This window comes from Rutidosis leptorrhynchoides, chromosome 6 (genome assembly GCF_046630445.1).
Source record: "Rutidosis leptorrhynchoides isolate AG116_Rl617_1_P2 chromosome 6, CSIRO_AGI_Rlap_v1, whole genome shotgun sequence".
In the NCBI taxonomy this organism is placed as follows: domain Eukaryota; kingdom Viridiplantae; phylum Streptophyta; class Magnoliopsida; order Asterales; family Asteraceae; genus Rutidosis; species Rutidosis leptorrhynchoides.
The window spans coordinates 325597473-325669561 of NC_092338.1; the positions used below are offsets into that span (position 1 = coordinate 325597473).

General features: G+C 34.9%; 3 protein-coding genes and 1 long non-coding RNA gene across 4 annotated transcripts; 2 read left to right on the forward strand and 2 right to left on the reverse strand.

Annotated features, from left to right (window-relative positions):
• The first annotated feature begins 19053 nt into the window (after window positions 1-19053).
• On the forward strand, window positions 19054-22029 carry LOC139854683 (uncharacterized). Its single transcript, XM_071843974.1, has 6 exons — window positions 19054-19194; window positions 19310-19452; window positions 19537-20253; window positions 20443-20687; window positions 20817-21192; window positions 21243-22029. The coding sequence occupies exons 1-6, from the start codon at window positions 19054-19056 to the stop codon at window positions 22027-22029; spliced, it is 2409 nt and encodes an 802-aa protein (XP_071700075.1).
• Window positions 22030-23070: 1041 nt separating this feature from the next.
• On the forward strand, window positions 23071-24938 carry LOC139854685 (uncharacterized). The gene is made up of 4 exons (XM_071843975.1): window positions 23071-23823; window positions 24079-24136; window positions 24757-24814; window positions 24887-24938. Exons 1-4 carry the CDS (start codon window positions 23071-23073, stop codon window positions 24936-24938), a joined length of 921 nt encoding a protein of 306 aa, XP_071700076.1.
• Window positions 24939-33939: 9001 nt separating this feature from the next.
• Window positions 33940-35683, reverse strand: LOC139855436 (uncharacterized). Its single transcript, XR_011761446.1, has 2 exons — window positions 35578-35683; window positions 33940-34437 (listed from the first exon to the last, which is right to left on the reverse strand). It is a non-coding gene; the product is annotated as an uncharacterized lncRNA (long non-coding RNA).
• Window positions 35684-37108: 1425 nt separating this feature from the next.
• Window positions 37109-48365, reverse strand: LOC139854686 (uncharacterized). Its single transcript, XM_071843976.1, has 4 exons — window positions 48033-48365; window positions 37882-37957; window positions 37647-37773; window positions 37109-37532 (listed from the first exon to the last, which is right to left on the reverse strand). The coding sequence occupies exons 1-4, from the start codon at window positions 48363-48365 to the stop codon at window positions 37109-37111; spliced, it is 960 nt and encodes a 319-aa protein (XP_071700077.1).
• Between the last annotated feature and the right edge of the window lie 23724 nt (window positions 48366-72089).

The following is a 72089-nucleotide window of genomic DNA, read 5'->3' on the forward strand; positions in this document are numbered from 1 at the left end:
TCTTAAATCTTAGTCTAAAGAAAAAGCACTTAAGGGATTTTACGGCAAAGCCTAAAAATCTAGAAGTAAAAATAACTATGGCAAAAACTAAGTTTAAAACTAAATATGAGCTAAAAATATACAAATATTACGCTAAAACGATTAAAAAGGGAAAAAATATAAAAATATACAAAAAGTTGTAAAAAATACAATTTTTATAAAAATATTATTTTAATATTATTTATTTATTAAAACTATTAATTTTAAACTTTAATTAAACTAATTTAACTAAATAAAACAAATTAAATAAAAAGAAACTTTAAAATAAAACTTAATTATAATAATAATAGATAATTAGGGTTAATAATAATAATAATTATTAATTACCCGTAATTAATTGCAGTTTAGGGTTTCTGTCGGTGTCAGAGTTTCTCCGCGAGTCGCGGTATTCGATGCAGCAAACCCCGCGAGTCGCGGGGTTCCAGTTTTCAACTCTGGAACAGTTTTTTATTTTACGCGTTTTTTTTTTTTTCTATTTTCTGTTTTTATATTTTCTGTTTTAAAATCTAATTAAAATATTTATATAATTTAAATAAAACTTATCTTTAATAACTAAGATAAAAATAAAATACTTTATAACAATCTAAAAAAAAATAGATTTATATATATTTATATTATTTTTTTTTCTTTTATATTTATAAAATATATTTATAAAATAAATTAAATAAAACTTATATTTTTACAAACTAAAGAAACTTTATAAAACTTAAATATTTATCAAACTTTTAAAAATAGTTATATTTTTGTTTTTCTTTTTATATTTTCGAATATTTAAAACGTATTTTTATAAAAACGAATTTTAATAAAAGTAAACTAAAAATCTTTTTTTTTTATATATTAGCGTTGCGCTTCCGGCTTTTAAGCGAGATTCCCCGGCAGCGGCGCCAAAAATACTTGATGTTTTAGCAGAGTAGTATATAAAATAGCTATTAATTTTTGCAGAAAATACTATTAAATACGATACGATTTTACACAAGATATTTATTTATTTAGAGAATGGATATACTTAAACCTTGCTACAACACTTATAGGCAGTGTACCTAATCGTACAGTAGTGTAGTTTTTAGTAAGTCCGGTTCGTTCCACAGGGAATCTTTTTAAACAAAGCTTAACGCTATATTAGTTTACTTTTATAAAAATACAAATATATATATATAAGTAATATTATTATTATAAAGGGGGGGTTTTTACCGTTTAATGACCGGTTTGTCGATTTTAAAACTTTAGTCGCAGTTAAAACCAAATGTAAAATAATAAATATAAATACAAGACTTAAATTAAAGCGTAAAGTAAATAACGATAATGAAATTGCGAATAATAAAAGTGCGATAAAATAAACTTGCGATAATTAAAAAGTACGATAATTAAAAGTGCAATTAAATACAATAACAATAAAAATGCGATAATTAGAAGTGCAATTAAATATAAAATAAAGGAAATTAAATATGAAATAAAAGAATTATGCTTATTTAAACTTCCGTAATCATGATGTTTGACGTGTTGATTTTAGTTTTATGCCCATGGGTTAATTGTCCTTTGTCCTGGATTATTTAATATGTCCATACGAATTTGTCCATAATAGTCCATCAGTCATAAATATAAAGAGCGAAAGCCTTCGTCAAATTATTCTTATTCCCGAAGTTAAATATTCCAACTAATTGGGGATTCGAATTGTAACAAGGTTTTAATACTTTGTTTAATGAATACACCAGGTTATCGACTGCGTGTAAACCAAGGTTTTACTACTTTGTTAACAATTACACCAATTACCCTTGAATGTAATTCACCCCTGTTTCAACAAGTCTATTAACTATTAATCCAGTTCCGTATCCGGTAAAATGAATAATTATTGGTATTTATAGATATCCCGCCCACCGTACCCAGTAAAGCGTATGTGGTTATATATAAATACGTCGAATTATAAGTTTGTATATTAAATTAACAAGGTATTGTTTAATTAATATAAAACCCATTAATAACCCATAGTCTAATTTCCACAAGTGTCGTTCTTTTATCCAAACCCCAATTATGGTACAAAGCCCAATTACCCAATTTTAGTAATTAGCCCAACATCATGATTACTTCGGATTAAATAAGCATAATAATAACTTAGCTACGAGACATTAAATTAAAAAGGTTGAACATAACTTACAATGATTAAAAATAGCGTAGCGTTACACGGATAGAATTTCGACTTACACCCTTACAACATTCGCTAACATACCCTTATTATTAGAATTAAAATTAAAATTAAAATTAAAATTATAATATATATATATAATACGTTTATGAGAGAAGAAGAAAAAAGATGATTAAAAATGATCAGAATTCGGTTGGCTTTATAGGGAGTTTCAAACTTTGGGCCTCCGCGACTCGTGGCCCTTTTGGCCTTCAAACTCCACGAGTCGCGGAATTTGCTTTTACAGCTCACACAAGTTTGGCTCTTTGTTTACCGACGGTTTTATAAATAAATATAATATATTAAATAATATAAGAATTATTTAAATATTATATTATATTTATGTGCATAGTTGACTTGTAATTTTTAGTCCGTTGCGTCGAGCGTTGAGAGTTGACTCATGTCCCGGTTCCGGATTTTCGAACGTCCTTGCGTACAATTTAATATCTTGTACTTTGTGTTTTGAATCTTGTACTCTTGTAATTTCGAGACGTTTCTTATCAATAATTGGAACCTCTTTGATTGTCTTTTGTACTTTTGAGCTTTTTGGTTGTTTGCATCTTCAATTCGTCGAATCTGTCTTTTGTCTTCACCTTTTATTATTTAAACGAATATCACTTGTAAATAGAACAATTGCAACTAAAAGCTTGTCTTTCTTGAGGAATAATGCTATGAAATATATGTTCGTTTTTAGCATTATCAACGTTTCCTTTTTTTTCCCCTGACTGTAACTGGATGAGCCTATATAGGCTGACGTAGACTGCATGATTCCCCCCTTTCCCCTTTAGCTATGATTAAATTTTAATTAATAATGTTAATAGTGGAAAACAAGGTCGAAATCTCGCCGGAATTAAGACATTATGAAGTGGTTAGGAAAAAGATTTGAAAGGGTCGCGAGATATCTAAATTATGATTGTGTGCGTGTATCATGTATGCAAGCGAAAAATAACTCACTTTCTAAATAGCTTGAACAAAAAACACCCATTTATTAGCATAGTAAGTGTACATATTTATTAATTATAAGCTGCTCTAAAGATATATAGAATTAAACTAAACCTAGGCTACATTTTCGCTCCCATTTGACGCTTCTTCGCCCTTCAAGCCGCTAAGATGCACAGTAGAACCTATGTTAGGATGTTAAATCCTCAATGGTTGCATCAGGAAATTCCACAAACAACCAGGGCACACTTTGGTCTAGCAAGCTTCGCCCCACGGTTCTTAGGTTAATTGCTGTTTCCATATACTTTTTGAAACCAGCCTCACTTACGATCGGATTCAGCTGACTTCACTTCACTGTTTGTTGATTAATACATATATGAATTTCGAGCTACCCTTTTTTTTTCCCTGGCTGTAACTGGATGGAGCTATGTAGGCTGAGTTATACTGCACGATTTCCTTTTTCCTTTAGCTACCATTAATTTTTAGTGATTAATGCAAGTGAAAAATAACTCACTTTCTGAATAGCTTGAACAAAAAACACCCATTTATTGTAGTGAATTGTTTAGTGTAGTAAGTGTACATATTTATTAATTAAGCTGCTCTAAAGATATATAGAATTAAACTAAACCTAGGCTACATTTTCGCTACCATTTGGTGCTCCTTCGCCCTTCAGGCCACTAAGATCCAAAGGAGAACCTATGTTAGGATGTTAAATCCCCAATGGTTGCAACAGAAAATGCCACAGCCAACCAGGGCACACTCTGAGCTAGCAAGCTTCGCACCACGGTCCTTAGGTTAATTGATGTTTCCATGTACTTTTTGAAACCAGAAACAGTTACTATCGGATTCAGCTGACTTCACTGTTTGTTGATTATTACACATATGAATTTTGAGCTACCAATTTTTTTTCCCTTCAACTGGCTGTAAATGGATGGGGCTACGTAATCTGAGGTAGGCTGCACAATTCCCTTTTTTCCTTTAGCTATCATTAAATTTTAGTGATTAATGTTAATAGTGGAAAACAAGGTCGAAATCTCACCGAAATTAACACATTATGAAGTGGTTAGGAAAATGATTAGAAAGGGCCACGAGATATCCAAATTCTGACTGTGTGCGTGTATCGTGTATGCAAGTGAAAAATAACTCACTTTCTGAATAGCTTGAACAAGAAACGCCCATTTATTGTAGTGAACTGTTTAGTGTAGTAAGTGTACATATTTATTAACTAGGCTGCGCTAAAGATATATAAGATTAAACTAAACCTAGGCTACATTTTTGCTACCATCTGATGCTTCTTCGCCCTTCAAGCCGCTAAGGTGCACAGTAGAACCTATGTAGGATGTTAAATCCCCACTGGTTGCAACAGGAAATGCCACAAACACCTAGGGCACACTTTGGTCTAGGAAGCTTCGCACCACGGTCCTTAGGTTAATTGATGTTTCCATATACTTTTTGAAACCAGATTCACTTACGATCGGATTCAGCTGACTTCACTGTTTGTTGATTAATGCATATATGAACTTCGAGCTACCCTACTAAAAATTAAAACGGCATACAGCTTCCTCACTGTTTATACCCGCTGACTACCCTATCTTATTTGCCCCGTCCATCATTTTATTAGTTGTCAAATATAAATTTACTTTAGAATATTGCTTTTTAGGAAAAAAACTGTCTGTTGTTTATACACGATAATTTTGTGCTACACATAAAGAATTCATGTACATATTATATGCTCAAGCGCATTTCCATTTGTAACTACCCAATATCATGTGTACTACTTCTATTAGGTCTAAACACTATTTCACTCAGCTGCAATAATTTGACCTGCAGGTATAACATACGAGGGTGAAATTTGCTTATCCCTCTCCAACATATTGCACCATTCGATAGTCATCCATTCAACGGCAGCCCGGGTAAATGGTGTACTCTCCACCTATGTCGGGCTGAAAATAGCTGATCCAAGTATTCGAACAGGCAGGGGTAATCTTAAACTCACTAACAAGTTGCCTCAAACTAAACTGCCCGCCTCAAATGATTATATGTTCATTATGTGGTGTAGATGAATCAGCGACTACCAAAGGCTTACTAATTCCCCAGGCTACAGGAAGACAAACAATCATTCTGCTAATTAAAAAAAAACTCTCGGTTATCAGGCAAGGCAACCTTCTATGTTGATTTGCCCCTTTGATTAACACTGACTAAAATTTTTTTTATGTGAATATAGTCTCTCCCCTATCCAACTTATTTCACAACTCAGTAAGAGTTCATTCAACAACAAATGTTATGCAAGACGGATAATGTTTGTCATATTGTGGCTTGCAAATTACTGACCCTATAAGGGTGCAACCAGGTATGATAGTAAATGTAAAGGTAGCTCAACTTACTAGAACTATAAGACAACAACCAGGTACGCCAGTTAATGTAAAGTTAAATTAGCTGTAAAATAAAGCATATTGTGCCTCCGTACTTATTATTTAACATCCTGCAGAGTTACCAAGTACGAATGGCTCCAGTGTATCCCTAACCAGCCTCCTCCATAATTCACTCATTATTCAATCAGTAGCGAGGCAACTGAATGGTCACTTGCAGACTTTGTTCGGCCTTAAACTCAACACTCCAACTACGGCATTGCATGTGGGTAAGTGTACATTAGGTTGAAGCCTATTTAAAAAAAACTACTAAATAAATAAAAGAATTTTAAAAAATTTTAAAAAGCCAGATACATGGTGTAGTATTATTTTTACCCAGTTAAATGCTAATAAGTTTCCTTAATCACATACGCTGCTGCTCACATCATGAACCTATTATACCACGAGTCTCGATGGCCAAAACAAGGGAACCCTACTGCATGCCCAAGTCCCTAGAGCCTCTGATCTGCCTTTGTCAACTAATAGCGGGCCGTCATCTTTTATGTTGCAGCTAGGCCAGGCAGACACCGCAGGTATAAATCTACATGTGGTTTTTAGTTAATTACATACTTATTAATGTTCACTCCTATTTTGCTAAACCCGGCTATTTATTAGTTAACGCCACCTTGAACGAGGCATGGGGAAAATTTGTGACGACCCGGAAAAATTTCGACTAAATTTGAACCAAACTCACGATACGATTTCATAATTCTGACATGTTTAGCAAATTCCGTTATGTTGCATCTCAAAATTTTTGAACTATTTTCGTACATTCATTTGACTTCGACCATTCCCGACGATTCACGAACAACTAATTGTAAATAGATACATGCATATTTAAATATATAAGTATATTTATGATAATTTGAAATATTATTTGAAATAATATATGATTTAATTGTTGGAAATAGATATGTAAAAAAAATATGCGATGTAATGAAAACTATTATAATATATATATATATATATATATATATATATTTATAACTAATATTTATATATATATATATATATATATATATATATATATATATATATATATATATATATATATATATATATATCATATTAAATCTATTTGTTTAAAAATATATAATATATTTATGTAGTAAAACTTGCTATTAAAAAAAACTATTTATATATATAGAGAAAATATATTAAATATAAATGATTTCAAGCTTAATTTGTCAAAGTTTGTATTATTCGGTTGACAGTTCGTTAGCGTTCATATAGATTTAACATGAGTTTATGAAGGATTAAAAAAAAAGTTGGAGTGTAAATTGATTACAAAGATTTTAGATTTGTTAAAAATATTTTTACCTTTTTAGTTTAAATATTAATATTAATACTCCGTACATATTAATTGGAACAGAAAACAAATAATTAACGAACCTTTTTTGATCAGGTTTCAAACATTTAATGACCAAAATAAATAAATATATTTAATTTAAAAATTTGGGATTTTTCGAAAGACTTTTAGATATTAACTGTTTAGCAATGAACACGACAGTACTATTTGGAAAATAAGTGTCGGTGGAATAGTTCATGAGTGAACCTGTTAACTAATAACTGTGTGCATGTGATCTTTAATATTATTATTTAATATTTAATATTACAATTATTATTTAATATATAATTCAATACATATATCATTATATATATATATATATATATATACATATATATATACATATATATATACATATATATATAGGTACATGAAAACGTTCTTCATCAAACCCACAAAAACTTGATCAACCGAAATCATCTGCACTACCTTGTTCATGATCGCCATCCACCTTCACACTCACTTCCTATTTTCACTTCTTCTTCTTTGTTACTTCCTTTATCCTACTATCTAACTACTCTTCATGTTTGTTGATTAAACCATTAACCACGATCACTAACTCAAATCATCACCCTAAACAATCATCTTGAAACGAACAGCCGTCACCATTCCTTTCGATTTTCTTCTTCTACTCATGGTATATCAAACAACAATATTCTTACTTCTAGTTCGAATCAAGCACCATCGAACTACTTATTATCAGTTACTACTGCTACTGCTGTTGTGAGCTTGTCGACCATCACAGATCAACCAAACACCCCAAACATCCATGAACTAATTTACTGCTACAGCAACTGTTTCCTTTATTTCTGTTTTTAATCGATCACCTTTTCAACTGCAATTATCACCACCATCGTCCATCACCTTCTACCATCGAGAATCGTCACCATCCCAACTAGAACACCACCCCCACGATGCCAACACCTTCTCCTTCATCCGAAAACCACCACCACTATCATCTATATTTGTTAATCGTTTTCTGATTGTTGTAGCCCGAACAAACAAGACACCATAACGACCACCAATACCACCTCTCTATACCTCATTCTCTCTCTCTTTTAATCACCATAGTAAACCATCACCACCATCAAAAACGGAAATTGTGTTATGTTGTATTATGTTCAAGTCAAGCCAAGAAACAACCATGTCAGCACTACAAAACCTCCACATGATGCTATTTCTTTTTCTTGTTTAAACCGAGACCCAACACCACCTATGATCTTTTGTTTTCCATTTCCTAATTCGATCAAACAACCATCAAACATCTCTATGGATGCTACTGCATAGCCACTATTACCATTTTCATTTATATTATTTGAACAAAACAATTCACAAATCTAATGTTGCTGTTACACTTTGTTTCTTGTTTCTTTTCATTGCAAACCACCATAGAGATTGAGCCACGCTGCTACTGCAGTCTGTTTACTAACACTTCCATTTTTATCATAAGTCGTACTACAGCCACATACACCAAATTGTCCACCCTTGTTTCTTCTTCAATAAACTTGAACCATTCTATAACTTGCTACTAGTTTATGTCCTCTACTGAACACAACTATCATCAATTCAAAAAAAAAAAAAAAAAAACCGAAACCCACGAACACACCATCCACCTGCAACTACTGCATAAATTATCGATTTTTTTGCTTTGAAGTTTCTATTTCTATCACCTTTTGCTACTGCTGCTACAACTCCTGTTTCTTCTTCTTTCCGTTATAGTAACAATTACATATGATAAAGTGATTGTTGATGTAGACTGCGTATTTGTTTTTTACTTCCACTTCTGTTACCAGCTGCAAATGGCTCCCACTTTTATTCTGGCCGACAATTGCAAACCCCACTTGTGATTAAATAAATGTGACGGCTTTAGTTCTGTTACGTGCAAACTGAAATCATTCAATTTCTATTTTGGCCGTATCCCTTTGTCTATTATTTGTTATTAGATATTACTGTTGGGCTGAATTAATTCAAGAAACTATTGGGTCAAGTTAATCCAAGAAATTGTTGGGCCGAGGTCTGTTTTATATTATTCTATTGGGCTTGTTCTAGTTTCCGGGGCTGAATCATTTACCACATGATTTGGAACGTGTTCCATTTTTATACGAAGGGAAGTGATAATCGATGATGACGATCCACGAATGATGATGTTAATTAGTTATGATTATGATCATAATCGATGACAAAACAATGATAGATTAATTATAATGATTAAGGTAGTAGTATGATATTAAGAATCGATATACCGTTACGTTGAAGAAGATGATGAATTTTTGGTAGATAGATCGTGCGTATTAAATATTTAAACGAAGGAGTAATTACAAGAAGTATCGACAGTTCAATGGTTAGGGGTGTTTATGTGTGTTGCTTAACCGAGAGGTCTCGGGTTCGAGCCCGGACAGGGACACTATATTTTTTTAGCCTATTCTTGTAAGGTATAATCTTATTATTATTATTATTATCATTGTTTCATTATTATTATTATTATGGATATTATTAGAGTTATTTATATTATTATTATTATTATATAAGTATTATTATCACCATTAACATTATTATCATTATGAGTATAAGTATTATTATTATCATAACTATTAGAATTATCATTTTTTATTATTTTTTATTATCTCTATTATTATTTTTATGAAATATTATTATTATTATTATTATTATTAATTTTATGAATTTTATTATTATTATTATTATTATTATTATTATTATTATTATTATTATTATTATTATTATTATTATTATTATTATTATTATTATTATTATTATTTTAACATTCAAAATTATTATTTTTAACATTATTATTATAACTATCATCATTTGTATTACTAACATTACTACTAGCATTATTATTAATATTACAACAAATAATATTTATATAAAATATATTTATACATATACTAATATTACATACTTCTATATTTTTAATCAAAATGTTACTTTTATATAATAAAATTTAGTAGTACACAAAATATAAAATATTATACACTATAGAATATTCTAAACATTAATATGTAATAATTATAATAAGTAATATATGAATTATTAATATAACAAGTATATTAATATTAATACCTAAACTTGTTATATGTGTTAATATATATAATTGATATAGGTTCGTGAATCTGAGGCCAACTTTGCATTGTTCAGTTTCGTCGTATGAATATTTTTACTACAAAATATTGGATTGTGAGTTTCATTTGCTCCCTTTTTAAATGCTTTTGCAATATATATTTTTGGGACTGAGAATACATGCGCTTTTATAAATGTTTGACGAAATAGACACAAGTAATCGAAAACTACATTATATGGTTGGATTATCGCAATCGAATATCGCCCTTCAAGTCTGGTAACCTAAGAATTAGGGAAATGGCCCCTAATTGTCGCGAATCCTAAAGATAGATTTATTGGGCCTAACAACCCCCATTCATGTCTATGGATGGCTTTAGTACTTCGAGATTATTATTATACAGACGTCGATGTCTGTGGGGATATTCTATGCATTATGGTTAATGTCGGTTACCAGGTGTTCAATCCATATGAATGATTTTTTTGCAGATGGCTATATGCATGCATGATGTTTATGAGAAATTGAAATATGAAATCTTGTGGTCTATTAAAGTTATGGAAATGATTAATTACGATAAACTTATGAATTCACCAACCTTTTGGTTGACACTTTAAAGCATGTTTATTCTCAGGTATGAAAGAAATCTTCCGCTGTGCATTTGCTCATTTTAGAGATATTACATGGAGTCGTTCATGGCATATTTAGAAAAGTACCTCGCAATGGGACCAAATGTTGATGACTTCGTCCAGATGGATTAGGACGGGGTATGACATGTAGTATCAGAGCGGTGGTCTTAGCGAACCAGTTCTTGCATTAGTGAGTCTGATTGATAGTCGTTAGAATGCATTAGCAAGTCTGGACTTCGACCTTAGCTGCATATTATAAGTTTTGTTTATCATTCCTAGTGATAAATTTCCTGCTTATCATTCCTAAGCATAGACATGTCTTCCTACACTTATTGCGTAGATAGTGTATAGATAAATTCATATCTTAGCATATCTGTTACTATAAACTTTGTTTGACATCTTCCAAAGATTCCTCCTTGACTTATGGGATTTTGGGTATTGTAGATACATATGTAAATTATTTATTGAAGCATACCAAACTAAATCCTATAATCTATTTCCTATCGAAAATACTTTATCTGACCGTGTAAGATGAAACTCGCTACTAGTTCAAGTTCCTCTGATTCCGACAGCTATTCCGATTTGGATTTCAACTTGAGCTCTGAAAGCTGTAACCGGAATGAATCAACCAATCATCCATCATCAATTCTGGATGAATTGGGGATGGGTTCGTACTCGACTTAATCAATGGAGATGCGAAGAAGGAGATCCTTTCCACCCAACATATTGCCCTATTGGCGAAGAACCTGAAGCACTTACCAGCGAACCAGTCCGAAATACCATATTCACCCTCATAATATCTACCATTCTAAATCTTATTCATTCCCTTGTTCAAACCGCCAATCATTCTGGAGTAATAGAAGAAGTCAACGAGCTTAGCGTCCGAGTAATAGTTTTGGAGAATACGGTGCAAAACTTACCAGCTTCAGCAACATCACCAGCACCAACAGTAGAACTAAACCCCAATACCATTACCACCAACAATAACATCCGCATCCCACACCTCGACATCACAATATGTACCTCGAGCATCAACGTCGTACGTACCATAGATACCAAGGAGTACTAATAAGAATCAACGATGAAGTATTGATTCATAAATTCATTGGAGAACTATTAGGCGGCGATTATGTAATCTCTAAAGTCTTAGAGATTATTTATTCTAGCTCAAACCAAAAAGCAAATGAGTTTAATATCATACTAACTCATTAAATCCATGACTACATCTGAAGAAAATATATATGTATATATGTTTTCATAAAGATGGTAATTAAAAATTCTTTTGTACAAACCGTTAATGGTGAAAATATTTTAACGGATAGGTAATACCCGAGGAATATTTAGATTTCACATTAATAAGTTACACTGTAGATTCTTCGAATCTGATTCAACAGTCATTTACTATCCTACTTACATCCACCGATATACGTATCCGTTCACCGAATAACCATTTTCATTAAATTTCATATTTGGATTTGAAATTATCAGAATCCAACAAGTGGCATAATGAAGAAAACATTTGACAAAATAAAATTTGTTAGAAACAAACAAATTAACTATGAGAAATTCTGTTAAGAATCCACGCTAACAAAATCCTAGCTAACTGTTCCTAGCTAACTGTTAATTCCTTATTACATTATTTATCACAATTTATTTATCGCAAATTTAATTCTCGCAATTTTATTTATCGTCATTTAATTTCTGTTATTTATTTTACGCACTTTAAATATCGTCGGATAAATCGGGACACGTATACAATGTTTTGACATATCATATCGACGTCATCTATATATATTATTTGGAATAACCATAGACACTCTATATGTGGTAATGCTCGAGTTAGCTATACAGGGTTGAGGTTGATTCTCAAATAATATATATACTTTGAGTTGTGATCGAGTCTGAGACTTGTATACAATGGGTCACGACACGTATTAATTAATTCAAATATTATATATTAAACTATATATAAATTATTGAACTACAAACTGTGGACTACTAACTGTGGAATGCTAACATTGGACAATTAAAATGAATTAAAATATTAATTATAACATATGAAACTAAACATTTCTTCAAGTTTGCCACTTGATTTCATCTTAAACCTCATTTGTATCTTGACGATTACAATCTGTGTTCAAACCTTTCATGATTCTTGAAAACACCTCAATCAAGAGGATGAACCAACCGTACTTCATCTACGGAAGAAAAGATTGATGCATATAGTTATGCACCTGAAAACACTCGTAACCTGAGTAAACATTTAACACGTATCTGTTCTAGCTCCTTTGGCATTGTTATTACCGAAAATAACATTTCAATTTTTTTCAAATTAGCCAATTTCGTCATAGCTCCATCAAATCAATTTCGACTTTCATTTGGATTAGCTTTATTATAACTTTGATATATAAGTTTACCTCTCGTCATCGTTACTGTGGAACCGTTTATATCCCACCACATTAGTAGTAAACTTACCAGAAACTTCATTTCTCATTGGCTTAAGTTTTTCCGAAAAACCATTATAATTGTTCATTAAAACCCTATCATATACTCATTCACATCTTGTAACGAGAATAGCCATACCAATTACCGGGAATCAGCAATCAGTATTTTGAATCTCGCAACGTTTCTACATCAACAGTTATATGTATACATATAACATTTATCTCTTAGAATTATGATCTTCAATTCTGAAATTCTGAAAAGCACCCAGGTTACGAATCAACACACTGAATTTCGAAAAAGCTGAATGAAGCAGCAGAAACTATAGACAAACGTAAATGTCAAAATTTTGATGATAAAGAATAATGTGTTGGCAAACCTCAGAAAAGTTGGAACTGGAAAACGGAGTAAGCAAACCAGGAAGGAGGCTGTGGACAAATCACAAAGACTAAATCTGCCTTCAAAGAATCCAAATGATTCAGTATCTGTTAAAGTTATTAACGAATGCCTTGCTCCTAAATTCTAAACCCTTACGGACAAATCTTCCTCATTATCCTTGATATTAGAAATTCTAATATATCATCGAATCTTTCATTATAAATATCCTCGATATTTCTAAAGATATTTTCATAATTATTCTTATCCGAAATTATTTATCTTTTGCGCTATCTGCGTTACATCATAAAGGAAACTGTTTTAGTTTCTAAATTCTGAAAAATTCGAATATGAATGTTTTTGAAGTAGTATTGGGAACTGAAGCATGAGTTAGTATAATATAATGACACTTGATCAACGTGATTATATTACAATAAGTCATGATGAGTTTCTAGTGGAACGTAATGATTCACAGACCATAATGTTATCATGTGCCATGTTACACGACTCTTACATTCTATCTAATCTCCAAACATATCAAGAACATATCTTTCTGATAGTTCTATCTTTTCTCTTGAATTCTGATAATTTAACCAATCAATATCGTGCTATTACAATTTCTCTCTTAGAACATTAGCCATGTTCATCCGAAATTCATATCTATGAATTCTGGACCATTATTCGCTTGACTTAAAGTTGGGAAGAGAAAACAAATGTATGAGCTGTAAAAATAAGGAAACGAAGGGAGTAGATTTATAGTGAAATATCCGACAGAGCAATCAAAACAGATTATTACATTTAACCAAAGAAGAACCCAATTTCCTTAATTACCGAAGAATCAAATCTTATTACGAAGATTTTCTCTAAGTTCCTTGAATTCCGAAAATCAACCATGACTACGTCAAAAGTTAAGACGAAACTTTATTTCTCTCATTTCACTCTTTTGTTATAACTTCACTCATACGCTTCAAATAATCGAATTATTTTATCCATATTACTTAATGATGATAAAACTCTAATTTTCAACTCATATGAGTCATGAAAACATACTTATTGTTAGCCATGACGACCTCGATCAAATTTCGGGACGAAATTTCTTTAACGGGTAGGTACTGTGACGACCCGGAAAAATTTCGACTAAATTTGAACCAAACTCACGATACGATTTCATAATTCTGACATGTTAAGCAAAGTCCGTTATGTTGCATCTAAAAATTTTTGAACTATTTCGTACATTCATTTGACTTCGACCATTCCCGACGATTCACGAACAACTAATTGTAAATAGATACATGCATATTTAATTATATAAATATATTTATGATAATTTGAAATATTATTTGAAATAATATATGATTTAATTGTTGGAAATAGATATGTAAAAATAATATGCGATTTAATGAAAACTATTATAATAAATATATATATAAATATGTATATAAATATTACTTGTAATATATATATATATATATATATATATATATATATATATATATATATATATATATATATATATATATATATATCATATTAAATCTATTTGTTTAAAAATATATAATATATTTATGTAGTAAAACTTGCTATTAAAAAAACTATTTATATATATAGAGAAAGTATATTAAATATAAATAATTTTGAGCTTAATTTGTCAAAGTTTGTATTACTCGGTTGACAGTTCGTTAGCATTCATATAGATTTAACATGAGTTTATGAAGGATTAAAATAAAAGTTGGAGTGTAAATTGATTACGAAGATTTTAGATTTGTTAAAAATATTTTTACCTTTTTAGTTTAAATATTAATACTCCGTACATATTAATTGGGAACAGAAAACAAATAATTAACGAACCTTTTTTGATCAGGTTTCAAACATTTAATGACCAAAATAAATAAATATATTTAATTTAAAAATTTGGGATTTTTCGAAAGACTTTTAGATATTAACTGTTTAGCAATGGACACGACAGTACTATTTGGTAAATAAGTGTTGGTGGAATAGTTCATAAGTGAATATGTTAACTAGTAACTGTGTGCATGTGATCTTTAATATTATTATTTAATATTTAATATTACAATTATTATTTAATATAAAATTCAATACATATATCATTATATATATAGATACATGAAAACGTTCTTCATCAAACCCACAAAAACTTGATCAACCGAAATCATCTGCACTACCTTGTTCATGATCGCCATCCACCTTCACACTCACTTCCTATTTTCACTTCTTCTTCTTTGTTACTTCCTTTCTCCTAGTATCTAACTACTCTTCATGTTTGCTGATTAAACCATTAACCACGATCACTAACTCAAATCATCACCCTAAACAATCATCTTGAAACGAACAGCCATCACCATTCCTTTCGATTTTCTTCTTCTACTTATGGTATATCAAACAATAATATTCTTACTTCTAGTTCAAATCAAACACCATCGAACTACTTATTATCAGTTACTACTGCTACTGCTGTTGTGAGCTTGTCGACCATCACAGATCAACCAAACACCCCAAACATCCATGAACTAATTTACTGCTACAGCAACTGTTTCCTTTATATCTGTTTTTAATCGATCACCTTTTCAACTGCAATTATCACCACAATTGTCCATCACCTTCTACCATCGAGAATCGTCACCATCCCAGTTGGAACACCACCCCCACGATGCCACCACCTTCTCCTTTATCCAGAAACCACCACCACTATCATCTATATTTGTTAATCGTTTTCTGATTGTTGCAGCCCGAACAAAAAAGACACCATAACGACCACCAATACCACCTCTCTATACCTCATCCTCTCTCTCTTTTAATCACCATAGTAAACCATCACCACCATCAAAAACGGCAATCGTGTTCTGTTGTATTATGTTCAAGTCAAGCCAAGAAACAACCAAGTCACCACTACAAAACCTCCACATGATGCTATTTATTTTTCTTGTTTAAACCGAGACCCAACATCACCTATGATCTTTTGTTTTTCATTTCCTAATTCGATCAAAAAACCATCAAACATCTCTATGGATGCTACTGCATAGCTACTATTACCATTTTCATTTATATTATTTGAACAAAACAATTCACAAACCGTTACCATGTTCCGTTTAATGTTGCTGCTACACTTTGTTTCTTGTTTCTTTTCGTTGCAAACCACCACAGAGATTGAGCCACGCTGCTACTGCAGTCTATTTACTAATACTTCCATTTTTATCATAAGTCGTACTACAGCCACATACACCAAATCGTCCACCCTTGTTTCTTCTTCAATAAACTTGAACCATTCTATAACTTGCTGCTAGTTTATGTCCTCTACTGAACACAACTATCATCAATTCAAAAAAAAAAATGAAACCCACGAACACACCATCCACCTGCAACTACTGCATAAATTATCGATTTTTTTGCTTTGAAATTTCTATTTCTATTTCTATCACCTTTTGCTACTGCTGCTACAGATCCTGTTTCTTCTTCTTTCCGTTACAGTAACAATTACATATGATAAAGTGATTGTTGATGTGGACTGCGTATTTGTTTTCTACTTCCACTTCTATTACCAGCTGCAAATGGTCCTACTTTTATTCTGGCCGACAATTGCAAACCCCACTTGTGATTAAATAAATGTGACAGCTTTAGTTCTGTTACGTGCAAACTGAAATCATTCAATTTCTATTTAGGTCGTATCCCTTTGTCTATTATTTGGGCATAGATATTACTGTTGGGCCGAATTAATTCCAAAAACTGCTGGGCCGAGTTAATCCAAGAAACTGTTGGGTCGAGGTCTATTTTATATTATTCTGTTGGGCTTGTTCTAGTTTTTGCGGCTGAATCATTTACCACATGATTTGGAACGTGTTCCATTTTTATACGAAGGGAAGTGATAATCGATGATGACGATCCACGAATGATGATGTTAATTGGTTATGATTATGATCATAATCGATGACAAAACGATGATAGATTAATTATAATGATTAAGGTAGTAGTATGATATTAAGAATCGATATACCGTTACGTTGAAGAAGATGATGAATTTTTGGTAGATAGATAATACGTATTAAATATTTAAACGAAGGAGTAATTACAAGAAAGTATCGACGGTTCAATGGTTAGGGATGTTTATGTGTGTTACTTAACCGAGAGGTCTCGGGTTCGAGCCCGGGCAGGGACACTATATTTTTTTTAGCCTATTCTTGTAAGGTATAATCTTATTATTATTATTATTGTTTCATTATTATTATTATTATTATTATGGATATTATTAGAGTTATTTATATTATTATTATTATTATTATTATTATTATTATTATTATTATTATTATTATTATTATTATTTTTATTATTATTATTATTATTATTTTTATTATTATTATTATTATATAAGTATTATTATCACCATTAACATTATTATCATTATGAGTATAAGTATTATTATTATCATAACTATTAGACATATCATTTTTATTTTTATTTTTTATTATTTTTATGAAATATTATTATTATTATTAATTTTATGAATATTATAATTATTATAATTATATTTATTATTATTATTTTAACATTCAAAATTATTATTTTTAACATTTTTATTATTACTATCATCATTTGTATTACTAACATTACTACTAGCATTATTATTAATATTACAACAAATAATATTTATATAAAATATATTTATACGTATACTAATATTACATACTTCTATATTTTTAATCAAAATGTTACTTTTATATAATAAAATTTAGTAGTACACAAAATATAAAATATTATACACTATAGAATATTCTAAACATTAATATGTAATAATTATAATAAGTAATATATGAATTATTAACATAACAAGTATATTAATATTAATACCTAAACTTGTTATATGTGTTAATATATATAATTGATATAGGTTTGTGAATCTGAGGCCAACCTTACATTGTTCAGTTTCGTCGTATGAATATTTTTACTACAAAATATTGGATTGTGAGTTTCATTTGCTCCCTTTTTAAATGCTTTTGCAATATATATTTTTGGGACTGAGAATACATGCGCTTTAATAAATGTTTGACGAAATAGACACAAGTAATCGAAAACTACATTATATGGTTGGATTATCGAAATCGAATATCGCCCTTCAAGTCTGGTAACCTAAGAATTAGGGAAATGACCCCTAATTGACACGGATCATAAAGATAGATTTATTGGGCCTAACAAACCCCATTCATGTCTATGGATGGCTTTAGTACTTCGAGATTATTTTTATACCGACGTCGATGTCTGTGGGGATATTCTATGCATTATGGTTAATGTTGGTTACCAGGTGTTCAATCCATATGAATGATCTTTATGCAGATGGCTATATGGATGTATGATGTTTATGAGAAATTGAAATATGAAATCTTGTGGTCTATTAAAATTATGGAAATGATTAATTACGATAAACTTATGAACTCACCAACCTTTTGGTTGACAATTTAAAACATGTTTATTCTCAGATATGAAAGAAATCTTCCGTTGTGCATTTGCTCATTTTAGAGATATTACATGGAGTCGTTCATGGCATATTTAGAAGAGTACCTCGCAATGAGACCAAATGTTGATAACTTCGTCCAGATGGATTAGGACGGGGTATGACAAAATTGACGTTACACAATGTTACTATTGTATACATTTTTCCCAAGCATTTAGTTTCCGTTGCTTTAATCAACTGGTCACTGACGGCAACGCGCATATTTCAACAGGTTGTTCAGCCCAGCCTACCGGCAAAAAAGGTGCTTTATGAAAAGGACATCAAGATTATCAGGTCCCTTCCTTCTATTTTACCTAACCCATGTTATGCACATACCATTACAACATAGTTCTAACATTATTGTATGTGATTTTTAGGCGCTCATGTGGCTTACCATGATCAAGGTACACCCTCACACAAATGTTCAAATTGCAATGCAACAATGTGGTATCAAGAAAGGAGTGACAAACAGAAGCAAAGAAACTGACCAACCTTCTCACTTTGTTGTCAAAATAGTAAAGTACTATTACCTCGACTCAAAGACCCTCCTCCGTTGTTGAAAAAACTCCTAGACTACACTCATCCGTTTTGCGGCAAAATTCAGGGAACAAATCAGAATTTACAATGGCATGTTTTGCTTCACATCGTTTGGTGCTAAAATTGACCACTCCATCAACCGTGGAAGAGGGCCATACACATTTCGAATCAGTGGACAAGCGTACCATACAATGGATCCTTTATTACCCCAAGAAGGCAGCCGACCAAAATATGCACAACTATACTTTTATGACACCGATAATGAATCCAGGAATCACTTGTCAGCTTTCCTAGATGCTCATTCCAAAGACCTTCCAGACCAAACAATAACAACAAACCTCATTAATATGCTGGATGAATTTAGCACTGTTGCTCAAGCATTTCGAATGGCCAGGGATTGGTGCGACAACAACACAACAACAGACTTTCAACTCCTACTCATCGGTAACCATACCAACTCGCGCCAATATAACACACCTAATGTAGCTGAAGTAGCTGCTTTGGTGACAGGTGATTTAGGCCACTGTTCTTCGACCCGGGATATCATTGTTAGTAAAAAAAATAGCAAGCCCAAAAGAATATCCGAACTTCATATGCTCTACATGGCATTGCAATATCCTTTGCTATTCCCATATGGCGAAACTGGTTACCATGAACAAATAGCATACCATAATAATACTGGCAGAAGGCAGACTAACCGAGGTTATGTAACAATGAGAGAATTCTATTGCTACAGGATTCAACAACGGGAAAATGAGGGCACCACCCTCCATAGAGGCGGGCGGTTATTCCAATAATATTTAGTAGATGCTTTTAAAGCGGTCGAAGAACAAAGATTAAAATGGGTCTGCGCTCACGAAAATGACCTGCGTATCGACCTATATAATAACATTTTTGACGCTGTTACACGAGGAGATACGAGGGCTTCATCAATTGGAAAAAGAATAGTTTTGCCATCTTCGTATACATGCAGCCCACGTTATATGATCCAAAATTATCAAGATGCTATGGCTTTATGTCGGGAATATGACAACCCCGATTTGTTCATCACCTTCACCTCCAACCCTAGATGGCCAGAAATAGATGGCATGCTCTGCTACATCGAGGGCCAAAAAGCGCCTGACCGCCCCGATATCGTCGCAAGGCTATTTAAACAAAAGCTAGATGAAATCATGCGTGATATAATGAAAGCACACATATTTGGAAAATGCCAAGCAGGTAACTTTTATCCCCCTTATTTATTTTTTATTTTTTTTTACTTACTTTTAGCGTTGTATGTGAATTATATCCATTCAGCCTAACATTTCTCTATATATTAACATTATAAAATCAATATTTTTTTCCCAGGTATATACATCATCGAATTCCAAAAACGTGGTTTGCCTCATGTTCATATGCTCATCTGGTTAACACATGAATATAAATGTAAATCACCATCCGATATTGATGAGCTCATTTCCGCGGAAATACCCTCTCAAATCGAAGATCTAGTCGGCTATAAAGTGGTCACTGAATGCATGTTACATGGACCATGTGGTGGAAATAACATGGACGCACCTTGCATAATTGATCGGAAGTGTTCAAAACATTTCCCCAAACCATATTACGCTGAGACAACGATAGCCGAAGATGGATACGCTAAGTATAGACGCCGCAACAATGGAATAAAAGTCATTAAAGGAAAGGTGACACTTGACGACAGCTTCGTCGTCCCTTACAATCGGTATCTACTCCTCAAATACAATGGCCATATAAATGTCGATGGTGCAACAGATCTAGGGCAATAAAGTACTTATTTAAATACTTAAACAAAGGGCCAGACAGAGCAACTATCGTTATCCAGGAGAATCTCACACGAACTGGTGAATCATCCGTTGAAACAATAATTGAGGTAGACGAAATCAAGAATTACTTGAATTGTCGTTATATATCTCCATATGAGGCTGTATGGCGGATGTTGTCATTCGACATCCACTTTTCACAACCATCAGTGTTAAAGTTATCCTATCATCTACCAAACCATCACACAATCACACTCCATGATTCCAAGAGCCTCCCTGCACTACTACAAAGGGAAAGTATCAAAGAAACGATGTTCACCCAATGGTTTGAGCTTAACAAGCGTGACCCAAATGCACAAAAACTGACTTACGCGAAGATACCTACACATTATGTTTGGAATCAGACTACAAAAACATGGGAACCAAGAAAACAATGGGGTTGCATAGGCCGTATTGTGTATTCACACCCCGCCTCTGGAGAAAGGTACTATCTCAAAATGTTGTTAAACATGGTTAAAGGCCCCCGCTCTTTTGAGGAACTTCGCACACTCGATGGCACAGTGCACAACACCTTTAAAGACACCTGCTTCGCATACGGGCTGATCAATGACAACAAAGAATGGGCAGAAGCAATATCAGAGGCAAGTCTATGGGCGTCAGGGGCTCAACTTCGTGATTTGTTTGTCACGATGTTACTTTTTTATAATGTTAGCCAACCACTCAAACTATGGGAAATTAGCTGGGAAGCATTATCGAATGACATCCTGCATAAAAAATGAATACAATTAAGGTATCCATATATGATTCTCACGGAGGCACAGATTCAAAATTATTGCTTAGCAGAAATACAAATGCTTTTAAACAAAAATGGCAAGGCATTATCAGATTTTCCAGACCTGCCCCAACCAGATCCATCCCTCATAAGCCATCTAGATAACCGTTTAATCCGAGAAGAGTTAAACTATAACATACAAGAGTTGAAGGCCGTCCATGACAGCCTTTACAGCTCTTTGAACCCTGATCAGCTTAAAGTGTACGAAAGCGTTATTGTAGCCGTAAATGCACAAGCAGGCGGCCTATTTTTTGTGTACGGGCCAGGGGGCACGGGGAAAACTTTCTTATACAACACCATCCTTACCAAGTTAAGGTCAGAGCGAATGATTGTACTTGCCGTTGCTTCATCAGGTATTCATACTCTACCTAATCAGTTACCATATTAATTTTTTTACTACCTATACATAACTTCACATTCACTGTTGAATACTTCAAACGTCCACAACATAACACTTATAAAATACAGGAATAGCTTCCTTGCTATTACCAGGTAGCAGGACTGCACACAGTAGATTTGTAATCCCCCTTAAATTGTTGGAAAATAGCACATGCGGTATAAAACAAAACACACATTTGGCGGCACTACTCCATGAAGTTAGACTGATAATATGGGATGAAACTCCAATGACTCAGCGATACGCTTTTGAAGCGTTGGACAAAACATTGCGAGATATTCTGGGCGCTAAAGCCGAAGAAAATAGACGAAAACTCTTTGGAGGTATGACTATTTTACTTGGGGGAGACTTTCGACAGATTTTACCCGTCATACCAAAAGGAAAAAGACAAGAGGTGGTGGAAGCTTGCATCAACCGATCCAACCTATGGAAATTCTGTCAAATTCATACGCTATCACGGATAATGAGAGTGAATAAATACACCAGTGATGGCACGATTGACACTCGCAAGCAATTGTTCAACAAATGGGTCCTAGATATAGGAGATGGTAAACTACCTACGCATGCAAAAGAAGGTGAGGACGAACCAACATGGATCAAATTCCAGAAGAGTTCCTTCTAACCCTGGACCCAAGCCCAATTGAGTCCATTGTTGATGCTATTTTCCCAAAGTTCAGCCTAAAACAAACCAACGAAGATTATTTGCATGAACGCGCAATTTTAACCCCGAGAAATGATGATGTCACTGAGATTAACAAGCAAATCTTTAAACGGCTAAATGGTGAAAAAAAACCCTATAAAAGCTCAGATAAAATTTGCAAAGGTTCCACTTACGCATTAGAGCAACATCAATCATATCCAGTTGAATTTTTAAATAAGTTGAACTTCCTGGGTGTCCCTCCGCACAAGCTCAAACTAAAAATAGGGCAACCTGTCATGCTTTTACGCAACATAAACCCAAGTGCTGGTCTGTGTAATGGAACCCGTTTAATTATAACTGAGTTTCAGAAATTTGTCCTATATGCTAGGGTTATAACCGGCTCACACATAGGAACCATGGCTATTATACCGAGGATAGTCCTCACCTCTACCGAATCCAAATGGTCGTTCATTATGCAAAAGATACAATTTCCCCTAAAACCCTGCTATGCAATAACGATTAACAAAAGCCAGGGTCAAACACTCCAATTTTTAGGTGTTTATTTGCCTAAACCCGTCTTCAGCCACGGTCAACTATATGTCGCTCTTTCAAGGGTAACCAACCCAGATGGCCTCAAAATACTCATAGTGAATGACAACCCTGAAGCGTTGACACACCACAGCCGAAATGTGGTGTACAAGGAAGTTTTCGCAAACATATCTCCGAACATTTAAAGGTCAGCCTATACCAATCATATAATCTGCTATACTAACGTTGTTTGCACCTCTTTCTCTGCAACACAGTTAAAAAAAAAAGGGAAACGTCAAGTCTACCTGACCCTTGGAACAAAAAAGTTTTCAACTACTTATACATATTATATAAATTTAGTTAAATACTTTGGAAGACAATTACCCACCTCTATTTATACCATTAACAGTATCCCTTGACTTTATTTGCAGGTGATCCGTCTCGAATCACTTATTGGCGGGTTAGATGGACTGGGTTCTCCCTTTTTCCGTAACTCTAATATCATCAAATGCCTAATAATTATTCCCACCTGACATTTGTTTTTAACTATAGTCAATTGTCAAAAAAAAAAAAAAAAATGGTTACCTGCGCATTGATATCAGCCTACCCGTGTTCGTTGCATGTTAAATTTATGCATCTTCTACATAGCCTCATCCGGTTAAAGACAGTAAAAAAATAAAAAACAAAAAAGGGGATCGTACAGCCTGCCTCAGGCTTAGAACAGAGATGGAATGGTTTATCCCTTTTTACGTATGTCTAATTTTTTGAAATTATTGAACATCAAATGCCTATTATTTATTCTCATCTGACATTAATTTTTAGGGATAGTCAATTGAAAAAAAAAAGACAGTAAAAAAAACAACGCAAAAAAAAGAAAAAAAAAGGGAATCGTGCAGCCTACCTCTGCTTACATAGCCCCATCCAGTTACAGCCAGTCCAAAAAAAAAAAAAAAAAAAAGAAAAAAGGTAAACGTGCAGCCTGCCTGATCCTTAAAAGAGACAACTTTTCCAACACTTGCACATGCTATGTAAATTTAGATAAATTCTTTAAACGCCAATTACCCGATCCTCATTATAACAATAACATTATTCCCTGACTTTCTTTGCAGGCAATCTGTCTCAGTCCACTAAGTCGCGGGTTACATGGACTGCTTTGTCGCTTTTTATGTACGTGTAAACTTTGAAAATTATTCAACATCAGATGCCTATTACTTATTCACATCTGATATTCATTTGCAGTGCTTTAGAATTCCCAGGATGTGTCGACGAATCAATATTTCGTTGTGATTAGTTACCCCATTTTACATATATCATTGGCGTACATTGTCAATTGTAGAAAAACTTTTGTTACCTGATCATCAATTACAGCCTACACGTGTTCATTGCAGGGTAAATTTATGCATGATCTCCATAGCCGAATCCAGTGGAAGATGTCTATTTAGAATTCCCTTACCGTCCACTGATGCTCCCTACATGCCATTTACAAACATGCCTCCACCACTGGTTTTCTTTACTCCATAGTACTAAACCAACAAAAAACTATTTTCCTTCACGTTTACTATCAATAAATTTATTCAGTTGATACATGACAGTCGATATCTACTTATACTCGATATTACCTGTACCTTGCACTCTCAATTCAATACTTATTATTTGTTGGTTCTGTGTATTGTTGCCTTCCCTTGACGCTGGGTGAAAACAAAAACACCCCCTCATGTTTTGTCATGTTAATCATTATTCAGTTCTTTATCTTACAAACTAAGCTTATTATCCTGAAAATGGGACATTGCCTACTACGTGCAACACACGGGCATTACACACTAGTTATAATTATAATAGATATCCAAATGTGATATATTATTTATTACATTGATTATGGTAAGGAAATGATGAAAATGGAATGACCGGATATGAAATCGGTAAATTTCAAATATTATAAGTATATATATATATATATATATATATATATATATATATATATATATATATATATAACTTTTAACCACAAGTTCCAAATTTTTTTTTATTTATATATATATATATATATATATGTATAGATATATATAAACATGTTAGCTTACAAATTGATGGATAACATTTTTTATTGTTCGATTTGTGTGTCGGTGGTTTTATTTGATTTTTCTCATTTTTTTGGAATTTGTTGTCATTTTATAACTTAGTTTCATAACAACATGGTGTATGTTTGTTACGGAGTATTTCATTTTGGATTATTTTTTTTATTTCATTTTGACTTATATTGACCATCAACAAGTTTGGGAATGTTTATGTGACTGACAATTTTAAGTTTGAAACTATTTGTTGAACATTCTACTTTTATGTTTTCGAGGGGTTGATTTTAGGCGAAATATATTACGATTGGGGGAAAGAAGTAAATTTGGGATTTGCAATCTCTACCCCTCAATAGCACTCTTTTAATACACATTTTCTAATTTACGCGCCGCGAAGCGCGCTAACCATATCACTTGTCACTTGTTAATATCAAAAGAACTAGGTTTTTGACTTTTAGATAAATTTATGAATTAAAGGTCAACAGTTTTGCAATGCTCGTACCAATTCTTTATCGATTGTTCAAAACGATAGTCATTAGTAAACTTAAAATTATCTATTAAAATTGTTTTTACCTATCCCAAACCAATCCCTCGACTCAATACCAATCTCTAAGACCAGTCCCAATCTCAGCTTTGCGGTAACACCTTTTTCTTTAAACTCCGTACTTGGCCTTCTGAAGATACAAAGGGGATATCTTTTATGGGGATAACGGGATAAAACCAAAGTTTTTAGAAAATTTTTAAATAATTAAAAATAACTGATCATTTAAAACAACTAATATTTTTTTTTTGAAAAGCAAAAATATTATTATTATTATATGGAATATTACAATACAAGTCCCTATATGCTTTTATACAATGCTATAAACGAAACGGATCAGCTGAGAAAATATGGAATAATTATCTGAACTTATGATCGGGGGAGACGTAGACTAGATAACACTACGAGGGACGAACTTGCGTAAAAGAACAACAAGCGGGGAAGGAGGGGACAACCGTGCCGATCAAGCGACTACAAAGTTGACACACAACCAACCCATTTAATCTAACCCACATAGGCTATATAGAATAACGAAACCATCCCGATTTGAATTAAGTTATGTTAACCGACGCCTATGCGGTTTGAAGGAGGTGACACGTAAAATGACGGGTTGAGTAGCCATTGATGCCAATCGATAGGTGTTTTCTTCCGTGAACGATTTGAGATCCAGCTAAAGCTTTGAGATTGGATCTCGGAGATTATCACAGCGGGGTTCCATATTTTTCCGGAAAAAATCTTTAAGTTCCTATGTTTCCAAATAATGTAGCACGCAATCCATTTAGCAGCTTGCCATATTGAAGATCCAATGGAATTATGTGATATGCCTTGATCCGAGATGATGGCATCATTGATGTTAGAGATACTTATGTTGTTTTGATTCCACCAATCGAGAAATTGTATCCATATTGAAGATACTTTTTGACAATTTAACAACGCGTGATCAATGGTTTCAATTTGGTGCTCACATAAGGGACATAAGATGGTGTGAAGGTCAATTCCTTTTTTATCGAGTTCGCTTCTAACCGGGATTTTTTGTTGAACGGCCCTCCATGAGAAAATGAATATCTTTTGTGGAACGAATTTGTTTTGAGGTAGTGAAAGGTTTCTAGAGTTTGTGCCGTATTTAAGCTTATTGATCAGATTTGACAGTGCTGCTGAAGTGTAGATGCCGGATGTGTCAAGGGAACATTTCCATGAGTCGGGGCGATCTGAAATAATAACAGATGTTATTAGGTTGTTGAGCTCCGTGAGATAATCCTTTGCACGACCACTAGGAGGGCGGGACCAATCCCAATTACCGATCGAGGTAGAGTTAACGTTCATTATTCTATCAGCAACAGTTGCTTCTTTGCGGGATTCCAACATGAATAGTCTATGAAATGTATCTTTTAAGCACTCAGATCCGATCCATATATCATGCCAGAAGCTTATTGATGTGCCATTTCCTATGCGCTTTGAAATCGAGGATGTGAAGGTTGTGCCTATATTGTCAGCAACTTTTCCAGCTTTAATAATCTCTTTCCAAATGGTGCGACCTGAAATGTTCCTGCATAAAAAGTTAGTATCCAACCCTCCCCCCGGCCCATAAATGCTTTTGATTATTTTTACCCATAATGCATTATCTTCGTTTTTAAAACGCCACCACCATTTACAAAGTAATGATATGTTTTTAGCAAAGAGGGACCCCACGTTTAAACCCCCACAATCGTATGGCAAAATTATTTGATCCCATTTGATCCAATTAATTTTATTATCGTTTGAAGATCCTCCCCAGAAGAATTTCCGTCTTTTAGATTCAAGTACCTTAAGGATAGCGGATGGTGCATGAAATAAGGAGAAGTAGTATAATGGGATACTACTAAGAATTGATTTGATGGTCGTAAGTCGACCTCCGAAAGAAATAGATTTAGCAGCCCAATCTGAAAGCCTTTTGTCGAATTTCTCAACGATCGGCTGCCACGAGGAGGCGTGAGATGTGGGTACACCAATAGGAAGTCCAAGATAGGAGAACGGGGTATGACCCGCAGAGCAGTTCATGTAGCAAGCCATTTGTTCGGTTTCGGTCGTAGATGTACCTATACCGTAAAGTTTGCTTTTACGGAAGTTAACTTTGAGGCCTGAAATATTTTCAAAACATTTTAGTAGTTTGGAGATATATTTGGCGTTTCTTTTATTCCATTCGCCGAAGAAGATTGTATCATCAGCATATTGGAGGTGTGTAATATTGAGATTGTCATGTCCGATCTTTAATCCTTGCAAATGACCATTGGCTAATGCTCTTTTGACAAGTATGTTAAGACCTTCAGCAACAATGATGAACAGGAATGGCGAAATGGGGTCACCTTGTCGAATTCCCCTTTCAGGGGAAAATTCTTTGGTGGGAGAGCCATTGATTAGTACAGAAATAGATGATGACCAAAGGCATGCCCGAATGAAACCAATCCATTTTGGACCAAAACCCATGAAGTGCATGGTTTTAAATAGAAAGTCCCACTCAATGCAGTCAAATGCCTTTTCGAAGTCAACTTTAAAGATTAAACCTTTTTGTTTTTTACGTTTTAATTCATCAATTATTTCGTTTGCAATTAGGACACTATCTAGGATATTTCGACCTTTGAGGAAAGCTGTTTGTTCACTACCAATGATTTTATGAATGACCATGGCAAGGCGATTGGAGAGTATTTTGGTGAGAATTTTATAGTAGCTACCTATTAGACAGATTGGGCGATATTCATTTAATCCGATTGGGTTGGGTTTTTTCGGGACTAATGTGAAGAAAGATGCATTACATCCTTTGGAGATTTCTGAGTTTTCCCAGAACCAATCTAGAGATTTAATGAGGTCGGTTTTAATCAGTTCCCAATGTTTTTTAAAGAATCTCATGTTGAAACCGTCCGGCCCTGGAGCTTTAGAGCTATCGCAATTACATATGGCTTCCCATATTTCTTTTTCGTTAAATTTAGCTTCTAGGAGTTGATTGTCCAAGGAAGAAATGTATTCAAGATGTGAAACATGATCGAAAGGGCATTCGTCACGTAAGTGTTTCGATCGGAAGATGTTGTTAAAATAGGAATATGCTTCTTGTTTTATTAGATTAGGATCTTCAGTCCATGTACCATTAATTGAAAGCCCGTGGATGTTGTTTTTACTTGTTCTTCTTTTGATATAGTTATGAAAGTATTTCGAATTTTCATCACCCTCAAGCGCCCATTTGATTCTAGATTTTTGTTTAAGCATGTTTGTTTTCTTTTTTTCTTTGACGATGTGATGCATTTTTTCATCGATCCATTTTTGTTTTTCAGTTTCGGATAAAGGTCTAGTTTCGGCGGTTTGTTCCCAATTATTACATTCAGTAAGATGATCACGTATTTGGGAGTCTAAGTTATCAAGTTGATTACTATGTTTTTTAAGTTCTAATTTAACGTTTTTTAGTTTGTTACGGAAAATGCAGTCAGGTCTATTCCCACTAATTGGGATCAACCAAGCCTTTTCTATGATGGTGTCGGCATCTTTTAAATCTAGCCACGTGTCAAAGACACGTATTGGCTTAGGGCCAGAATCGAGGAGGTTATTTCTTAGGATAATGGGACAGTGGTCAGAAAGGTCCCGATCAAGAGTTTTGGAGGATGTGTTGGGCCAGATAGTGAAGATGCCATCGGAAATGAGGAATCGGTCAAGTTTACTAAACTTCATTGTTTTTTCACAAATCCTTGTGAACCTTTTACCGCCTAAAGGAAGATCAATTAATCCAGAGTTATTTATAAAGTTATTAAAATTATCTGCCCAATTTTGATTATACTCTGTGTTCATGCGTTCTGTTTTGTTTCTTACTTCGTTGAAGTCACCAAAAACAATGTGTGGGATATTAAGGGAGTTAGTAAGGGATGAGAGTTCGCTCCAAAGTCTAAGTTTTTTTGAATGGGAATGGGGGCCATAAACATTAATGAAGGCAATTTCAGAGTCATGACCCGCCCACGTGCCACAAATTGCAAGAAAGAATTCACCCTCAATAGCATAGTTGAACGAAAAGATATTAGTATCCCAAATAGTTAGGATACCTCCGGAAGCACCATCCGAATCCTTTTGGACGAATTTAAAATCAGAATTACCCCAGAAAGATTCAATGGTGTTGTCACGTGTTTGGCCGCATTTGGTTTCCTGGAGGCCTAGAATTGATGGTTTTTCTTTATAGCAAATACGTTTAAGCCAGCTTATTTTACTCGTTTGTCCAATACCCCGAATATTAAGAGAAATCGTACACATGAGAAAAAACTTACAGAATCGATGTGACGGAGGTGGATTCATGGATTGTTGCGACGAATCCCGATGCTTTTCCCGAATTCGAACGTATCCAAGCTTTTGCTAGAGGTAGAACCTGTCTTTTTAGTCTTTTTGTTATGTACTATGTCCATATGAGATCCCTTCGAGAAGTAGGATGTGCTACCACCACCGTTAGACGAGGACTTACAACGTTTAGCCAGTTGAGAGATTCTAAGCTTTTGGCCACTTCTAGCTAGATGTTTGATGTAAAGCATATTGGATCTAGGTCTTTTAAAATCTGGGTTTTGAGAGGTGTTTTTTGACTTAATGATAGGTTTGGCGATGGTGCTAGAAATTTTTCTCTTTTTAGAAATTTCTTTACCCGTATAAAGTAAAGGTTCGAGGTTGAAAGGATCGGAATTTGTTTGTTGTGTAGCGTTAGGGGCAGGCATAAAATTTAATGGAGAGTTGGATTGAGGGTTTAAAGGGGTAGTACAGGAGGTGTCGTTTGTGGTATGGTGAGGGAGGGTTTCGGGAACAGAATCTGCATGTTCTTGTGTCACTATTGGTGAGGATAAATCATTTGTTAGAATGTGTTGAGGTGAGCTGTCCATATTAGATTTACCCGAGATGTGGCTAGGTGTAACAGGGGTATCATTTACATGATTCGATGGGCCGTTAATAACAATGTTGGGCTGCGGGATTGCAAGGGTATCCTCTCTTGGTGGGCTTGGGGGGGTATTGGTGGTAATGGGCTGCGTGATTACAGTGGACTCCAAAGGGATGGTTTTTGGTTTTGGTTGATATGAGGTGGTATTATATGGCTTTGCTGTATTAAAATCAGGAATAGGAGGTGGTTCAATTGGATCAGTTTCATTCGATGGGCTAGTTTCTTTTGTAGAGCTAGTATTATTTAAAACAGTTTCGGGATTGGAAGGATTATGGGTGTGAGGGTTTGTGGTGTCAAAGTGGTTGATGGGTTTCGATATGCTAGGAGATTGGAGAGATTGGTTATCGGCATTATTATTAAAGGGACGAGTATCCATTCGTTTAGAGGGATTAGAGGAGGTTTGGTGAGGAGGCGTGGGATCGTGGTTGTTGTTACGGGTGGTCTTTTCAGCGTTTCCTTCAACTCGATTTTCACAATCCAAGTGGGACTCTTCGTCAGAAATGTGATCGTCCGAAAGAATTTCATCATCCCAATTCGACGAATTATCAATATCACCATAAGTGTTAAACATAGAAAAGTTTTGAACTTCAATGATGTAAGCCTTAGATTGATTAACGTCACCGGGGTTGATAATAACTTGGCCGTTTATCGGTGAGAAATTGTTTGTTTTGATAATTACCGAGCCATGCGATAAATCTTGGTTGTTCTCATTGGTTATAGAGCAATTAAACGTTTCAATTACCTCGCCCCAATTTTTTGCTATGTCAATGAATGTGGATTCTAACCAACAAGTAATAGGTACCCCGAATATGTTAACATAAACAAGTCTACCAGAGGTTTTGTAAATTTCGGGATCCCATGGGTTTATATCTTCAAGCCATTTCCATAATGGGTGTTCCGAATTGTTAATCAAGTCTAGGGCCGGGTTGGGTTCCTCAAATATAAGCATTAGATCATGCCCGCCCAGGTATTTGATAGTAAACCCACCAAGGTTTTCACTTTCACATATTTCATTAAAATATTCAAGGAATTCAAGATCTTTAACTTTGGCAATAACCGCTTGACCAAGTATTTGGATAAGATCATCATTAGAATTTACCTTAATCGAGGGGATGCCGTAGTTTGTAGCCTGCTTGTTTAGGACCACTTCTTTGAAATTCCTTTCGTCTACAGGTGAGTTAAATGCAACCTTAACATTGTTCCTAGAACCCGATTTTGCATTGTTAGGCTGTGGAGCTTGTTTCTTTCCTTCGGGATCACGGGCCTTGTATACTTTGAGTAAATTGTCACCCGCAACAATGAGACTTAGTCTCCTCGCAAGAGAATCTTTGTGGTAATCTGGAACGTCTAAGAATCTAACAAAACCAAACTTCCTTCCGTTTTTTAAGGTCTTCCTGGGGATGTAAACCTCGTGGATATTGCCATATTTTTTGAAAACATCCCATAAGTCCGTTGAACACCAGTGTTCGGGAAAGTTGTGGAAGAGGTATGAAGTAATTCTAGACTTGTCGATCGGTTTTGGCAATTGATTTGTTTTAGAATTATTCGCATCTGGAAAAGGCTTGCCATAACGATTGATAAGGTTGGTGGCTGATTCCCGTATTTTGAAGTTGTTGTATAATTGATTGTAGGATGAGTTTAACCTTGTCGAGTGATGATTGAGACTAGATTTGGATCGGACAAGGTGGGTTGGATTCTGCTGGTTATTGTAATTAGGGTTAGGGTTTTTTGAAGGTGAGTTTTGCTTATTATGATCAATTTCAACCCAAATACCCTGATTGATAGGCTGATATCGGATATGCTTGTTATCAGCAAAGAAAGATTGTTTCGACTGGGATTGGTTGTTCGATGCTTTTGGTGTAAAAGGGGATGTCGGTATGTTTGACATGATAAAAGAGTATTTCAAAGAAGAGATACAGATTTGACCTAATTTGGCGAATTTGGGGTTTTGAGTGATTTGATACCAGAGCGAAAGAGATCCATGGCGGAAGAATTATTTCTGTGGTAAAACTCGCATCTTCCCTTAATTCTTCTCAAAACCAAAAACCATTTTTCATTTTTTTTTTTTTTTTTAAGAAAACCTCAAATCAATCGATTGTAAATCTTAGGGTTCATATGTTGGACTTGAACAGTCTAAAATTGAATTGAGCAGGTAAATTAAGATCGAGACAAAACAAAATCCAGATCCAAATTCAATTCATAAATCACCTTTGGAATACGATTACATAGGTGGAATCCATCGAGAAAGAGATGAAGATTGTATACCTATAATCAATCGAGAAACAGAGAATATGACCTGCAATACGAGATCTGAAACAGGTGATGAAGCTGACGAGGTGTTGGAGGCGACGAGTGCCGGAGCTGACGAGATACCGGAGATGCTGACGGAGGTCAGGGAGGTGATGGTCAGAGAGAAAAATTGAGCGTGAATTCTTATATTATTACGGATTTTATTATTTATTTACTAGTATAAAACTACTGGTAAGCAAGCCCTCATGTTATGTCGGGTTCGTGAATTATCGATAAGTTATGTCTTTACGAATTATTCTTAAAACAACTAATATTAGAGTAGTAAAAGACAATTACCCGCCGTTAACCTTGAATAGGAGGCTTAGCCTGCCATTAAACTTTGTATTAAACTTTGTTTACTAGCTCTGATAAGAACGGTTGTCCCGAAAGTGCAAAATTAAGATAATATTGAATCGCTACCTTTTATATCAGTACAAAGTTATAAACTAAAATAAAAAAAGTATTAAAACAAAGACAACCTGTATTAAACACACTTGAGAGAGAAGTGTATGAACTTCGATGCCTCTCAAATGAAAACATACAGCTTTGTAAAGGCGAATTCAGATGCATATTCCACTGAATTTTTTCACACATTTTTCAGATGGAATTCAGAAGGTATTAAACATACCTGATACCCATTATTTAGACACATTTTTCCATATACAGGACCCACAACTTTTGACCTTAAAGAAAAGGTTTGGCCCCACAAAACAATTACACACGACTATAATTATACACTATCATTTATTTAAAAGTGACTGTGAAAGTGGTCACATCTGGGAGACGGAGTGGTTTGTCTGATGGTCTTGCTTTTCGAACTGTCCGATCACAGGCTTGTCAATTCCTCCTAGCTTGGGGATCAAGTCACCTGTTGTGGTTGACTTTTCAGTGTCAACATGACCAATGACCACAATGCCGATGTCTACTTTTGCATAACCCATTGTAAGATCTTAAATGTATGCTGTCAAAAATAACACCAAAAATACATAACAACATTATCCTTTCTCAGATAAAAGAATAGATGCCACAAGTGGATAAATAAAAAATACATAACAAACAATTTAACTGTTTAAGTCAATGCATTGAATTAAAATATAAAGCAACACTAAGATTCGTGAAAAGCTTGAACTTCTTAACATTGTGCAAAAGAATTATGTTATTTAAAAAATCACAAAAGCTGTTTCAAATCAAATCAAACTCTAAATGATAGTAGAAACAATACTATGAACTGCAAAGCGAAAACATGATACTGTACTAAAATATGCCTCACATAAGGTTTTAAAAATATACACGGGTACATATGGACTTATATAACATAAACAGTTACGTAGTATAAGTTTTTGAACTAAATGTGAAGATAACGGTAAATGATTAAAAACGTGCAAAATCATTTAACTATAACTATACAAAATGAAAACATTCGGTAACAAAAACTAACAGACTGTTTATCCATCAGAATCAGAAATTCGAATGAACTATTATGTTATAATCATGCAGCTACATCAAAGTAACAAATCATCAGATTCATAAATCAACATTATTCAACACCGTGCATGTAAACAGTCATCTAATAAACATGATCTATTCTGATCAAATTAAAAATAACTACAAATCAACAAACATATACGTAGTACAAATTACACAATAAACATTTGTCTTTATGTATAGTAAGCATGAGCTTGCATGCTTCTTTGTACTCCTTTAAGTTTAATAATAATAATAATAATAATATTGTGCTTTGCAAAAAGAAAAAAAAAATTCACGCAATAAACATAACACGGAATGAATCAGTCTGTAAATCTGACATATATTCGTAAACGAAATATTGATTTTAAAATAATACAGTACCATATTGATCAGAGCTTTTAGCATAAAAATACAATAAACAACTATATATTCTTCCACACAGTGTGTACAGCATAATCCGACATTAAAACATCATCCGATCGCTTTTAAGATATGTAAAATGAAATGATTATGTACATACACAGTTAATTATATAAACTAACACAGATACAAGCATGCATATCCAAACAATATACAGAGTTCGATTGATTCGAAAAAAATAATGAAAACTGGTCAACGAAGGATTAGCAAATACCTTTGCAAAGAATATGGTGTGTGTGCCTTACCGATTTGAGGAGAGCGATAGGATAAAAAGCATGGACTACAAGGAGCCTTTTTATAATAGAAGAAAACGAAAGTTGGTGCAGGTGGTAAAAAAGACATCTCATCTTATTGTGTTATAAAAATGAATAAAATAAATCAATTTTCAATTTTCTAATTATAATAATCGACAATTATAGTTTTTTAATTTAAATAATGCAACTAGTAAATGGCCACGCCCGCTTCGTTGGGCCGCGTTGTTATGGGCAGGATGGTTAACGTCGTTGTATATAATTACAGTATATGTTTCCCGTTACAATATATTAACAATACGCTATTTATCAGAACTAAAAAAAAAAAACTAAGTTAACCATACCAAACACATATAATTTAACTTTTTATAATTTAATCAACAAAATTCACATAATATAATATTGTTGATTAAAATGCTTACACAAAAGAATAGCTGTTAAAAAATATTAATCATAATCGTTGTGCACAACTCAAATATATACGTTAACAACATCTAATTTGGTTATCGTTAAAAAAATTTAAAAAGATATTTAATTACAAAAGTAAAAAATTTGAAATTGCAAATTTTAAAAATTAAGGTAACATTTAATAATAACATAATATAACTATACAATTTATTATTAATTTTAGTTTAAATAAAATAATTGAAAGTGAAGAAGGAACGAATATAAAGTTGGTGTAGGTGGTAAAAAAGATATCTCATCTTAGAGGATGTTTGAAATTGCGTTTTGAAATTTGATTATCCGTTTTAGATAATTGTAATCAAATAATCACTTTTATCAAAACGTAATTATGAGGAATGATGTTTGGATTTAATTATGTTGTTTGATATCATAATAATCAGATAATCACTTTTAGTGTGTGTGGAAAAATCTGGTTATTTAATAGCTTAACAAGTAAAATTACCAAAATGACCCTTATTTTAAAAATAATAATATATCTATAAGTTTCGAATTTTTTTTTTTTTTTTTTTTTTTTTTTTTATGAAAAGCAAGATGAACTTTATTAATATAAAAGTGTAATTACATGGAACCTACATAAACTATACATGGAGGTATACTATAAACGTAATATAAAAAGTATGAAAGTGCAGCTTGATCGAAAGAATGGAACAGAGATCGAATGTACTTGCGTGAACAAGCTGAATTGACACAATGGACAGTACTGAACATTGCCAGTGACAAAGTACACGGAGTCAATTCATTCAAACAGCGAATCTGTGATTCAACCGATCAAGTTGCATATCCACGAACATAATCTAAACCGATGCCATGATGTTAACCGACCTCGGTACGATTGTTGAATGGTGTAATGAAGGAAATGGGATTAATTAGCCATTGATGCCAAACAAAAGATGCCTTCCTTAACCTTTTAGAAATTCAATTGAAGCTTGAAAGTTGAATTTCCGAAATGATCATGTTGGGCTTCCATTCTCTATTCCTAAAGACCTTGGCGTTTCGATACTTCCAAATTGTATAACAAGCAATCATTTTTTATGCTTGCCAAATTGTTTTGCCAATTGATTTGGAAGGAGGGTTTTGGTCGGAGATGAGTGCATCGTTTAAGTTTGAGACATTTATAAAATGGAGGTTCCACCATTTGAGAAAAGAAGTCCATACATTTTTGACATGGTGACATTGCGTTAAAGCATGTTCCAGATTTTCAACGTGATCGTTACAAAGTGGACATAAGGTAGTGTTGAGATCGATACCTCGCTTGTCGAGTTCTGAACGAGTAGGAAGTCTACCCATTTTCTCTCTCCAAGAAAAAATATTAATCTTTTGAGGAATTGCTTTGTTTCTAACAGTTTCTTCAAAGATTGTTTGTGTGTTCAGCTTTTTGTCGTCGATTATGCCGGTTAGTATCTTTGTCGCAAACGAACCATTATTATCAAGAAGCCATTTCCAGGAATCTTCTCTGTCATTTAATGAAGATGTAGAGGTGAGGTTGTTAAGATCAATAAGTTCATATTCTGTTCTCCCCCTTGGGGGTCTGGTCCAGTCCCATCAGCCTGCAACATCAGAATCTGACGTCGTCAGCCTGTCTGCAACCGATGTGAGCTTGTTGCGTTCCATATTGAATAAATGATTGTGTGACTCTTTAAGCTTGCGTCCATTTAGCCATGTGTCGTACCAAAAAAGTGTGCTTTTGCCATTACCTACAATTTTAGAAAATGATGAAGTAAAGTTTATGCCAAGTGAATCGATAGTGTGGCCAGCCTTTATGATGCAGTTCCAGACCGAATAGCCTGAAACTGTATTGTTACCTGAAGTGAGATCCAGTCCCCCGTTGGGTCCATAGATGCTAGAGATTATTTGGGTCCAAAAAGCATTGTTTTCGTTCTTAAAACGCCACCACCATTTACAAATAAAAGCAAGGTTTTTAGCATCGAGTGAACCAATATTTAACCCGCCCTTTTCATAGTTAAGAAGTACCCGATCCCATTTAACCCAACAAAGTTTGTTAACCCCCCCCCCCCCAAGAAAAAGTTACGACGAAATTTTTCAAGAGTTTTTATTATTTTTAAGGGGGCCTGAAATATAGAAAAGTAATATAGGGGTAAACTACTAAGGATAGATTTCACCAAGGTTAGTCTTCTACCGAATGAGATGGATTTAGCTTTCCAATCCGTGAGCCGTTTCTTGAACTTTTTGATGATGGGTTACCATGAGTTGATATTGTTCATCTTAATTCCTACTGGCATCCCGAGGTAAGTAAACGGAAACGTGCCGGGAGAACATTCTATACGTCTTGCCATTGATACTGTAACATCCCGCCTTTTTCCATTTACTTTTCCGTTATACTAATATAAAGTCCGTTATATGTTTATAACATCTCCCGTTGATACGCGTTTTAAATTATCTCGTTTAGGTAATTCCCGCACCCGAACGAAAGTTGAGGGACTAAACTTGACAAGGGATCAAACCCTTGACTAGGTCAAAGGGTCAAACCCCTTTCACCCATTCATTTCCACCTCCATCTCTCTCTCTTTCTCTCTAGCAAGAACACACCCAATTTCCAAATTCATTCAATCATCATCTAAATTCGATCTAGGAGGCTTACAACAAAATAAACTACATATTTGGAATCCTCTCTTCATCCTCTTCAATTTGATACCAACTTCATCTCATTTGGGTAACTTTCTAAAATCACTAATTTTATGTGTTCTTGAGATTTTTGAGTTATAAAGTTGTTAATTAGTGTCTATGGCTCATTGTGATGTCGTGTATGTAATTTGTATGCTCGATTCGTTGTTTTTGGTGTAACTAGTTCAATATGAAAATTACTTGCTAAATCCTTGATTTTGGATGATCAAATGTTGTTAGATTGTTAAAGTGCATGTTTTAAAAGTGTTACTAGTATCATTAGCTTCGTTTTGATGTATAGGTTGATTAAGGAAACTCCAAGAACATGATTAATGATTTTGTGAACTTGGATTAGGGTTTGATGAGCTTTACATGAACTTTTGATGCGTCAAATGCTATGAGATATTGTTTTTAAGTGTTTTGTTGCAATGTGTGTTTGATTACCTTCAAAACGGCATATCACATGTGTGAATTGGATTCCCGAAACTTAAAATGCATTTGATGAACTTGAAACTTTGAAAATGGATTCTTAATGATCACTTGACGGAAAATCGGTTATTGAAATTGATGTTTTTGTTTGATGAAACGTGTTTAGTTTTTTTCCTTGTCAAATTACCTTTCCGACGATATATAGTATGCATTTTGGATGTTTTCGGTTCATAAAATAGGTTAATTTGAGTTTTGGTTCGTGACTTGGTCTTTTTCTGCAAACTGCATGTTTCCCAGGTATTGCGCGCCGCGCATATACCCGCGCGCCGCTCAAAATTAGAAATCCCAGATGTTTTCCTTCGTGGTTAAGTTCTGACCAGGATTTACACTTGGGTGCGCGCCGCGCATATGCCCAGCTCATTTTAGTTTTTATTTTTCCTTTCACAAAATGTTTCCCGCTTAACCGTAACTCCGATTAACATGAAACTTGGCCATTCTGCTCATAAATGATTTCTCATCATGAGAAAATTGTCGGACACCCGATCCGACCCCGTTGACTTTGACTTTGACCAAGTTTGACTTTTAGTCAAACTTAACCAAACAATTATACGATCGTTCTAACATGCTTAGTTACTTGTATCGTGCATGAAACTTGACTAATTGATTCACATGCTACATAATCGAGTCGTAACGAGCCATAGGACTAATTGAACATCTTTGACCGTTTGTGTTTACCGTTATTGATACAACCTATATGATTAGGTCAAGACTAGCTTTGTCTTTGCACGCGTCTACTTGTTGAAGTACTTTATTAACTCTTGCACTCAAGGTGAGATCATAGTCCCACTTTTACTCTTTTTGAACTTACATTTGGGATGAGAAAACATAAACATTTCTTTACTAAGTGAACACAAGTACAGGAAAACAAACATTCTACATACGAGTTTAGAACAAAATCCTCAATTCGATTATCATTAGTTACACTTGCCGGGTGTAAGCGAGAACTTATGTTGTATGGATCCATATGGGTTTGACAAACCCTCATTCAAACGGTTCGCTACTGTTTACGAATGAAATATATTTTCGAGAAACAGTGTATGTTCTAGCACTAAGTGATGGGGTTCAATGGAAGGAATGTTAAGCATTGATAATTGGGTGCTCGTGAAACAAACTTTTGGAATGTATTACTATTATTTCATTGATGCAAATCTTGTGGTTCACTTGTACTTACTTACTTAAACCTATGATTTCACCAACGTTTTCGTTGACAGATTTCTATGTTTTTCTCAGGTCCTTGAACGATACATGATACATGCTTCCGCTCATTATTTTGATACTTGCATTGGATGTCGAGTATACATGCATACATGGAGCGTCTTTTGGATACTTTTAAATTGTGTCGCATAAGTTTCATTTGTACTTAAAACTTTGTATCGTAACTTGTGGTGGAACTATTCTTGTAAAACTTGAACAACCTTTACATTTGAAATGAATGCGACATATCTTTTGGTCAAACGTTGTTTTAAAGACTTATGACCACGTAACGGGACCTAAGTAGACGGCGCCGTCAATGACGATTTGGTCGGGTCGCTACAGATGGTATCAGAGCGTTGGTTGTAGGGATTTAGAGTTCATTAGTGTCAACCCCGAGTCATAGGGTACATTGGTGAGTCTAGACTACAACCGGCATATAGACTTGAAGTAGGAATTACTTGACTACTTGTGCATTTATACTCGAACGCTTCTACTCATATCTACTCTTAGTTCATCTTAATCTCACGTTGTTTAATTTGATTGACGCGCCACCTTGACTATATGAAATGATGTCGAATGCACATATGAATCAGGGTAATATAATTTCCGGGATTATATTACGGTGACTCATATGAACGTTCCGACATTATGACATAAAGAATTTAAGGCGAGTCGAGGAAAAACTTCTCTTTATCTTTATTCTATATCACGGTTAGTATTATTGAGAATACTAATCAATGATATTCTTGTGTCTTGAAGGAACAATGGCTCCTCGTCGTGTACGCCGCAATGAAACTCCCGAACAAGCTCTCGAACGGATGATAGCCACCGCCGTAGATGCGGCCATGGCCGGTCACTCATCCAACAACAATAATAATAACAACCACAACAACAACAACAACAACAACCAAGGAGCCGGTAACTCTAGCGAAGGGTGCTCCTACAAAGCTTTCATGGGGTGCAAACCCCACACTTATGATGGAACCGGGGGACCGGTTGTGCTTACTCGTTGGTTTGAACAAACCGAGGCCGTCTTTAGCATAAGCGGTTGCCGGGATCAAGACAAGGTCAAATACTCCACTCACACTTTCTCCGGAATTGCTCTAACATGGTGGAACACCTATGTTCAATCGGTGGGTACCGATGAAGCTCATGCCCTCTCTTGGGCCGATCTAAAGGAAAAGATGATTGTTGAATATTTTCCGCGCGAAGAAACCCGAAAGCTTGAGGAAGAACTAAGAGCTTTGAAAGCGGTCGGAAACGATCTTAAAGCTTATAATCAACGCTTCGCCGAACTATCCTTGATGTGTCCTAATCTTGTTAACCCCGAATCTCAAAAGATTGAGCTCTACATGCTCGGTCTTCCAAAAAGCATCAAACAAGGGGTGATGTCATCCAAACCCACTACTCATCAAGCCGCTATGAACATGGCTCGCCAACTAATTGAAACGGTTGACGAAATCGTAGTGCCGGCTCCTAAGGCCGAGGACAAGTCGGGTGGCAACAAAAGGAAATGGGAAGCCACTCCATCAACCAACTACAACAACAACACCTTCACCAAAAAGCCCTTCAACAACGACGGCAAGAGGGGTTATGCCGGGAACCTACCTCTTTGCAACAAATGCAACAAACATCACTTTGGCGAATGTAGTAAGCTAATTTGCCATCGGTGCCAAGGAATTGGTCATAAGGCCAACGATTGTAAAAGTGCCACTCCCGTCGCTCGAAAGTGGCCCAATGCACCAAAGACGGGCACTTGTTACGAATGTGGCCAAACGGGTCATTATAGAAATGCATGCCCAAAGAAGAAAGATAACCCCAACACGCGCGGCCGAGCTTTTAACATCAACACCGAGGAAGCCCGAGATGACAATGAACTAGTCACGGGTACGTTTCTTCTAAACAACTCTTATGTTACTTGCTTATTCGATTCGGGTGCCGATAAATGTTTTGTATCCAAGACTTTGACTCATTCTTTTAGCACTCCACCTCTTCCATTAGATACCACTTATACCATTGAAGTGGCTAACGGAAAACTATTAAGTGCCGACACATATTACCGGGGGTGTACGTTAAACATTTTGGGTAGGGAATTTGAAATTGACTTGATACCCATGGAATTAGGAAGCTTTGATGTAATAATCGGTATGAATTGGTTAGTTAAAACGAAATCTCACATTCTTTGTGATCTTAACGCAATCCGAATTCCTATCGAGAATGGTGAACCTTTGATTGTTTATGGCGATAAGAGTTGCACCAGACTCAACCTCGTTTCGTGCCTTAAAGTTAGAAAACTACTCCGTAAGGGTTGTTTTGCGATCCTTGCCCACGTTAAGAAAGTCGAGTCCGATGAGAAGCACATCGATGATGTGCCAATTGTTAGTGACTATTCCGATGTATTTCCCGACGAATTGCCGGGTCTTCCGCCTCATCGACCGGTTGAATTCCAAATCGATCTTATTCCGGGGGCCGCACCCGTAGCACGTGCACCATATAGACTCGCTCCATCTGAAATGCAAGAATTGCAAAGTCAAATCCAAGAACTACTTGATCGTGGTTTTATCCAACCTAGCCATTCACCTTGGGGCGCTCCGATTTAGTTTGTTAAAAAGAAAGACGGATCCCTACGAATGTGCATTGATTATCGTGAACTAAATAAATTGACGGTTAAGAACCGATATCCTCTTCCTCGCATCGATGACCTCTTTGATCAACTACAAGGGTCTTGTGTATATTCGAAAATCGATCTCCGCTCGGGTTATCATCAGTTGAGGGTTAAGGGGGAAGATGTCTCCAAAACCGCTTTCCGAACTCGTTATGGTAGTTATGAATTCCTCGTCATGCCATTTGGTCTCACTAACGCACCGGCGGTGTTCATGGATCTTATGAACCACGTGTGCAAACCGTATCTCGATAAATTCGTTATTGTGTTCATCGATGATATATTGATCTATTCTAAAAATGAAGAAGAGCACGAACAACATCTCCGACTTGTGCTTGAACTCTTGAGACAAGAACGACTTTATGCCAAATTCTCCAAGTGTGAATTTTGGTTGAAGGAAGTTCAATTTCTTGGTCATGTTGTAAGTGATCAAGGCATTAAAGTCGATCCCACAAAGATCGAAGCCATTAGTAAATGGGAGACTCCTACTACTCCTACTCACATTCGTCAATTTTTGGGTCTCGCCGGGTACTATCGTAGATTCATCGAAAACTTCTCTTTGGTTGCACGTCCTCTAACCGCATTGACTCACAAGGGAAAGAAATTCATCTGGGCGACCGAACATGAGTCCGCATTCCAAATCTTGAAAACGAAGCTAACCACCGCTCCTATCTTGTCACTTCCCGAAGGCAATGATGACTTTGTTGTATATTGCGACGCCTCGAAACATGGTTTTGGGTGTGTATTGATGCAACGAACGAAAGTCATTGCTTATGTTTCTCGACAACTCAAAATTCATGAACGAAACTATACGACACATGATCTCGAACTCGGAGCCGTCGTCTTTGCACTTAAAATGTGGAGACACTATCTTTATGGAACCAAGAGTACTATCTTTACCGACCACAAAAGTCTCCAACACATTTTCGATCAAAAGCAACTAAACATGAGACAACGAAGGTGGATTGAAACCTTAAACGATTACGATTGCGAGCTTCGTTACCATCCCGGGAAGGCAAATGTAGTAGCCGATGCCTTAAGTCGAAAAGAAAGAGCGGTGCCTCTTCGTGTTCGAGCTTTAAACATCACCATTCACACAAACCTTAATAGCCAAATTCGGGTAGCCCAAGATGAGGCTCTCAAGGATGAAAACCTTTCGCACGAGCTCTTGAACATTCTCGTCTCTCGATTCGAAATTAGGGAGACCGGACTCCGATATTACGCCGGAAGGATTTGGGTGCCTAGTTATGGGGACCTACGAAGCCTTATTTTAGATGAAGCCCATAAGTCACGATACTCGATTCACCCCGGTGCCAATAAGATGTACCACGACCTTAAACAAATATATTGGTGGCCGAACATCAAAAGGGACGTAGCTACATATGTTTCCAAGTGTTTGACATGTTCCAAAGTCAAAGCTGAACACCAAAGACCGTCCGGACTACTTCGACAACCCGAGATCCCGCAATGGAAGTGGGAAAGGATAACGATGGATTTTATCACCAAACTACCAAAAACGACGGGCGGTTATGATACCATTTGGGTTATTGTTGACCGTCTCACCAAATCCGCACACTTCCTGGCCATGAAAGAAACGGACAAAATGGAGAAACTTGCACAACTTTACATTAAGGAGATCGTAGCCCGACACGGTGTACCTTTATCGATTATATCCGACCGAGATGGCCGTTTCGTTTCTAGATTTTGGCGTACATTGCAAGAAGCGTTGGGAACGCGTTTAGACATGAGCACTGCATATCATCCTCAAACCGACGGACAAAGCGAACGTACAATTCAAACCTTAGAGGACATGTTACGAGCTTGCGTGGTTGATTTCGGAAAAGCTTGGGACAAGCACTTACCTCTCGCCGAGTTCTCTTACAATAATAGTTATCACGCTAGTATAAAGGCCGCACCTTTTGAAGCGCTATATGGCCGCAAATGTCGTTCACCTCTTTGTTGGGCCGAGGTAGGCGACGTGCAAATCACCGGACCCGAACTCATTCACGAAACCACCGAGAAAATCGTTCAAATCCGAGATAGGCTTAGGACGGCCCGAAGTCGTCAAAAGAGCTATACCGACAAACGACGCAACGATCTTGAATTTCAAGTCGGTGACCGAGTAATGTTAAAAGTCGCACCTTGGAAGGGTGTAATCCGTTTTGGGAAACGCGGGAAGCTAAATCCGCGGTATATTGGTCCTTTCGAAATCTTGGAGCGTATTGGAACCGTTGCTTATCGTTTAGATCTTCCGCCTCAATTGAACTCCGTTCATCCTACTTTCCATGTATCTAACTTGAAAAAGTGTCTTGCCGAACCCGATATCGTCATCCCTCTCGAAGAACTTACTATCGATGACAAACTTCATTTTGTGGAGGAACCGGTTGAAATTGTGGACACCTCCGTCAAGACATTGAAACAAAGCCGAATCCCGATTGTTAAGGTTCGTTGGAATGCCAAAAGAGGACCCGAGTTTACTTGGGAAAGACAAGATCAAATGCAAAGGAAGTATCCTCATCTATTCGTGAATTCGGAAACGCAAGATCTCGAGGAAGAAACAACGACTACTACGCCTACTTAAATTTCGGGACGAAATTTCTTTTAAGGAGTAGGTAATGTAACATCCCGCCTTTTTCCATTTACTTTTCCGTTATACTAATATAAAGTCCGTTATATGTTTATAACATCTCCCGTTGATACGCGTTTTAAATTATCTCGTTTAGGTAATTCCCGCACCCGAACGAAAGTTGAGGGACTAAACTTGACAAGGGATCAAACCCTTGACTAGGTCAAAGGGTCAAACCCCTTTCACCCATTCATTTCCACCTCCATCTCTCTCTCTTTCTCTCTAGCAAGAACACACCCAATTTCCAAATTCATTCAATCATCATCTAAATTCGATCTAGGAGGCTTACAACAAAATAAACTACATATTTGGAATCCTCTCTTCATCCTCTTCAATTTGATACCAACTTCATCTCATTTGGGTAACTTTCTAAAATCACTAATTTTATGTGTTCTTGAGATTTTTGAGTTATAAAGTTGTTAATTAGTGTCTATGGCTCATTGTGATGTCGTGTATGTAATTTGTATGCTCGATTCGTTGTTTTTGGTGTAACTAGTTCAATATGAAAATTACTTGCTAAATCCTTGATTTTGGATGATCAAATGTTGTTAGATTGTTAAAGTGCATGTTTTAAAAGTGTTACTAGTATCATTAGCTTCGTTTTGATGTATAGGTTGATTAAGGAAACTCCAAGAACATGATTAATGATTTTGTGAACTTGGATTAGGGTTTGATGAGCTTTACATGAACTTTTGATGCGTCAAATGCTATGAGATATTGTTTTTAAGTGTTTTGTTGCAATGTGTGTTTGATTACCTTCAAAACGGCATATCACATGTGTGAATTGGATTCCCGAAACTTAAAATGCATTTGATGAACTTGAAACTTTGAAAATGGATTCTTAATGATCACTTGACGGAAAATCGGTTATTGAAATTGATGTTTTTGTTTGATGAAACGTGTTTAGTTGTTTTCCTTGTCAAATTACCTTTCCGACGATATATAGTATGCATTTTGGATGTTTTCGGTTCATAAAATAGGTTAATTTGAGTTTTGGTTCGTGACTTGGTATTTTTCTGCAAACTGCATGTTTCCCAGGTATTGCGTGCCGCGCATATACCCGCGCGCCGCGCAAAATTAGAAATCCCAGATGTTTTCCTTCGTGGTTAAGTTCTGACCAGGATTTACACTTGGGTGCGCGCCGCGCAACCCTTTGCGCGCCGCGCATATGCCCAGCTCATTTTAGTTTTTATTTTTCCTTTCACAAAATGTTTCCCGCTTAACCGTAACTCCGATTAACATGAAACTTGGCCATTCTGCTCATAAATGATTTCTCATCATGAGAAAATTGTCGGACACCCGATCCGACCCCGTTGACTTTGACTTTGACCAAGTTTGACTTTTAGTCAAACTTAACCAAACAATTATACGATCGTTCTAACATGCTTAGTTACTTGTATCGTGCATGAAACTTGACTAATTGATTCACATGCTACATAATCGAGTCGTAACGAGTCATAGGACTAATTGAACATCTTTGACCGTTTGTGTTTACCGTTATTGATACAACCTATATGATTAGGTCAAGACTAGCTTTGTCTTTGCACGCGTCTACTTGTTGAAGTACTTTATTAACTCTTGCACTCAAGGTGAGATCATAGTCCCACTTTTACTCTTTTTGAACTTACATTTGGGATGAGAAAACATAAACATTTCTTTACTAAGTGAACACAAGTACAGGAAAACAAACATTCTACATACGAGTTTAGAACAAAATCCTCAATTCGATTATCATTAGTTACACTTGCCGGGTGTAAGCGAGAACTTATGTTGTATGGATCCATATGGGTTTGACAAACCCTCATTCAAACGGTTCGCTACCGTTTACGAATGAAATATATTTTCGAGAAACAGTGTATGTTCTAGCACTAAGTGATGGGGTTCAATGGAAGGAATGTTAAGCATTGATAATTGGGTGCTCGTGAAACAAACTTTTGGAATGTATTACTATTATTTCATTGATGCAAATCTTGTGGTTCACTTGTACTTACTTACTTAAACCTATGATTTCACCAACGTTTTCGTTGACAGATTTCTATGTTTTTCTCAGGTCCTTGAACGATACATGATACATGCTTCCGCTCATTATTTTGATACTTGCATTGGATGTCGAGTATACATGCATACATGGAGCGTCTTTTGGATACTTTTAAATTGTGTCGCATAAGTTTCATTTGTACTTAAAACTTTGTATCGTAACTTGTGGTGGAACTATTCTTGTAAAACTTGAACAACCTTTACATTTGAAATGAATGCGACATATCTTTTGGTCAAACGTTGTTTTAAAGACTTATGACCACGTAACGGGACCTAAGTAGATGGCGCCGTCAATGACGATTTGGTCGGGTCGCTACAGATACCACTTCATTTTGTGGGACACCTAGGCTATAAAGATTGCTTTTCCGGTTGACTTTTAAGCCCGATAGTTCTTCAAAACAAGAGAGAAGTTTAGAAATGTTTGAGGCGTTTCTTTTACTTCGTTTGCCGAGAAAAATCATGTCGTCCGCATATTGGAGGTGAGAAACGATAACCTTATTTTGCCCGACTTCCAAACCTTTTAGATGACCATTGTTTAGAGCACATTTGATGAGGATGTTGATGCCTTCGGCCCCCATTAATGAAGAGAAAGGGGGCAATAAGATCACCTTGCCTAATGCCTCTTTCGGGAATGAATTCTTTTGATGGTGAGCCATTAATGAGTACGCATATGGATGACGATTTTAGGCATTCCATAATCCATTTGACCCATTTTTGACCAAAGCCGAGACATGTCATGGTGTCATAAAGAAAGTTCCAATTAATACAATCGATGGCCTTTTCGAAGTCAACCTTAAAAATGAGCCCCGTATCATTATTTCTTTTTAGTTCTTGAATGACCTCGTTTGCAATTAGAACACTATCAAGAATGCTACGATCTTTTAAGAAAGCGGTTTGTTCTTTGCCAATGATTTTGTGAATAACCTTTATAAGCCTTGATGATAGAATTTTCGTGAGAATTTTGTAATAGCTACCGATTAGACATATGGGTCGATATTTGTGTAATCCAATTGGGTTGGATTTTTTGGAATAAGAGAGATGAAGGAGGCGTTACAACCCCGCGAAATTTGTTCATTTCACCAAAACCAATCGAGAGCATCAAGAACATCTTTTTTGACAAGCCACCAATACTTTTTAAAAAATTTCATGCTAAATCCATCGGGGCCGGGTGCCTTTGAACTATTGCAGCTTTGTATGGCCTCCCATACCTCTTTTTACTCGAATTTAGCTTCTAGAAGACAATTATCATCATGTGTTATGAATGAATGGCCAGGTTCATTGTCGAAGTTATATGAAGAATTAGTGACCTTTTCCGAAAAAATCGAATGGAAAAAATTACAGGCCTCGGTTTTAATAACATTAGGTTCTTCATTCAAAATACCACCAATTTGCAAACCACGAATACAGTTTTTATTAGCTCTTCGTTTGATAAAATTGTGAAAGAATTTGGAGTTCTCATCACCTTCGAGATTCCATTTGATCTTGGTCTTTTGCTTTAGCATTTTGGCATTTAGACGATCTTTTTTCAACCCATTTTCTTTTCTCATCTAACCATTGTGAAAGTTCCGAATCTGTTAAAATTCTAGACTCGGCTTGTATTTCCCATTCTTCTATGTTGTGAAGTAAAGTTTTTAGGTCAGAACCGATGTAACTTAATGAAGCATTGTGTTGCTTTAGTTCGGCTTTAACACGTTTGAGCTTGTTGCAAAGAAGGCAATCGGGCCTGTTTCCCGTGAGAGGTTCGTTCCATATGCGTTCGATAATAGCAGCAGCTTCATCAGATTCGAACCATACGTTGAATACACGAACAGGTTTGGGGCCAAAATCGATGAAGGTATTTTTTAAGATGATAGGGCAGTGATCCGAAAATTCTTTGTCAAGTGTTTTTGCTGCAGTGTTTGACCACGTGTTTAACCACTCTTCTGATACGAGAAACTTTTGACTTAGTGTGCACGTCATAACATAAATCTATACTACCGCTTATATACAACCCTATGGGGTCACACACAATAAGTACTTAGACACCAATTATTATATATTGTTGATATATAATTATAACCTATGTTCGAAAAGTATAGTTTAATTAAATATGATTTGATTAAATATAAATTGCTCATGGACCATTTGATTACTAAATATTAAATGGGATCATTTTGTATTTAAGTTAAATAAAATAAACATATATTTACATATGTCGGCCATATGTAAATGATCAATTCTCGAAATAAAATGGCTCGACTTCTTTTGTAGTTTTCCTATTGGACACCAGGGTAAAAGAATAAAAGGGGTATTCGTAAGTGGAGACAGACAATACTGTTCCTATGTGATCCTACTCACCCATTGCTTTATATCTCATCACCCTTGTCTCTATATGTTTGTTTTTTCATTCTAAAATCAATATATATATTCTTCATCACTCAGTTTGAAAAGCATTTTCATTAAAAAGAAAAGAAATAAAGGAGGTCAACTAATATAACACTAATTGGTGTTTGTGGAGTACGACTGTAAAAGATGGGAAAAGGAATTTGTAGTTTATAATTCTTTCTTCATTATATTTGAAGATTTAAAGGTTGTCTTTGATTGTCAAATATAACTCGTCAGAATTATTGGGTCAAATTTGAGCATTCAACTTTGTTTAATTAATTAATCAAAGTGTTTGATTAATTATTACTTTGGGTTATATACGGACTAGCATCCGATTGGTGTTGTTCGACGTGATGTGTGGATCAACCATAAAGATATTCATACACTTTGAATATATGTTTCAACCTAGACGTGGACAGTTGATTCTACAGCTCTTGCATCGCTCACTAAAGGTATATCTAAACTTCGCTTTGTGAATTTATTAGTTGACAATTATTAGCGGTGTAATTGGATCTTGTTGGGATCGTTAATCGTGTGAATATTTTACTTGAAAGTTTATAATAAAATAAATGATGTTTATTTTAAAGTAAATAAAAGATGTTTATTTTTCATGTTCCGTTGCGTTTACAAAATTTAAAAGTACACACGGTTTTTCATCAGTGGTATCCGAGTCGCTTTTACACCGTTTTAATTGTCGTGTGACTATTCTTTAGATTTAGCTTTGTGGTGTATTGGTGAAAGTCGAAACATTTTTTGTTTTTAAAGTCAACGCGGTTGATTTAGACTTAACCTAATAACGCACAAATATGATTGAAATAATATCACTAATTTAAATTGTAGATTTAATTATTATGGCTTGAATATTTATTATAATTGTTGATTGCTGTATTCTATGATTGTACACATGCATTGTAACTATGGACAAGCCATACATAGGTTTTAATAATGTAGTTATTAAAATTATGATTGCACACATAGCCCATAATGCCCCGACCTATGTATGATTGTTGTTATTGTTGATTACGGAAATATTATGTCATGTTGATTATTTATTTTATTAGAAAGGCCATTTTGAAGCCAAAGTTGTATTTTATTTATTTTTCAATTTCATAGTATTTATTTATGTTTATTCTAAATTGTAAAAGTATTAGATTAGTTGTATTTTTCAATTTTAAATAAATGTAATAAGATAAAGATTGAAGATATAGATGCAACGTGAAGTTTGACTTGGAAGATGGCGAACAGGTCAAGTTAACAATGATGGCGCTTGTCAAGTTTTTCACTTGGTTATTGAATCAAGTGGAAGCTACGATATTACCCTTAGTTTGACCTCTTGATCCCATGTCAGCTCATGGGATCAAGCATATGATTTTTGGGCTAGGCTATGTGTGTGTGATGCATGGTTGTGTTTTATTTTATGCATTTATATTTAATTATTGATTATAATATATGCTAAATGTTTTTGATGAAAACATCAAATAAAACCGGTAACGAGTTTCAAGATTAAAATTGATGATTTTAAAAAAGTTAAACTCTAACGAGTTTAAAGTTAAATGTTTTTTGAAACTCAAATAATATATATGGGCGACATCTTTTAAAACTGTTTTAAAACGATACACAATGTGTATTTTTTATTTATATATATAAAAATAAAATAACAAACTAGACGCATAAACACGATTGACATATATATAATTGGTTAAAATGTTTTTTAACTAATAGTGTAGCGAATCTTGTGTGCATGCATTATTCGTTGACACGAACGTTTTCTAAGATACCCGTCAAATTTAAGTCATGCCATCCAATGAGCTAGCAAACACTCCTCGTTATTTTTCTGATCTAGTGAGACTAGGCTGAATTATAGCCACGAGGTGGATTTTTCTATCTAGTGAGACTAGCTTGAATTTTCACTGTTTCCAAATTGGACGACTTAATCGTATTCACGGTGAGACCTGAGTTCGAGGCAAGGATGGGACAAACATGCCATTAGATAATAGTGGTTTGTTGGACTACATATATCTCTAGGTCCCATAAAGATCTAAGAGTTGTACTTGTAATAATTGGTACCCGCTACCTACCAATAGACTCCATAACTGTTAGCTGATCAACAGATGTGGCTATGGAACTTCTATGTGGATCTTAGGCTTTTGTAAATTAATTATTTTTTAAAAATATTATAAAAACTTGGGTAGTTAATTTATTAAAGCTCAATATCAAAAATACTAAATTGAATCTTATATTTGTTGTAGCTATCAAATAATCAAAACGTAAACCAAAACACACTTCCTTTTTGGTTGGAGAAGGATAAACTCAATGTTCAAACTTCCTAGACTGGCACTGCAACCTGAGAATTGTTCTCAAGCATGAATGGAAGTTGAACAAAATTAGAACCCTTATCCAATCATCCTGTTTGCGCAGCTCCTGCTGCTAAGCAAAATGCTTATCAGAAGTTGTTCGATAGGTAGGAGAAGTAGGATGAAAGGGTGAAAAAGAATAAGTCAAATACTTTGTGGAAGGGATATGGTAAATCATTTGCCAGGAAAATATTCCACCTTCCAAGAAGTAAATCTCAACAAAAGACGCCGAATGTTTCCATTGTGGAAAGGTTGGCAATTGAAGAAGCAAGCTGTCATATCTACCAATCTGAGCTGAGAAAAGGCAATGCTGGTAAGACTAGAAATCTCAAGTATATTTCATATACAATTATATACTTCTTCTAGTGTTTCCTAGATCATTGTTAACCGCTTGTGGCCTTCACACCTGTAACAATATAAAGGGAATGAGAAGAAATAATAGACTGAAGAAAGGCACACTGGATTTGTGAGTGGGCATTGGGAATCAAGCTTCGATTGAAACTATTGGTCACTATGAGCTTACTCTTCCAAGTGGTCTTATTGTTTTGTTGGAACAACGTTATTATGCTCCTAGTATTAGGAGCAATATGATTTTAAAGATGCTGGTTTTGAACTTGCATTTACGCACTTTGATATTTCAATTTCTAAGGATAATATTTTTTTATCTTAATGCCTATCCAAGTGATGGTATTTTTGAAATTGATATGCATGGTGTGATTTCAAATGAGAATTCTATGTATACCTGTACCGCCAAGCAATTCAAGCAACGCTTGAATAAGACCTATCTATGACATTGTCATCTTGGTCATATAAACAACGCATTTCAAAACTCCATTCTTAAAGACTTTTGGAATCAAATGGCTTTGAGTCATTTGATGTATGTGAGTAATGTTTATGTGAAAGGATGACAAAAGCTCATTTCTCCGACTTAGGGGAAAGAGCTACATATCTTTCAGGACTAATACATATTGATGTATTAGAACAATGTCTAGAAATGGTAAGTCTTACTTCGTTACATAACCGATGGTTATAGTAGATATGGTTATGTTTTAATTGCTGAAACATAAACATGAAATTTTTGAAATGTTCAAAAGTCTTTCAAAATGAAGTAAAGAGTCAGCTTGAAAATATCATTAAATCACTTCACTCTGATGGATGAACTGAGTATATGAGTCAAGAGTTTTTGGACCATCTGTAGAATTGTGGGATTGTCTTACAATTCACTTCACCTCACACACCATTACTCAATGGTGAGTCTGAATGGAGGAATCGAAATTTACTTGATATGGTTTGATCTATGATGAGTCTGACTACTCTACCACCGTCTTTTTGGGGTTATGCATTAGAGTCTGTTGTAGGCATACTCAATATGGTTCCAACCAAGAAGGTAGAAAAGACACCATATGAAGTATGGCATAGGAAGATTCACAAGTTATCTTATTTGAAATTCTGGGGTTGTGAAGTGTATGTGAAGCATGATACTTCAAACAAATTAAATCCCCAAAGTACTAAATTTCACTTTATGGGATACCCAAAGGAAACAATGGGTTACTACTTCTACTACAAAGCTGAAAACAAAGTGTTCACTGATCGGTTTGCTGAATTCTTTGAAAGAGATCTTCTCTTACAAGAAGTCAGTAAGAGTAAAGTAGATCTTGAAGAAATTCAAGAATCACAAAGTGACATACCTTCTGAAGACACTAGCCAACCGCACGTTGAAGCTGAACACACTGTTGGTGAGTCAGAACGTGTTGCACCTGAACTTCATAGGTCTGGTAGAACTCCTCATTGGCATAAGAGGTTTAATTATCTGATTAATTCAGATGGACCTTACCTAGAGGATTATGAACCCTCTAGCTACGTTGAGGCCATATAAGATCACAAATCTTAAAAATGGCGAGATACTATGAATGTAAATATGCAGTCCATGAAAGATAATCAAGTATGTGACTTGATTGATCTTCCACCCAATTGTAAGACAATTGGGTGTAAATGAGTCTTCAAATAGAAGACTAGCATGGATGGTAATGTAAACACCATTAAAGCTCGATTTGTGGCAAAAGGTTATGATGAAACTTTTCCACTGATCGCGAGCTTTATAATTTAGGATACTTATTGCCATAGCTACTTTTTATGATTATGAAGTATGGTAAATGGATATCATAATCACTTTTTAAATGGTGACCTAAGCGAGGACGTATATATGGTTCAGCCAAAAGGATCTATATATCCTAAGCATCCTAATAAAGTATGCAAGCTTCTAAAATCCATTTATGGATTAAAGCAAGCATTCAGGAGCTAGAATCTTAAGTTTGATGAGAATATCAAAGAGTTTGGTTTTTCCTCAAAAACAAGATGAGCTCTGTGTTTACATTAAATCTAGTGGGAGCAAAGTAGTCTTCTTGATCTTATATGTTGATGACATACTGTTTATTGGAAATAACATTTCAACTTGCAAGATGTCAAGTCTTGACTTGAAAACGTTTTTTTTCTTCAAAAATGATCTTGAAGAAGCTACTTATATACTTGGAATCATGATCTATAGAAATAAATTCAAATGACTTATTATTTTGAATTAATGTACATATCTTATCTTGCAGAGATTTAGCATGCATTACTCCAACCTTGGAGCATTGCCTGTGCAAAAGGGCATAACCTTGAGCAAGTCTCAAAGTCTTATCACACATGATGAGATAAGATGAACGAAATTTATCCCATATGTTTCGGCTATAGGATCTATTATGTATGTCATGTTATGTACTAAAATGATGTCTCGTTATTTTTGAGTTTGACGAGTCATTATCAACAAAATCTAGGTTAAGAACATTGGATTATTGTTAAGAACATTCTTAAGTATTTATAGAGTACTAAAGATATGTTCTTGGTTTACGATTGCTTGGAAAAGGAGTTAAGTATTAACCATAATATATATGCTAGTTTCCAAACTGATCGAGATAATTCTCAATCTCAGTTAGGTTGTGTCTTTGTCATGATGGACGAGACAGTTAATTGAAAGAGCTCAAAGTAGAGCATTGTTGCACATTCTACAACAAAAGCTGAATACATTGTTACCTGAGATGCTGCTCAGAAAGTTTTCTGGATAAGGAAGTTTATTGTTGAACTCAGAGCAGTACACACCAATAAATCTTCTATAAAGATGTATTGTTATAGTTTGGTTGTTATAACATTTCCGAAAGAATCACATGTACATAAAAGTATCCGACACATTCTTCAAAAGTTTGACTACATTCGTGAACTCATTGTGGGGAATGAAATTAGTATACTTAAAGGTTCATACAGATGATATCGTGGCTGACCCATTCATGAAGCCCTTGATGCACAACAAGCATGATGATCATGCTAGTAATATTGGACTTCGTTAAGCTACTAATTTTTTTCATTTGTAATTTAGTATTTGGATATCTCTGGAACATTAAACAGTTTTATCTAAATGAATTGAGATACTCGGTATGGCTGTTTTCATTTATATTACTTTGTTCTATATTAGCATGTTTAATCCATGAATAATTGTTGATTATTCTAAATCTCCATAATCGGTCATGTTATGGGAATAACACGAATTAAGATTATTATGAATGTTGGTTTCATTCATTGATGATGAATATTTAACTTGTTGAGGCCAAAATTCATACGTATTCATTGATGATGAATATTGGAATGACCCAATCATGAGATGTCACTACATGGATCGTCGTCAATAGTGAATCTCATAATGGTTATGTCTTTGTGTCCTTAGACCTGAGATGTATATGTTGGTTTCCGATTGTATGACATATTATACTTTGATATGGTTAAACGCTATCCTGAACAAGGTAGTTATAAAAGTCATCATTGGGTATGATGTGAAGCACATGACGAACGCATGAAATCAAAATAGAATTTATTCCTCTATGAGAGAGTATGATACCACTAGGCCCCTCGATAAAAGTGAATGGATATTTACACGGCCGTGTTCAAGCTATATTGATTGATGATCAATTTAAATTTGGTGATCACATTCAAATTTTCTAAATCGAGAAACATAATTAGTTGATAAATGAGAATGAATGGATCCATGTCTCATGTCAACTCGGTATCAGTAATAAAGGGACGACTGACACTAAATCATTGAATCATCTTTAATAATAATGATAGTTCGTTTAGCTGAAACAAACACTTGTATATTTTTTGGGGCATTGACGTGTTGCTAGATGCCATTATATGTCTGTATAGTTTCCAAGATGTTATGTCATGCACAAGTGGGAGTTTGTTGACTTAGTGTGCACGTCATAACATAAATCTATACTACCGCTTATATACAAGTCTATGGGGTCACAAACAATAAGTACTTAGACACCAATTATTATATATTGTTGATATATAATTATAACCTATGTTCGAAAAGTATAGTTTAATTAAATATGATTTGATTAAATAAAAATTGCTCATGGACCATTTGATTACTAAATATTAAATGAGATCATTTTGTATTTAAGTTAAATAAAATAAACATATATTTACATATGTCGGCCATATGTAAATGATCAATTCTCAAAATAAAATGGCCCGACTTCTTTTGTAGTTTTCCTATTGGACACCAGGGTAAAAGAATAAAAGGAGTACTCATTTATTCGTAAGCGGAGACAATACTTTTCCCATGTGATCCTACTCACTCATTGCTTTATATCCCATCACCCTTATCTTTATATGTTTGTTTTTTCATTCTAAAATCAATATATATATTCTTCGTCACTCAGTTTGAAAAGCATTTTCATTAAAAAGAAAAGAAAGAAAGGAGGTCAACTAATATAACACTAATTGGTGTTTGTGGAGTACGACTGTAAAAGAGGGGAAAAGGAATTTGTAGTTTATAATTCTTTCTTCATTATATTTGAAGATTTAAAGGTTGTCTTTGATTGTCAAATATAACTCGTCAGAATTATTAGGTCGAATTTGAGCATTCAACTTTGTTTAATTAATTAATCAAAGTGTTTGATTAATTATTACTTTGGGTTATATACGGACTAGCATCCGATTGGTGTTGTTCGACGTGATGTGTGGATCAACCATAGAGATATTCATATACTTTGAATATATGTTTCAATCTAGACGTGGACAGTTGATTCTACCGCTCTTGCATCGCTCACTAAAGGTATATCTAAACTTCGCTTTGTGAATTTATTAGTTGACAATTATTAGTGGTGTAATTGGATTTTGTTGGGATCGTTAATCGTGTGAATATATTACTTGAAAGCTTATAATAAAATAAATGATGTTTATTTTAAAGTAAATAAAAGATGTTTATTTTTAATGTTCCGCTGCGTTTATAAAATTTAAAAGTACACACGATTTTCCATCAGAAACCGATCAATTTTACTTAGATTCAAACCGTCATCACTTATTCTAGTGAACTTTTTACCACCTATCGGTATATCAATGAGACATGATTTGTTGATGAAGTTATTGAATCTATCAGCCCATGATTTATTGAATATGCAATTAAAGCGTTCATCGGAATTTCTAACTTCATTGAAATCGCCACAAAAAAGCCATTGCATTTGTTTATAAGATAGAAGAAAAGACAACTCGTTCCAAAATCTAATCTTTTTTGCACATGAGTGAGGACCGTAGACATTAACGATTGCAATTTCCGTAAACATCTTCAATGCACTTTCTTAATTACTATTTATGTAAACCTTATGTACCTGCATTTGACCAACACAAAAGAAAAAAAAAATTACAGATTTTGTTAGAAAAATGTATGCATCATCACTTTGAAACACAAATTGCAAGATACAATCTCTTAATCCTTGTAAAATACGAATATGGTGGAATCGATTAAAAGAACAAATACTGAAAACAACATTTAATTTGGTCTATTTGTAGCAAAACCATTGCCTATAACCAATTTGGTCAATCATTTCATCAAACACCTTGTGTGCATCCAAGAAAATATATATTTTTTGCAGATTTTCACAAATCAATAACTTTTTTTATGCACATAATAACGTTAGATAAACACAAATAAAAGGATATTGTGCTAATATGAAATTGAGAATACAACACAAAAAAAAAAAAGAAACCATGAAAGAAAGTACCGTAGGAACCAATACCTTCACTGTTGAGAAATCGCAGATGCAAAAACACTCCTCATTCACTCCAAATCCACCTGTAGCTCGACCTAAAAATGCATTCAAAGTAATTCATACAAATAATATACAATTAGTCCATCTTGATCCTTTTTAAAACGTTCTAGTTAGTCTAGCATAGGGAATAGTTTCAAATAATCAAATAAAATCAACTACCAAATGCTCACCACAACAATTTTTATAGCTTGATGTCCTAAAACTATTAATTAGTACACAAGATCTTAGGGTATTATGGCAAATTACCTGATTTGAAGCACCACCAAGCCAAGCATCATATAATGACCCACCATGCCAAAGAAAGTTTATTATCAAAAACTAACGGAAGTCACTATAAAAACGACGTACAAATACTGAATACAAATATGCGGATTTACAATAATCAAAACATTAAATGTAAAAAAAATAATAAAGAATTAAAATGAAAATAGTTGATAGCACTCGATCTCAATAAAAAAGATAAGACGGTTAAAAATCTTTATAAGAGTATAATTGTAAAACCAAATATCCTTCCTTATTAGAGAACTGCATTTTCATGCAGTGACACAAGAGCCACTTTTCAATTTCCACGTTTTGAGTCCTTAAAAACGTAAATAATTGATTTTTAGCTATTGTTTGCCAAACACTAAAAATAAATTATACTAGTATTGTGGTCCGCGCGTTGCTGCGGTTTTTACAAACAAAATGTAGCATACACTGAGTTTACATACTTGGTCGTTACATACAGTAGGTTAATCTGTTCTTACATAGAGTACTGTAAACTGAAAATCAAAAGACAAATGGAAATAAAAGTAATGAAACCATTTCATTTAGCAAGAAGTAGCTGACAAGTAGAAGATGCAGCGAATTCGTCACGATAACAAAAAAAAAAAAAAAAAAAAAAAAAAAAAAAAAAAAAAAAAACTAATACCTCTAGCATCCACAGAATCCGAAGTAACAATGGCAATATCTGCAACACTTGAAACAAAGTAGTAACCTTCAATAAACATCAAAACATCAGAAATGAACATCAATAAAAAACTGGTACACGTACAAATAACTGGCTAAAGTTCTATATAAGTTATAGCTAATATATATACTAAAATTACATGAGACCATATGTTGAAATATATACCCTTTTCAACATATAAATCTGAAACAACATATATTCAAATATATTCCTATCTTATAATTTTATAGGTACACATTCCATATTTGTTTATGGTGTGCTGCTTTAATAAGAGAAGTTTGAATGAAAAATGAACCTTAATGGCCTCCATTGTATTTGATCTTCACTGTAGTCATATTGTAAAGTCAATTCCACAACAATCCTCAGAAACATGTTTGGTGAAAGATGTAAGTTACACAATCATAAAAAAATTAGACGACGAAAACTAAAACACAACACCATAACAAAAATAAAATGCTAAATAATTTAGAAAGTAAGTGACATCATAAATATGTACCTTCAGGTTAAATGTGAACACAGAATTCATATGTCAATCAAAGATGTTCATGTACGTTGGAAACCGATTACTCTACAGGCTGCTGAAAGCTGTCTCATATAGCACATTAAAGAAAGAGGAAAATGACTGTTGCATTTAATGTTTATCCTAGAACCTTCCAGGGTTATTAACCCTTCATGTATCTATCTATAAATACCTCCATAAGGGGTGTAAGGGTAGTGTGTGAAATATATGGTACTCCAAATTATGTACGTTCTTTCTTTCTTTGTTCTCTAATTATTTCATGGTATCAGAGCATCATGTGGAGGTTTGTGAGCACCTTGTGAGTGCCTGAGAATTACTTAGTTATTGTACCCTGTGAGTACAATCTCCATCTTCGCTGCCCTTTAGCAATCACCCAAGAAGAGTGATTTTTGAGTCTCACCACCTGCACCAATCGACTCAGGGACCCTCGAATTGCAAACTTTGAATTTTTCACTCTATTCCGACCACCGCAGCCATCCCACGCGCCGCCCTTCTCCGCCGCCGGTATTACACGCGCCGGCGCGTGAGACGTCTTTTCGCCGACTTTTGCTGCCGTTTTCGTCCAGAACGATTGTCTTGGAAATCCGACCAAAACCCTGGTGAGTATTGGTCCAATTTATTACTTTAATATTTGGGTTGTATTCCTGAGATACCTGCTGCTGCTACTGCCATTCCATTATATTATTTTTGCTACTTCTGTTACTGTTATTATTTTTTTCCTGGTGTATTCTATTATTGTTTTGATAATGGGTGATGAAAGAAAAATTGATGGAATTTTAAATGTTACATCTGAAATCATTCCAATTGCTGCCTGATTAACGGATAATAAACTTAATGGCTCTAATTTCTTTGAGTGGAGTAAGACTATCCGTGTGTATCTTAGGAGCATGGGAAAAGCTTCTCATCTCACTTCGGATCCTCCTGATAATGACACACGTGATATTTGGTTACAAAATGATGCTAGACTTTTCCTCCAAATTATGAACACCATTGAATCTTCGGTTGCTTCTTTGGTAAATCATTGTGAGTATGTGAAAGAATTAATGGATTATCTAGACTTTCTATACTCTGTACAAAGCAATATTTCTAGAATCTTTAGTGTTTGCAAAGCCTTTCATCGAGGGGAACAACAGGATCGGTCTTTAACTACTTATGTTATGGAGTTTAAGAAAATTTATGAGGAGTTCAACTCTTTGCTTCCTCTAAGTGCTGATATTAAGAAAATGCAAACTCAACACGAGCAAATAGCCGTTATGAGCTTTTTAACTGGCCTGCGACCAGAGCATGACGCTATTAAATCTCAGTTTCTAAACTAGTCTACAATTCCTTCTCTTCAAGAAGCTTTTGCTCGTGTCCTCCGTCATGAGAGTGTTAATACACCTCAAGTTTCTGATCACAGCACTGCTCTTGTCAGTCATGGAGGATTTAGAGGAGGGAGATCCCGTGGAGGTTATCGAGGAATTTCAAGGGGCGGCCATACCGATAGAACAATAGAAGTTCAGGTTCCTAGTTCGAGTGTTGAGTGCTTTTATTGAAATGTCCCGTTCTTATTGATTAAAAACGTTCCATATTAATTGATTTCGTTGCGAGGTTTTGACCTCTATATGAGACGTTTTTCAAAGACTGCATTCATTTTAAAACAAACCATAACCTTTATTTCATCAATAAAGGTTTAAAAAGCTTTACGTAGATTATCAAATAATGATAATCTAAAATATCCTGTTTACACACGACCATTACATAATGGTTTACAATACAAATATGTTACAACAAAATAAGTTTCTTGAATGCAGTTTTTACACAATATCATACAAGCATGGACTCCAAATCTCGTCCTTATTTAAGTATGCGACAGCGGAAGCTCTTAATAATCACCTGAGAATAAACATGCTTAAAACGTCAACAAAAATGTTGGTGAGTTATAGGTTTAACCTATATATATCAAATCATAATAATAGACCACAAGATTTCATATTTCAATACACATCCCATACATAGAGATAAAAATCATTCATATGGTGAACACCTGGTAACCGACATTAACAAGATGCATATATAAGAATATCCCCATCATTCCGGGACACCCTTCGGATATGATATAAATTTCGAAGTACTAAAGCATCCGGTACTTTGGATGGGGTTTGTTAGGCCCAATAGATCTATCTTTAGGATTCGCGTCAATTAGGGTGTCTGTTCCCTAATTCTTAGATTACCAGACTTAATAAAAAGGGGCATATTCGATTTCGATAATTCAACCATAGAATGTAGTTTCACGTACTTGTGTCTATTTTGTAAATCATTTATAAAACCTGCATGTATTCTCATCCCAAAAATATTAGATTTTAAAAGTGGGACTATAACTCACTTTCACAGATTTTTACTTCGTCGGGAAGTAAGACTTGGCCACTGGTTGATTCACGAACCTATAACAATATATACATATATATCAAAGTATGTTCAAAATATATTTACAACACTTTTAATATATTTTGATGTTTTCAGTTTATTAAGTCAGCTGTCCTCGTTAGTAACCTACAACTAGTTGTCCACAATTAGATGTACAGAAATAAATCAATAAATATTATCTTGAATCAATCCACGACCCAGTGTATACGTATCTCAGTATTGATCACAACTCAAACTATATATATTTTGGAATCAACCTCAACCCTGTATAGCTAACTCCAACATTCACATATAGAGTGTCTATGGTTGTTCCGAAATATATATAGATGTGTCGACATGATAGGTCGAAACATTGTATACGTGTCTATGGTATCTCAAGATTACATAATATATAATACAAGTTGATTAAGTTATGGTTGGAATAGATTTGTTACCAATTTTCACGTAGCTAAAATGAGAAAAATTATCCAATCTTGTTTTACCCATAACTTCTTCATTTTAAATCCGTTTTGAGTGAATCAAATTACTATGGTTTCATATTGAACTCTATTTTATGAATCTAAACAGAAAAAGTATAGGTTTATAGTCGGAAAAATAAGTTACAAGTCGTTTTTGTAAAGGTAGTCATTTCAGTCGAAAGAACGACGTCTAGATGACTATTTTAGAAAACATACTTCCACTTTGAGTTTAACCATAATTTTTGGATATAGTTTCATGTTCATAATAAAAATCATTTTCTCAGAATAACAACTTTTAAATCAAAGTTTATCATAGTTTTTAATTAACTAACCCAAAACAGCCCGCGGTGTTACTACGACGGCGTAAATCCGGTTTTACGGTGTTTTTCGTGTTTCCAGGTTTTAAATCATTAAGTTAGCATATCATATAGATATAGAACATGTGTTTAGTTGATTTTAAAAGTCAAGTTAGAAGGATTAACTTTTGTTTGTGAACAAGTTTAGAATTAACTAAACTATGTTCTAGTGATTACAAGTTTAAACCTTCGAATAAGATAGCTTTATATGTATGAATCGAATGATGTTATGAACATCATTACTACCTTAAGTTCCTTGGATAAACCTACTAGAAAAGAGAAAAATGGATCTAGCTTCAATGGATCCTTGGATGGCTCGAAGTTCTTGAAGCAAAATCATGACACGAAAACAAGTTCAAGTAAGATCATCACTTGAAATAAGATTGTTATAGTTATAGAAATTGAACCAAAGTTTGAATATGATTATTACCTTGTATTAGAATGATAACCTACTGTAAGAAACAAAGATTTCTTGAGGTTGGATGATCACCTTACAAGATTGGAAGTGAGCTAGCAAACTTGAAAGTATTCTTGATTTTATGAAACTAGAACTTTTGGAATTTATGAAGAACACTTAGAACTTGAAGATAGAACTTGAGAGAGATCAATTAGATGAAGAAAATTGAAGAATGAAAGTGTTTGTAGGTGTTTTTGGTCGTTGGTGTATGGATTAGATATAAAGGATATGTAATTTTGTTTTCATGTAAATAAGTCATGAATGATTACTCATACTTTTGTAATTTTATGAGATATTTCATGCTAGTTGCCAAATGATGGTTCCCACATGTGTTAGGTGACTCACATGGGCTGCTAAGAGCTGATCATTGGAGTGTATATACCAATAGTACATACATCTAAAAGCTGTGTATTGTACGAGTACGAATACGGGTGCATACGAGTAGAATTGTTGATGAAACTGAACGAGGATGTAATTGTAAGCATTTTTGTTAAGTAGAAGTATTTTGATAAATGTCTTGAAGTCTTTCAAAAGTGTATGAATACATATTAAAACACTACATGTATATACATTTTAACTGAGTCGTTAAGTCATCGTTAGTCGTTACATGTAAATGTTGTTTTGAAACCTTTAGGTTAACGATCTTGTTAAATGTTGTTAACCCAATGTTTATAATATCAAAAGAGATTTTAAATTATTATATTATCATGATATTATGATGTACGAATATCTCTTAATATGATATATATACATTAAATGTCGTTACAACGATAATCGTTACATATATGTCTCGTTTCAAAATCATTAAGTTAGTAGTCTTGTTTTTACATATGTAGTTCATTGTTAATATACTTAATGATATGTTTACTTATCATAATATCATGTTAACTATATATATAACCATATATATGTCATCATATAGTTTTTACAAGTTTTAACGTTCGTGAATCACCGGTCAACTTGGGTGGTCAATTGTCTATATGAAACCTATTTCAATTAATCAAGTCTTAACAAGTTTGATTGCTTAACATGTTGGAAACATTTAATCATGTAAATATCAATCTCAATTAATATATATAAACATGGAAAAGTTCGGGTCACTACAGTACCTACCCGTTAAATAAATTTCGTCCCGAAATTTTAAGCTGTTGAAGGTGTTGACGAATCTTCTGGAAATAGATGCGGGTATTTCTTCTTCATCTGATCTTCACGCTCCCAGGTGAACTCGGGTCCTCTACGAGCATTCCATCGAACCTTAACAATTGGTATCTTGTTTTGCTTAAGTCTTTTAACATCACGATCCATTATTTCGACGGGTTCTTCAATGAATTGAAGTTTTTCGTTGATTTGGATTTCATCTAACGGAATAGTGAGATCTTCTTTAGCAAAACATTTCTTCAAATTTGAGACGTGGAAAGTGTTATGTACAGCCGCGAGTTGTTGAGGTAACTCAAGTCGGTAAGCTACTGGTCCGACACGATCAATAATCTTGAATGGTCCAATATACCTTGGATTTAATTTCCCTCGTTTACCAAATCGAACAACGCCTTTCCAAGGTGCAACTTTAAGCATGACCATCTCTCCAATTTCAAATTCTATATCTTTTCTTTTAATGTCAGCGTAGCTCTTTTGTCGACTTTGGGCGGTTTTCAACCGTTTTTGAATTTGGATGATCTTCTCAGTAGTTTCTTGTATAATCTCCGGACCCGTAATCTGTCTATCCCCCACTTCACTCCAACAAATTGGAGACCTGCACTTTCTACCATAAAGTGCTTCAAACGGCGCCATCTCAATGCTTGAATGGTAGCTGTTGTTGTAGGAAAATTCTGCTAACGGTAGATGTCGATCCCAACTGTTTCCGAAATCAATAACACATGCTCGTAGCATGTCTTCAAGCGTTTGTATCGTCCTTTCGCTCTGCCCATCAGTTTGTGGATGATAGGCAGTACTCATGTATAGACGAGTTCCTAATGCTTGCTGTAATGTCTGCCAGAATCTTGAAATAAATCTGCCATCCCTATCAGAGATAATAGAGATTGGTATTCCATGTCTGGAGACGACTTCCTTCAAATACAGTCGTGCTAACTTTTCCATCTTGTCATCTTCTCTTATTGGCAGGAAGTGTGCTGATTTGGTGAGACGATCAACTATTACCCAAATAGTATCAAAACCACTTGCAGTCCTTGGCAATTTAGTGATGAAATCCATGGTAATGTTTTCCCATTTCCATTCCGGGATTTCGGGTTGTTGAAGTAGACCTGATGGTTTTTGATGCTCAGCTTTGACCTTAGAACACGTCAAACATTCTCCTACGTATTTAGCAACATCGGCTTTCATACCCGGCCACCAAAAATGTTTCTTGAGATCCTTGTACATCTTTCCCGTTCCAGGATGTATTGAGTATCTGGTTTTATGAGCTTCTCTAAGTACCATTTCTCTCATATCTCCAAATTTTGGTACCCAAATCCTTTCAGCCCTATACCGGGTTCCATCTTCCCGAATATTAAGATGCTTCTCCGATCCTTTGGGTATTTCATCCTTTAAATTTCCCTCTTTTAAAACTCCTTGTTGCGCCTCCTTTATTTGAGTAGTAAGGTTATTATGAATCATTATATTCATAGATTTTACTCGAATGGGTTCTCTGTCCTTCCTGCTCAAGGCATCGGCTACCACATTTGCCTTCCCCGGGTGGTAACGAATCTCAAAGTCGTAATCATTCAATAATTCAATCCACCTACGCTGCCTCATATTCAGTTGTTTCTGATTAAATATGTGTTGAAGACTTTTGTGGTCGGTATATATAATACTTTTGACCCCATATAAGTAGTGCTTCCAGGTCTTTAATGCAAACACAACCGCGCCTAATTCCAAATCATGCGTCGTATAATTTTGTTCGTGAATCTTCAATTGTCTAGACGCATAAGCAATCACCTTCGTTCGTTGCATTAATACACAACCGAGACCTTGCTTTGATGCGTCACAATAAATCACAAAATCATCATTCCCTTCAGGCAATGACAATATAGGTGCCGTAGTTAGCTTTTTCTTCAATAACTGAAACGCTTTCTCTTGTTCATCATTCCATTCAAATTTCTTCCCTTTATGCGTTAATGCAGTCAAGGGTTTTGCTATTCTGGAAAAGTCTTGGATGAACCTTCTGTAGTAACCAGCTAGTCCTAAAAACTGGCGTATGTGTTTCGGAGTTTTCGGGGTTTCCCACTTTTCAACAGTTTCTATCTTTGCCGGATCCACCTTAATACCTTCTTTGTTCACTATGTGACCGAGGAATTGAACTTCTTCCAACCAAAATGCACACTTTGAAAACTTAGCATACAATTCTTCCTTCCTCAATACTTCTAACACCTTTCTCAAATGTTCACCGTGTTCTTGGTTATTCTTTGAGTAAATAAGTATGTCATCAATGAAAACAATGACAAACTTGTCAAGGTATGGTCCACACACTCGGTTCATAAGGTCCATGAACACAGCTGGTGCGTTAGTTAAACCAAACGGCATGACCATAAACTTGTAATGACCGTAACGTGTTATGAAAGCAGTCTTTGGAATATCATCTTCTTTCACCCGCATTTGATGATACCCGGAACGTAAGTCAATCTTTGAATAAACAGTCGAGCCTTGTAGTTGATCAAATAAGTCGTCGATTCTCGGTAGTGGGTAACGGTTCTTAATGGTAAGTTTGTTCAACTCTCGGTAGTCGATACACAACCTGAATGTACCATCTTTCTTCTTGACAAACAAAACAGGAGCTCCCCACGGTGATGTGCTTGGTCGAATGAAACCACGCTCTAAAAGTTCTTGTAATTGGCTTTGCAGTTCTTTCATCTCGCTGGGTGCGAGTCTGTAAGGAGCACGAGCTATTGGTGCAGCTCCTGGTACAAGATCTATTTGAAATTCAACGGATCGATGGGGGGTAATCCCGGTAATTCTTTCGGAAATACATCGGGAAATTCTTTTGCAATGGGAACATCATTGATGCTCTTTTCTTCAGTTTGTACTTTCTCGACGTGTGCTAGAACAGCATAGCAACCTTTTCTTATTAGTTTTTGTGCCTTCAAATTACTAATAAGATGTAGCTTCGTGTTGCCCTTTTCTCCGTACACCATTAAGGGTTTTCCTTTTTCTCGTATAATGCGAATTGCATTTTTATAACAGACGATCTCTGCTTTCACTTCTTTCAACCAGTCCATACCGATTATCACATCAAAACTCCCTAACTCTACTGGTATCAAATCAATCTTAAATGTTTCGCTAACCAGTTTAATTTCTCGATTCCGACATATATTATCTGCTGAAATTAATTTACCATTTTCTAATTCGAGTAAAAATTTACTATCCAAAGGCATCAATGGACAACTTAATTTAGCACAAAAATCTCTACTCATATAGCTTCTATCCGCACCCGAATCAAATAAAACGTAAGCAGATTTATTGTCAATAAGAAACGTACCCGTAACAAGCTCCGGGTCTTCCTGTGCCTCTGCCGCATTAATATTGAAAACTCTTCCGCGGCCTTGTCCATTCGTGTTCTCCTGGTTCGGGCAATTTCTAATAATGTGGCCCGGTTTTCCACATTTATAACAAACTACATTGGCATAACTTGCTCCGACACTACTTGCTCCGCCATTACTCATTCCGACACCATTTGTTCCTTTCGTTCTATTAACCCCTGGTCCGTAGACCTCACACTTCGCCACGCTATGACCATTTCTTTTACACTTGTTGCAAAATTTGGTGCAGAACCCCGAGTGATACTTTTCACACCTTTGGCATAGCTGCTTCTGATTGTTGTTGTTGTTGCGGTTATTATTGTTGTTGAGATGATTGTTGTAGTTGCTGTTGCTGTTGTTGTTGTTGTTGTTGTTGTTGTTGTTGTTGTTGGGCCGTTTGTTGTAGTTGCGATTGATGTTGCGATTGTTGGGATAATTGTTGCGATTGCTGTTGTTGTTGTATTGGTGATTCTTATCACCGTTTTCCTCCCACTTTCTTTTGACTTGCTTCACATTGGCCTCTTCAGCAGTCTGTTCTTTAATTCTTTCTTCAATCTGGTTCACTAGTTTGTGAGCCATTCTACATGCCTGTTGTATGGAGGCGGGCTCGTGTGAACTTATATCTTCTTGGATTCTTTCCGGTAATCCTTTCACAAACGCGTCGATCTTCTCTTCCTCATCTTCGAATGCTCCCGGACACAATAGGCACAATTCTGTGAATCGTCTTTCGTACGTGGTAATATCAAATCCTTGGGTTCGTAACCCTCTAAGTTCTGTCTTGAGCTTATTGACCTCGGTTCTGGGACGGTACTTCTCGTTCATCAAGTGCTTGAATGCTGACCACGGTAGTGCGTAAGCATCATCTTGTCCACTTGCTCTAGATAGGTATTCCACCATGTTAACGCAGAACCTGTGAAGGTATGCGTAGCGTACTTCACTTTGTCCTCTTCAGTACACTTACTTATGGCAAACACCGATTCGACCTTCTCGGTCCACCGTTTCAATCCGATCGGTCCTTCGGTTCCATCAAATTCCAAAGGTTTGCAGGCAGTGAATTCTTTGTAGGTGCATCCTACACGATTTCCTGTACTGCTAGATCCAAGGTTATTATTGGTATGTAGCGCAGCCTGTACAGCGGCTATGTTTGAAGCTAGAAAAGTACGGAATTCCTCTTCATTCATATTCACGGTGTGTCGAGTAGTCGGTGCCATTTCCTTCAAAATAGTCAAATGAACAAGTTAATCATACAGAATATTAAGAGTAGTTAATAGTATTTCGTAGCATAATATGAACTCATTTATAAAAGCTTTTTCTTCATATTAGCGTTTTATAAGTTTAAATTCGGGTAGTACCTACCCGTTAAGTTCATACTTAGTAGCTAATATACAATTCAACTACTACAATTCTATATGAAAAACTGATTATAATAATATTTCGCGTTCAAACTTTTACACAATATTTTACAAACTTACAATACCGCTTATTTTACATATAGCATGAAATATAGCACACAATAAATTTGATACAAGATGGTTGTGAAGATAATTCTAGCTAGTACACAAGTCGTTCAGCAAAGGCAATAAAGACACGTAATTCATACGTCCAGAAACAAGTCATGCATTCTGGTTTTACTAGGATTACTTCCCATCCTTGGTCTTGTGGAACATAACCGTTATGGCCATTGATAAGACAGCGTGTTGTAACGTCATCAAAAGGACGAGGGTTACGTAATGTCCAACAGTCCCGTAACAATCTAAAAACCTCATTTCTTACCCCAATTACCGACTCCGTCACTTGTGGGAACGTTTTGTTTAATAGTTGTAGCCCGATGTTCTTGTTCTCACTTTGGTGAGAAGCGAACATTACTAATCCGTAAGCATAACATGCTTCTTTATGTTGCATGTTAGCCGCTTTTTCTAAATCACGAAGTCCAATATTCGGATATATTGAGTCAAAATAATTTCTTAACCCATTGCGTAAAATAGCATTTGGGTTCCCCGCAATATATGCGTCAAAGTAAACACATCGTAACTTATGGGTTTCCCAATGTGATATCCCCCATCTTTCAAACGAAAGTCTCTTATAAACCAAGACATTCTTGGAACGTTCTTCGAATGTCTTACAAACTGATCTCGCCTTAAATAGTTGTGCCGAGGAATTCTGACCGACTCTAGACAAGATTTCATCAATCATGTCTCCGGGTAGGTCTCTTAAAATATTGGGTAGTCTATCCATTTTGTGTTTTTAAACTGTAAAATAGACAAGAGTTAGATTCATAAAAAAAAAACTTATTAATACAAGCAATTTTTACATATATCATAAAGCATAAGCACACTATATTACATATATTACACCACACGAATACAACTATCTTATTCCGACTCGCTTGTTTCTTCTTCTTCGGTTTTGGTTCGTTTTGCCAAGTTTCTAGGGATATATGATGTTCCCCTAATACGAGCCGTAATTTTCCACATTGGTTTAGAAAAACCTGGTGGTTTAGAGGTTCCCGGGTCATTGTTACAACTTAAGGACTTCGGGGGTTGACGATACATATAAAGTTCATCGGGGTTGGAATTAGATTTCTCTATTTTTATGCCCTTTCCCTTATTATTTTCTTTTGCCTTTTTAAATTCAGTTGGGGTAATTTCTATAACATCATCGGAATTCTCGTCGGAATCCGATTCATCGGAGAATTGGTAATCCTCCCAATATTTTGCTTCCTTGGCGAAAACACCATTGGTCATAATTAACCTTGGTCGGTTGGTTGAGGATTTTCTTTTACTTAACCGTTTTATTATTTCCCCCACTGGTTCTATTTCTTCATCCGGTTCCGATTCTTCTTCCGGTTCCGACTCTTCTTCCGGTTCCTCTTCGGGAACTTGTGAATCAGTCCACGAATCATTCCAATTTACATTTGACTCTTCATTATTATTAGGTGAGTCAATGGGACTTGTTCTAGAGGTAGACATCTATCACATAATATCAAACACGTTAAGAGATTAATATATCACATAATATTCACATGTTAAAAATATATAGTTTCCAACAAAATTTGTTAAGCAATCATTTTTCAACTAAACACGGTCGAAGTCCAGACTCACTAATGCATCCTAACAAACTCGATAAGACACACTAATGCAAAATTCTGGTTCTCTAAGACCAACGCTCGGATACCAACTGAAATGTCCCGTTCTTATTGATTAAAAACGTTCCATATTAATTGATTTCGTTGCGAGGTTTTGACCTCTATATGAGACGTTTTTCAAAGACTGCATTCATTTTAAAACAAACCATAACCTTTATTTCATCAATAAAGGTTTAAAAAGCTTTACGTAGATTATCAAATAATGATAATCTAAAATATCCTGTTTACACACGACCATTACATAATGGTTTACAATACAAATATGTTACAACAAAATAAGTTTCTTGAATGCAGTTTTTACACAATATCATACAAGCATGGACTCCAAATCTCGTCCTTATTTAAGTATGCAACAGCGGAAGCTCTTAATAATCACCTGAGAATAAACATGCTTAAAACGTCAACAAAAATGTTGGTGAGTTATAGGTTTAACCTATATATATCAAATCATAATAATAGACCACAAGATTTCATATTTCAATACACATCCCATACATAGAGATAAAAATCATTCATATGGTGAACACCTGGTAACCGACATTAACAAGATGCATATATAAGAATATCCCCATCATTCCGGGACACCCTTCGGATATGATATAAATTTCGAAGTACTAAAGCATCCGGTACTTTGGATGGGGTTTGTTAGGCCCAATAGATCTATCTTTAGGATTCGCGTCAATTAGGGTGTCTGTTCCCTAATTCTTAGATTACCAG

Coding starts and splice junctions, on each gene's coding strand:
- LOC139854683 (XM_071843974.1), top strand. CDS start 19,054: ATGACAAAATTGACGTTACACAATGTTACTATTGTATACATTTTTCCC. Junction 19,195..19,309: donor CCAGCCTACCGGCAAAAAAG/GTGCTTTATGAA, acceptor TGTGATTTTTAG/GCGCTCATGTGGCTTACCAT. Junction 21,193..21,242: donor TTCGTCGTCCCTTACAATCG/GTATCTACTCCT, acceptor ATGGTGCAACAG/ATCTAGGGCAATAAAGTACT.
- LOC139854685 (XM_071843975.1), top strand. CDS start 23,071: ATGGATCAAATTCCAGAAGAGTTCCTTCTAACCCTGGACCCAAGCCCA. Junction 23,824..24,078: donor GAAATGTGGTGTACAAGGAA/GTTTTCGCAAAC, acceptor CTTTATTTGCAG/GTGATCCGTCTCGAATCACT. Junction 24,815..24,886: donor ACTGCTTTGTCGCTTTTTAT/GTACGTGTAAAC, acceptor ATTCATTTGCAG/TGCTTTAGAATTCCCAGGAT.
- LOC139854686 (XM_071843976.1), bottom strand. CDS start 48,365: ATGGCTCACCATCAAAAGAATTCATTCCCGAAAGAGGCATTAGGCAAG. Junction 37,774..37,881: donor GGGACTGGATCTCACTTCAG/GTAACAATACAG, acceptor CTAAAATTGTAG/GTAATGGCAAAAGCACACTT. Junction 37,533..37,646: donor GTTGCAGACAGGCTGACGAC/GTCAGATTCTGA, acceptor ATTAAATGACAG/AGAAGATTCCTGGAAATGGC.